The sequence below is a fragment of the Oncorhynchus mykiss genome, chromosome 15 (assembly GCF_013265735.2).
Source record: "Oncorhynchus mykiss isolate Arlee chromosome 15, USDA_OmykA_1.1, whole genome shotgun sequence".
NCBI classification, from domain to species: domain Eukaryota; kingdom Metazoa; phylum Chordata; class Actinopteri; order Salmoniformes; family Salmonidae; genus Oncorhynchus; species Oncorhynchus mykiss.
The window spans coordinates 61,590,493-61,651,440 of NC_048579.1; the positions used below are offsets into that span (position 1 = coordinate 61,590,493).

Genomic DNA, 60,948 nt, shown 5'->3' on the forward strand with positions numbered 1-60,948 from the left:
ATTTGCGTATCAGACTGCTGCATGATCATTCTCCATTTGCCAAGAGACTGCATATCTAAATGTCATTGAGAACATTAATCAGCTGCTGAAATATGAGGGACCCTGTTTTCTCTCGGCTTGAGGGTATAATAGGCAGATGTCGCCGCAGGTCAGACATTATCATCCCTATTAATTAATGTTGATGGTTGAGAGACAGCTCCCCTATTGTGTCCCCAAAAAACTGCAGATGACTTTGACCTCCGTCTGACAAGGTAAGCAGGTTGGACAAGCCTATAGCACAATGATGAGCGCTCTAACTGCAACGATTCTCGTCCTCGTCTGATGAGAAATATGACGGCTCGGACCAAAATGCAGCCTGGTACGTGTCCATGTTAACTTTATTCATCTGAACACAAAATAACAAAGGTGAAACAACGAAAAAACAAAACAGTCCTATCAGGTGACAAAACACAAAACAGGAAACAACTACCCACAAACACAGGTGGGAACAGACTACCTAAATATGGTTCTCAATCAGAGACAACGATAGACAGCTGCCTCTGATTGGGTAGCATACCAGGCCAAACACAGAAATACAAAACATAGAACAAGAAAATAGAATGCCCACCCCAACTCACGCCCTGAACAAACCAAAAATAGAGAGGAACTAAAAGGAACTAAGGTCAGGATGTGACAGTACCCCCCCAAAGGTGCGGACTCCGGCTGCAAAACCTGAACCTGTAGGGGAGGGTCTGGGTGGGCATTTCACCACGGTGGCTGCTCTGGTGCGGGATGTAGACCCCACTCCACCTTAATCTTGGCCCACTTATGTAGCGCCTCTGGAGTGGCGACCCTCTCCGCCCACCTCGGACTGGGGACCCTCACCGCGGGCCCCGAACAGGTGGGAGACTCTGGCAGCGCTGGACAGGCGGGAGACTCTGGCGGCGCCGGACAGGCGGGAGACTTTGGCGGCTCTGGAGTGACGGGCGGCTCTGGCGGCTCCGGACTGACGGGCGGCTCTGGCGGCTCTGAACTGATGGGCGGCTCTGGCGGCTCCGGACAGACGGGCGGCTCTGGGGGCTCTGGACAGACGGACGGCTCTGGCGGCTCTGGACAGACTGGCGGCTCTGGCGGCTCTGGACAGACGGGCGGCTCTGGCGGCTCCGGACAGGCGGGAGGCTCTGGCAGCTCCGGACAGGCGGGTGGCTCTGGCGGCGCCGGACACATCTTGGGTTCTTTATCCTCAAAAGTATGTCTGAGGGTCTTTGCTGAGCAGTTGATATTCCCTCGTTTAAACTCTCCAGAGGCCAGAGGTTTTGAACCTGAGCCTCATTTACATTCTCTGTTTGTACCATTTTGTTTAATTTCACCTTGTTGTCACTAGCAATACAATGTATAAACGTGTCAGACGTACAGGTATGACACTCCATCGTTGTTGCAGTTGGCTTCTTAACTAATCATCTGCTAATAATTGGTATTTGGAAAATCCATTAGCACAAAGCAAGAGTGCATGAAAGTCGTGTATGGAATAATTTTATTTCACACCAGGGTAAGCAAAAACAAATTGTTGAGGTGTTTTGTTTTTCCAACTGATATTCAACACAATAACAGTGAATTAATGTATTGCTTTGGAATTAATATAGCATGCAGCATTACATGCAGGCATTACAAGAAAGACTGAGAAATAACCAGCAGGCTGTTTGACCCCCCTGAAAAACTGAACATATTTGGTTAGTAGAATCCCAACTAAGTATTTTCCACCCCAGTTTATTTGACACCAGTAGTAACGTTTTTTCTTTACCAGTGTGTGGTCTTGCACTGACTAAAATATTAAATTATATTCATATGCTTTTGGGACACATTTTTGCCACATGTTTGGCGCTAGACTGACAATGACAACATAGCAGTCTAAAAGGGTAGCTATCCATGATGCTGATATGTGTATCACTACTCAAATATCAACATAAAGCTTCCTGTGACCTAGCTTTTTGTTCAAACTCACCTGTTTTGTATTCTAGGGACTCTAGTGAGTAGACTGTACCCTGGTTGTACAGACACACAATGAATAATGTTTCCTGTACAGTGCTATATTTGTACAATATATGTTGTCCAGGCAACCCACTTTAAGCTGTTTGACCAAAATAAAAGGCCAGCGACATATATTATTCAGAGCCTCATGAAATACACTATACAGGCCCTACTGAGTAATCCCCACAATACTTTTACTGAGGCACCCAGAATAGTTTTTGCTTTATAAGCCAATATGTATTCCATATATAGTGATTCACATTGTGGACATTTATTTGAACTTGGAATATGTTTTAAAACCCACATTTAATCCAAATGTCACTTAATTATGATTTTTTTAAAAATCATTGTTCATGTTTAGACAATTATTTTCCATATATCATTAATAATCAAAGGTTATTGCGCATTTCTACAATTATGTAACGTGAGGGACTTTTCTTTGGACGATTTTTGAAATCCATGACCTGGAAGTACTTTTTTAGTGTTGCTGATGAGACGCTGGATCTAGCAACCTCTTTAAAAAAAACTGTTTTATTTAACTTAGCTGATTCGGGTATTGTTAGCTTGGATACATATATCAACCTTTTAAGTTAGGTTGCAAGCGCTTTAATATATTATGTGTATTCTAGGCTTGGTCGCACTATCTAACGTTAACATCGAAATCTGTAGCTAGCTTGTTTCAGGTGTCTTTTTGCTTTGCAAACTAGCTATGGATAACATTATTGATCCAGCATCAGAACAAGGTTAGTTTGCTGTTTTGTCATGCATTGCTTATCACATAGCAGTAGCTAAATGTAGAAAAATTATATGGCATGACTCATTTTGTTTTTACATGGATCATTCAAATATGTCCTATAGTTTACCTACACATAGCTTGTAATATTACTAACTAGCTGAGTTATGGGATATATATTACTAGCTGAGTTATGGGATATATATTACTAGCTGAGTTATGGGATATATATTACTAGCTGAGTTATGGTATATACATTACTAGCTGAGTTATGGGATATATATTACTAGCTGAGTTATGGGATATATATTACTAGCTGAGTTATGGGATATATATTACTAGCTGAGTTATGGGATATATATTACTAGCTGAGTTATGGGATATATATTACTAGCTGAGTTATGGGATATATATTACTAGCTGAGTTATGGTATATACATTACTAGCTGAGTTATGGGATATATATTACTAGCTGAGTTATGGTATATACATTACTAGCTGAGTTATGGGATATATATTACTAGCTGAGTTATGGGATATATATTACTAGCTGAGTTATGGGATATATATTACTAGCTGAGTTATGGGATATATATTACTAGCTGAGTTATGGGATATATATTACTAGCTGAGTTATGGGATATATATTACTAGCTGAGTTATGGGATATATATTACTAGCTGAGTTATGGGATATATATTACTAGCTGAGTTATGGGATATATATTACTAGCTGAATTATGGGATATATATTACTAGCTGAGTTATGGGATATATATTACTAGCTGAGTTATGGGATATATATTACTAGCTGAGTTATGGGATATATATTACTAGCTGAGTTATGGGATATATATTACTAGCTGAATTATGGGATATATATTACTAGCTGAATTATGGGATATATATTACTAGCTGAGTTATGGGATATATATTACTAGCTGAATTATGGGATATATATTACTAGCTGAATTATGGGATATATATTACTAGCTGAGTTATGGGATATATATTACTAGCTGAATTATGGGATATATATTACTAGCTGAATTATGGGATATATATTACTAGCTGAATTATGGGATATATATTACTAGCTGAGTTATGGGATATATATTACTAGCTGAGTTATGGGATATATATTACTAGCTGAGTTATGGGATATATATTACTAGCTGAGTTATGGGATATATATTACTAGCTGAGTTATGGGATATATATTACTAGCTGAGTTATGGGATATATATTACTAGCTGAATTATGGGATATATATTACTAGCTGAATTATGGGATATATATTACTAGCTGAGTTATGGGATATATATTACTAGCTGAATTATGGGATATATATTACTAGCTGAATTATGGGATATATATTACTAGCTGAGTTATGGGATATATATTACTAGCTGAATTATGGGATATATATTACTAGCTGAATTATGGGATATATATTACTAGCTGAATTATGGGATATATATTACTAGCTGAGTTATGGGATATATATTACTAGCTGAGTTATGGGATATATATTACTAGCTGAATTATGGGATATATATTACTAGCTGAATTATGGGATATATATTACTAGCTGAGTTATGGGATATATATTACTAGCTGAATTATGGGATATATATTACTAGCTGAATTATGGGATATATATTACTAGCTGAGTTATGGGATATATATTACTAGCTGAATTATGGGATATATATTACTAGCTGAATTATGGGATATATATTACTAGCTGAATTATGGGATATATATTACTAGCTGAGTTATGGGATATATATTACTAGCTGAGTTATGGGATATATATTACTAGCTGAGTTATGGGATATATATTACTAGCTGAGTTATGGGATATATATTACTAGCTGAGTTATGGGATATATATTACTAGCTGAGTTATGGGATATATATTACTAGCTGAGTTATGGGATATATATTACTAGCTGAGTTATGGGATATATATTACTAGCTGAGTTATGGGATATATATTACTAGCTGAGTTATGGGATATATATTACTAGCTGAGTTATGGGATATATATTACTAGCTGAATTATGGGATATATATTACTAGCTGAATTATGGGATATATATTACTAGCTGAATTATGGGATATATATTACTAGCTGAGTTATGGGATATATATTACTAGCTGAGTTATGGGATATATATTACTAGCTGAATTATGGGATATATATTACTAGCTGAGTTATGGGATATATATTACTAGCTGAGTTATGGGATATATATTACTAGCTGAGTTATGGGATATATATTACTAGCTGAGTTATGGGATATATATTACTAGCTGAGTTATGGGATATATATTACTAGCTGAGTTATGGGATATATATTACTAGCTGAGTTATGGGATATATATTACTAGCTGAGTTATGGGATATATATTACTAGCTGAGTTATGGGATATATATTACTAGCTGAGTTATGGGATATATATTACTAGCTGAGTTATGGGATTAGTCGATTTTGCATTTATTATTTGTTTATCTGTTTAATTGTTAATTGCTCTCTTCAGTTTGGTGACAGGTCTCCCTCCCTCTGTTCTCCTTGCATCTCCTGGTTCCACCTCTACGCCTGATGTGGCTTTCATGTGGCAAGTGACACAACGGCGTAATGTGATGCAGTATGGGAAGCTGGAGGAGTTTGTGACTTTGGTGACAGAGATGGTTCCAGAGCTGCTGAGCTCCAGGCAGAGGACACAAATCATTCTGGGACTGAGAGCAAGGGAGAGAGAGGTGGAAATGTTGAGGGTTGGTATGGGAAGAGTCTTATGATGGAACAAACTATGGGCAGCTACTAGCTGCAATTACTGTACGTCTGTCCCTAGTCCTGATTTTCACATATCCACCTCTGTTCCAGATGGTTTTAGAGTTGTGTTGCAGTGCGGGCACAGCTGACCTCCAGACTATCCAGGCCCACTTGAACATAATCCACACTTTGACAGAAAAATCCTTACACAAAGAGGTAGGTTAAATAGACAACACTTTATGAATGAGACACTGGAGAACATTATTTCTGAGGGATACACTCCTGTACCTTTGTCAGATGTTTTGTTTGCTTGCACCTAATGACAGAGTCATGGTGATGAATTGGAGGCTTCAGATTCTAACTTTGTGGAGCTTTTTTTTCTCCACCTTTATTTAACCAGGTAGGCTAGTTGAGAACAAGTTCTCATTTAGTCCAAATCCTGCTGGAAGCCCCATCTGAGAGGGAGCATTTCTTCCATGTCAGGAACTTTCTCTCTAGACTTCTTTATGATAATTTTGCTTGAATATATTTCTTAAATAGGCTACTAGTTGAAAATCATCTACGTAGATTTAAAGGTTATAAGTATCCTTCGTCTGCATTCAGAATACCCTAAAGATCTTGTTAAAGTGGCACTCCAGTCTCCTTTTCACATAATTTATCACCAAATTTACTTAACAAAAGGCACATCTCAACAGGTGGTCCAGGTATAACATAGTACAAGTGGGTCAGGGCCTTTTTATTTGATGTTTTTGCTCCTCCATTGTTCCCACAAGCCAGGGAGGAGGTTGACGACATAACATCAGACCATCTCAACTGCTCGAATGGCCTCCATAAAGTTTGTAGTTGTCTAAAAAGCACTATTTTGCTCAAAAGGTGTTTTTTTTACCCTTAAATGTGTATACATTACTGTACTTATACTTGGGATATTGTTTCTCAACAGGAAAAGTTCCAAAAAAGCGGGAGTTCATTTTTAATGGAAACATTTGGCACTAGATCCATTTCATACTAAATTGTCTATTTCACAGTAGGTGTTCCCAGTCCACTATGGCCCTCGGTATGACACAGCGCTGCAGACACTGGTGTGGGAGTTCCTCTCCAGACTGGAGGAGCTGCTGCCTGTACCAGACCTCACGCAGGTACTGAGGAAAACATCTCCGTTCTAAAAGATTGACGGAACATGGCATAATGTGGCTCTACAGATGAATTTAATGGTGTATCTGGTCATTTCAAAATGTGTCTAAAACCTCAAGTGGCTGGTACAATGTATTTGAACTTTTTATTATGCTGTATTCCCCTTGTCCTGCTCCTCTTAGACAACAGCATGGCTCAGTGCTGCCCCCTCTGTCCTGGAGGAATGTGGACAGACTGTCTTTGACCCTGAACAACTGAAGACAGTGCTGCAGCACCATCAGCGTCATGGAAACCTGAACAAGAGTAAGTCTCCTTCCAGATAATGGCTATGAAGTAAATAGTCCAATTGGACACCTCTTGTATTTTTTACTTGGCAATATAGGTGAGTATAACTGATCTCTCCTACCCAGGTCATGTCTCTAAATACACTGCAGATACCATCCTGTCCACACTGTCCCTCCCTCCAAAAATGAGAGTTGTTATTAACTATGAGCCAGACAACTCTGACAATGGGAGGCAATACTCAGATGAATGCATAGATAATGGGGTCTGTGAAAATGAAGACCACAATGAAATCCTGGATGAAAGCACTGATAGATGTTGGGAGGATCTAGGACTGTCAACATCAGAGCAACAGGAGGGTCTGCCACCTGCAGAGACCTCAGTGTTGGTTACTCTATTGGGTACCCTATGATGGTAAGGAAAATAAAAAAGGTCAAACACTCATCCATTGTTTGACTAATATAGCATCTAAATTCGAATTTATATACTGAACAAAAATATTAACGCAACATGCAATAATTTCAACGATTTTACTGAGTTACAGTTCATAAAGGAAATCAGTCAATTGAAATAAATAAATTAGGCCCTAATCTATGGACTTCACATGACTGGGAATGGGCGCAACCATGCCTGGGAAGCGGTCCCATGGGAGCCAGGCCCAGCCATTCAGAATGAGTTTTTCCCCACAAACAGGATTCATTACAGACAGAAATACTCTTCAGTTTCATCAGCTGTCTGGGTGGCTGGTCTCAGACGACCCCGCAGGTGAAGAAGCCGGATGTGGAAGTTCTGGGCTGGCGTGGTTAGTTGGACATACTGGCAAATTCTCTAAAATGATGTTCGAGAGGCGGCTTATGGTAGAGAAATTAACATTAAATTATCTGGCAATAGCTCTGGTGGACATTCCTGCAGTCAACATGCCAATTTCACGCTCCCTCAACATGAGACATCTTTGGCATTATGTTGTGTGACAAAACTGCACATTTTAGAGTGGCATTTTATTTTCCTCGGCATAAGGTGCACCTGTGTAATGATCATGCTGTTTAATCAGCTTCTTGATATGCCACACCTTTCAGGTGGATGGATGATCTTGGCAAAGGAGAAATGCTCACTAACAGGGATGTAAATAAATGTGTGCACGAAATTTGAGAGGAATAAGCTTTTTGTGTATATGGAACATTTCTGGGATCTTTTATTTCAGCTCATGAAACATGGGACCAACACTTTACATGTTGTGTTTATATTTTTGTTAAGCATATATATACAGTGGGGAGAACAAGTATTTGATACACTGCCGATTTTGCAGGTTTTCCTACTTACAAAGCATGTAGAGGTCTGTAATTTTTTTATCATAGGTACACTTCAACTGCGAGAGACGGAATCTAAAACAAAAATCCAGAAAATCACATTGTATGATTTTTAAGTAATTAATTTGCATTTTATTGCCAACCAGTAAGAATTCCGGCTCTCACAGACCTGTTAGTTTTTCTTTAAGAAGCCCTCCTGTTCTCCACTCATTACCTGTATTAACTGCACCTGCTTGAACTCGTTACCTGTATAAAAGATACCTGTCCACACACTCAATCAAACTCCAACCTCTCCACAATGGCCAAGAACAGAGAGCTGTGTAAGGACATCAGGGTTAAATTGTAGACCTGCACAAGGCTGGGATGGGCTACAGGACAATAGGCAAGCAACTTGGTGAGAAGGCAACAACTGTTGGCGCAATTATTAGAAAATGTAAGAAGTTCAAGATGACGGTCAATCACCCTCGGTCTGGGGCTCCATGGAAGATCTCACCTCGTGGGGCATCAATGATCATGAGGAAGGTGAGGGATCAGCCCAGAACTACACGGCAGGACCTGGTCAATGACCTGAAGAGAGCTGGGACCACAGTCTAAAAGAAAACTATTCGTAACACACTACGCCGCCATGGATTAAAATCCTGCAGCTTGCGCAAGGTCCCCCTGCTCAAGCCCGCGCATGTCCAGGCCCGTCTGAAGTTTGCCAATGACCATCTGGATGATCCAGAGGAGGACTGGGAGAAGGTCATGTGGTCTGATGAGACAAAAATAGAGCTTTTTGGTCTAAACTCCACTCGCCGTGTTTGGAGGAAGAAGAAGGATGAGTACAACCCCAAGAACACCATCCCAACCGTGAAGCATGGAGGTGGAAACATAATTCTTTGGGGATGCTTTTCTGCAAAGGGGACAGGACGACTGCACCGTATTGAGGGGAGGATGGATGGGGCCATGTATCGCGAGATCTTGGCCATCAACCTCCTTCCCTCAGTAAGAGCATTGAAGATGGGTTGTGGCTGGGTCTTCCAGCATGGCAATGACCCGAAACACACAGCCAGGGCAACTAAGAAGTGGCTCCGTAAGAAGCATCTCAAGGTCCTGGAGTGGCCTAGCCAGTCTCCAGACCTGAACCCAATATAAAATCTTTGGATGGAGCTGAAAGTCCGTATTTCCCAGCGACAGCCCCGAAATCTGAAGGATCTGGAGAAGGTCTGTATGGAGGAGTGGGCCAAAATCCCTGCTGCAGTGTGTGCAAACCTGGTCAAGAACTACAGGAAACGTATGATCTCTATAATTGCAAAAAAAGGTTTCTGTACCAAATATTAAGTTCTGCTTTTCGGATGTATCAAATACCTATGTCATGCAATAAAATGCAAATTAATTACTTAAATGTGATTTTCTGGATTTTTGTTTTAGATTCCATCTCTCACAGTTGAAGTGTACCTATGATAAAAATTACAGACCTCTACATGCTTTGTAAGTTGGAAAACCTGCAAAATCGGCAGTGTATCAAATACTTGTTCTCCCCACTGTATGCACAGTCGTGAAGAGGGCATGGCAGCGCCTCTTCTCCTTCAGGAAGCTGGAAAGATGTGGCATAGGCCCTTGGATCCTCAAAAAGTTATACAGCTGCACCATCAAAGCATCTTGACTTGCTGCATCACTGCTTGGAATTGCAAAGGGCGGTGCGCCCTTGACTGCAAAGTAATATAGAGGGTGGTCCGGACAACCCAGTACATCACTGGGGCCGAGCTCCCTGCCATCCAGGACCTCTATATCAGGCGAGGCCAGAGGAAGGCTGGAAAATTGCCAAAGACTCCAGGCCACCCAAGCCACAGACTGTTCACTCTGCTCCCGTCCGACAAATAGTACCGGAGCATCGGCTTTCGGACCAACAGGCTCCGAAACAGCTTCTACCCCCTTGCGATAAGACTGTTAATTAGCCAGACTGCTAAATAGTCCATTAAGTGTACCCAAACTATCTGCACTAACTCTGTCTTGCACTGACTCTATGTACACTCACTAGACTATACAGTGCCTTCGGGAAGTATTCAGACCCCTTGACTTTTTCCACATTTTGTTACGTTACAGCCTTATTCTGAAATATATTTTTTTATTTTAATTCTCAGCAATCTACACACAATAGCCCATAACGACAAAGTGAAAACAGATTTAGACATTTTTGCAAATGTATGAAAAATAGAAAACAGATACCTTATTTACATAAGTATTCAGACCCTTTGCTACGAGACTTTAAATTGAACTCGGGTGCATCCTATTGTAAGGGATTTCCTCCTCTTCTTCCGAAGAGGAGAGGCAAGAAGGATCGGAGGACCAATATGCGGCGTGGTTCTTTAAATAAGAAATACTACACATGAACACGACTGAAATACAAAAACAATAAACGTGGAACGAACGAAACCCAAAACAGTACCGTGTGGTGAAAAAACACAGACACGGAAACAAACACCCACAAACACACAGTGAAACCCAGGCTACCTAAGTATGATTCTCAATCAGAGACAACTAATGACACCTGCCTCGGATTGAGAACAATACTAGGCCGAAACATAGAAATCCCCAAATCATAGAAAAACAAACATAGCACCCCAACTCACGCCCTGACCATACTAAATAATGACAAAAACAAAGGAAATAAAGGTCAGAACGTGACACCTATTTCTATTAATCATTCTTGAGATATTTCTACAACTTGATTGGAGTCCACCTGTGGTAAATTCAATTGATTGGACATGATTTGGAAAGGCACACACCTGTCTATATCAGGTCCCACAGTTAGCGGTGCATGTCATAGCAAAAAACAAGCCATGAGCTTGAAGAAATTGTCCCTAGAGCTCCGAGAGGGGATTGTGTCAAGGCACATATCTGGTGAAGGGTACCAAATATGTCTGCAGCATTGAAGGTCCCCAAGAACACAGTGGCCCCCAACATTCTTAAATGGAAACTGAAATGGTCCACTCACACAGACAGTGTGGTGAAGAAGGCGCAACAGCGCCTCTTCAACCTCAGGAGGCTGAAGAAATTTGGCTTGTCACCCAAAACCCTACCAAACTTTTACAGATGCACAATCGAGAGCATCCTGTCGGGCTGTATCACAGCCTGGTATGGCAACTGCACCGCCCTCAACCGCAAGGCTCTCCAGAGGGTGGTGCGGTCTGCATAACGCATCACCGGGAGCAAACTACCAGCCCTCCATGACACCTACAGCACCCAATGTCACAGGAAGCCAAAAAGATCATCAAGAACATCAACCACCCGAGCCACTGCCTGTTCACACCGCTACCATCCAGAAGGCGAGGTCAGTATAGATGCATCAAAGCTGGGACCGAGAGACTGAAAAACAGCTTCTATCTCATGGCCATCAGACTGCTAAACAGCAATCATTAACTCAGAGAGGCTGCTGCCTACATTGAGACCCAATCACTGGCCACTTTAATAAATGGATCACTAGTCACTTTACATTGCAATGCATTCTAAATAATGCCACATTAATAATGTTTACATATCTTACATTTCTCATATCACATGTATATTCCATATTTTATACCATCTATTGCACCTTGCCTTTGTGGCTTTTCTTATTTTTCTCACATGTACATATTCTCATTCACCCCTTTAGATTTGTGGGTATTAGGTAGTTGTTGGAGAATTGTTAGATATTACTGCACTGTCGGAAATGGAAGCACAAGCATTTCGCTACACTCGCATTAATATCTGCTAACCGCGTGTAAGTGACAAATAAAATTAGATTTGATTTGAAGAAGTTTGAAACCCCCAAGACTCTTCCCGGAGCTAGCCGCCCGGCCGGACTGCGCAATCCGGGGAGAATGGCCTTAGTTAGGGAGCTAAGAACCCAATGGTCACTCTGGCAGAGCTATAGAGTTCCTCTGTGGATATGGGAGAACCTTCCAGAAGGACAACCATCTCTGCAGCACTCCACCAATCAGGCCTTTATGGTAGAGTGGCCAGACGGAAGCCACTCCTCAGTAAAAGGCACATGACAGCCCACTTGGAGTTTGCCAAAGGGCACCTAAAGACTCTCAGACCATGAGAAGCAAAATTCTCTGGTCTGATGAAACTAAGATTGAACTCTTTGGCCTGAATGGCAAGCATGACGTTTGGAGGAAAACTGGCACCATCCCGACGGTGAAGCATCATGCTGTGGGGATGGTTTTTCAGCGGCAGGGACTGGGAGACTTGTCAGGATCGAAGGAAAGATGAACGAGCAAAGTACAGAGAGATCCTTGATGAAAACCTGCCCCAGAGCTCTCAGGACCTCAGACTGGGGAGAAGGTTCACCTTCCAACAGGACAACGACTTTAAGCACACAGCCAACAAAATGCAGGAGTGACTTCTGGACAAGTCTCTGAATGTCCTTGAGTGGCTAGCCAGAGCCCGGACTTGAATCTGATTGAACATCTTTAGAGAAACCTGAAAATAGCTGTGCAGCAACGCGCCCATCCAACGTGACAGAGCTTGAGAGGATCTGCAGAGAAGAATGGTAGAAACTCCCCAAATACAGATGTGCCAAGCTTGTAGCGTCATACCCAAGAAGACTCAAAGCTGTAATCGCTACCGAAGTTGCTTCAACAAAGTACTGAGTTAAGGGTCTGAATACTTACGTAAATGTGATATTTCCTTTATTTATTTTTTTATAAATTAGCAAAAATTTCTACAAATCTCTTTTTGCTTTGTCATTATGGGATAATGTGTGTAGATTGATGAGGGAAAAAAACTATTCAATCAATTTTTAGAATAAAGCTGTAACTTAACAAAATGTTGAAAAAGTCAAAGGGTCTGAATACTTTCTGAAGGCACTGTATATACAAACCATATACACACTCACTCACACCACTGCATTGACACTCCCACATACATTCACATACATTAAAAATGCACACACACACACACACACACAGACCAACACAACGCAAACACACATACATACACATTTCACACACATGCACATTCAAACACACTTTTACACTCACAATTTGCTGCTGCTCTGTTATTTATTTTGCTCGTGTTATTATCTATCCTGATACCTAGTCCTTGTTTTCTTATCTTGTATTGGGTTATTGAGATACACGATGACTCAACAAATCTGCCAATGCTCAAGTGGCATAGTACAGTAGGATTGTTCAAGATACAAAATGATGTGTGGACAGACAAGATTGTAGCTTAATCTGATCCTGTCAGTTCCTAATTTCTTTGCATTAGGTAATATCATTAATTGAATGAGTCAGCTATGTCTTAATATTATTGCTGCAGGTCAACAAAATGACTTCTTGCAGTCCAAAAGTTCAAATATTGTCTTTTCAAATATTGTCTTTTCATATTTTATTTTTTTCTACAACAGAGACAAACACAAGAAAGGACAAACTTTCAACACTGGACTAAATGTATTAGTTAAGCATTTCATATAATAACATCAGCTTATTACAATGATGCCATAGACATGGAAAAGCAATTTCTCTCAGATGTTTGTGGGGAAAATTAAGTAGATCATGTCATTCTCATTCACGACAGCTCCGTCCGACATAGAGAGCAACAGTAATGGTGCCTTTTTGTAGGCACTAACTCCGCCATGGTTCGTTGGACAAAGCCTATGGGGAAATTAGTGGAGTTTTTGGAGGGTTTTTGGATAAATGCCAAAAATGAGTTATGTGGTTAACACAGGCTTAGGAGATCTTATATGTTTTGTTCTATGAGATCATCTTCATCAGCTAACTTTACTTTTTGTGAATTTGGAAGTAATTATGTAATCAGAAAAAGCACTAAGCACAAAAAGGCTTCATAACTCATAAAGGTCATGTTAAATGACTGATATTATCTCAAAGAACAAAACGTTCAAGATCTCCTAAGCCTGTGTTAACCTCTGACCTTATTTCTGGCATTTATTCCAAAACCCTATTTTTTTCCTATCCATTTTCCCCATGGGAATGGCTGAGCGTATGAGAGGTACAGTTGAAGTCGGAAGTTTACACACACAGTAGCCAAATACATTTAAACTCGGTTTTTCACAATTCCTGACATTTAATCCATGTAAAAATTCCCTGTTTTGGGTCATTGAGGATCACCACTTTATTTTAGAAATGTGAAATGTCAGAATAGTAGTAGAGATAATTATTTATTTCAGCTTTTATTTCTTTCATCACATTCCCAGTGGGTCAAAAGTTTATATACCCTCAATTAGTATTTGGTAGCATTGCCTTTAAATTGTTTAACTTGGGTCAAACGTTTCGGGTAGCCTTCTACTAGCTTCCCACAATAAGTTGGGTGAATTTTGTCCCATTCCTCCTGACAGAGCTGGTGTAACTGAGTCGGGTTTGTAGGTCTCCTTGATGGCACACACTTCTTCAGTTCTGCCCACAAATTTTTGGAGATCAAGGCTTTGTGATGGCCACTCCAATACCTTGACTTTGTTGTCCTTAAGCCATTTTGCCACAACTTTGGAAGTATGCTTGGGATCATTGTCCATTTGGAAGACCCATTTGCGACCAAGCTTTAACTTCCTGACTGATGTCTTGAGATGTTGCTTCAATATATCCACATAGTTTTCCTCCCTCATGATGCCATCTATTTTGTGAAGTGCACCACTCCCTCCTGCAGTAAAGCACCCCCACAACATTATGCTGCCACCCCCGTGCCTCATGGTTGGGATGGTATTCTTCGGCTTGCAAGTCTCCCCCCTTTTTCATCCTAACATAATGATGGTTATTATAGCCAAACATATCTATTTTTGTTTCATCAGACCAGAGGAAATTTCTTTGCAAACCGTAGTCTGGCTTTTTTGTGGCGGTTTTGGAGCAGTGGCGTCTTCCTGGCTGAGAGGGCTTTTAGGTTATGTCGTTATAGGACTCGTTTTACTGTGGATATAGATACTTTTGTACCTGTTTCCTCCAGCATCTTCCCAGGTTCCTTTGCTGTTGTTCTGGGATTGATTTGCACTTTTCACACCAAAGTACATTCATCTCTAGGACACAGAACGCGTCTCCTTCCTGAGCAGTATGACAGCTACGTGGTCCCATGGTGTTTATACTTGCGTACTATTGTTTGTACAGATGAACATGGTACCTTCAGGTGTTTGTAAATTGCTCTCAAGGATGAACCAGACTTGTGGAGGTCTACATTTTTTTTTCTGAGGTCATGGCTGATTTCTTTTGATTTTCCCATGATGTCAAGCAAAGAGGCACTGAGTTGGAAGGTAGGCCTTGATATACATCCACAGGTACACCTTCAATTGACTCAAATGATGTCAATTAGCCTATCATAAGCTTCTAAAGCCATGACATAATTTTCTGGAATTTTACAAGCTATTTAAAGGCACAGTCAACTTAGTGTATGTAAACTTCTGACCCACTGGAATTGCGATACCGTGAATTATAAGTGAAATAATCTGCAAACAATTGTTGGAAAAAACGACTTGTGTCATGTACAAAGTAGATGTCCTAACCGACTTGCCAAAACTATTGTTTGTTAACAAGAAATTTGTGGAGTGGTTGAAAAACGAGTTTTAATGACTCCAACCTAAGTGTATGTAAACTTTCAACTTGAACTGTAACGAATTTCCGTCTTTTAGGACTACAAGCTGGCGAGCTCTATTATCATCCATATTAATTAATGTTGATGGATAAGAGGCAGTTCCCCAGAAAACTGCAGATGACTTTGACATCTGTCTGACAAGGTAAGCAAGCTGGACAAGCCTTTTCCACAATGATGAGCTGTCTAATTTTCTTGGTAAGACGGCAGGAGGACAGTAACAGCAATTTGGTTGACATTTGAAACAAAAATATATACCATTAATAATATTTCGTTATAATACTTTTTATAATAATTTTAATTACGGAAGTGGAGCTGTCTCAGTCAGGGTTTGGACTAGGTGGTATACAGGAACAGTTTTGTAGCAGGTTGGGAGAACTTACAGGTTAGGAGACTTAGGCTATTTTAGTGGGCAATATTATAAACCCTCAATTAAACTAAATTATATATTGCAATGACTAAATACAAAGAGAATAATATTTGTGGTATGCATCTTTCTTTTTTAAACGAGGACCTTTATTCTGAAGGATTGTTTTTAAACATCACCCGGAAGTACAGTACTTCGTTGTCAATGATTTGTTTGTTGTCAGTAAAATCACCGATAGATGAGTAGAATATCTTTGGTAAAAGTAATTGCATGTGCAAATGTTGGCTATCTATAGAAAACGGGTTTAGTTTGCTAGCTAACTAGTATAGTATTAGCTAGCTTGCATGCAGATATCAACCTTTTTAGCCACGTTGTAAGCGCTTAGTGTATATTCTAGGCTTGGTCACTATCTAACCTTAGCATCAAACTCTTTAGCTAGCTAACAGTAGCTTGTTCCAGTGGCTATTTTTCTTTGCAAACTAGCTATGGATAACATTATTGATCCAGCATCAGAACAAGGTTAGTTTGTGTTAAATGTAGCCAAGTAGCTCAATGTAGAAAAATGATGTCATGACTCATTACATTTTTGTTTTGTTTTTACATGGACCATTCATACATGTCCTATAGCCTACACATCGCTTGTAATATTAACTAGCTGAATTATGGAATTGATTTGTTTATCTGTTAATTGCTCTTCTCTTCGGTGACAGATCTCCCTTCTTTCTCCTTACGTCTCCTGGTTCCACCTCTACGCCTGATGTCTGCTTTCATGTGGCAAGTGGCTCAACAACGTAATGTGATGCAATATGGGAAGCTGGAGGAGTTTGTGACTTTTGTGACAGAGATGGTTCCAGAGCTGCTGAGCTCCAGGCAGAGGACCCAACTCATTCTAGGACTGAGAGCAAGGGTGAGAGAGGTGGAAATGTTGAGGGTTGGGATGGGAAGAGTCTTATGATGGAACAAAAATTACTGTACGTCTGCCCTGCTCTGATTAATCAGGCTGTAATACACAATTCATTGGTACATACACCCTGCAACAAATGCCTGCAAAATCATGCAAATGTTCATTACAAGCCAGAATGTTGAATAAAATTCTCTGGGGGATTGTCCTTCTGCTATTGCACCAAACATTTCCACAGGAAATCATTGTTTACCCAACCTTTTAGAGATATGGTTCAGCACCTTGGTAAAATTAGTTTTACATTGGATATTTGTCATTCTCTCGTCAATAGCTATAGAACCAACCGTTCCATGACAATGGGAAAATGTATATTCTGAATCAGGTTAACCCCTGATAACCCCTGATTCAGAATATACATTTTCCCATTGTCATGGAACGGTTGGTTCTATAGCTATTGACGAGATAATGACAAATATCCAATGTAAAACTAACTTTACCTTAGTAGGCCCTAGACAATACTTCCCTGTGGATATTTTATCTAAAATTTCAAGCATCTGAAGGACAAACCACACAGACAACTGGTAGAGTAAGTTTACATTTAACTTTATTTAACATTCTGGCTTGTAAGGAACACTTACAAAATTTTGCAGGCATGCATTTCAGGCTGTATGTACCAATAAATTGTGTATTACAGCCTGATTAATCAGACTACCCTGGCCCTAGTCCTGCTTTTCACATATCCACCTCTGTTCCAGATGGTTTTAGAGTTGTGTTGCAGTGCGGGCACAGCTGACCTCCTGACTATCCAGGCCCACTTGAACATAATCCACACTTTGACAGAAAAATCCTTACACAAAGAGGTAGGTTAAATAGACAACACTTTATGAATGAGACACTGGAGAACATTATTTCTGAGGGATACACTCCTGTACATTTGTCAGATGTTTTGTTTGCTTGCACCTAATGACAGAGTCATGGTGATGAATTGGAGGCTTCAGATTCTAACTTTGTGGAGCTAGTCCAAACCCTGCTGGGAGACCCTTCTGAGAGGGAGCATTTCTTCCAGGTGAGGAACTTTCTCTCTAGACTTCTTTATGATCCTTTTGCTTGAATATATTTCTGAAGTAGGCTACCAGTTGAACATCTACTTAGATCAACTGCTCCTCCATTGTTCCCACAATTAAGGGAGGAGGCTGATGACATCAGACCAACTCCTTGAATGGCCTACGCTTGAAGTTTGCACTATTGTGCTTAATGTTTTGAATGTACACACCCTTACATGTGTGTACATTACTCTACTTATACTTGGGATATTGTTTCTCAACAGGTATGCAAGTTCCCAAGTAGCTGGAGTGCATCTTTAATGGACCCATTTCATGCTAAATTGTCTATTTTACAGGAGGTGTTTCCAGTCCACTATGGCCCTCGGTATGACACAGCGCTGCAGACACTGGTGTGGGAGTTCCTCTCCAGACTGGAGGAGCTGCTGCCTGTACCAGACCTCACGCAGGTACTGAGGAAAACATCTCCGTTCTAAAAGATTGACAGAACATGGCGTAATGTGGCTCTACAGATGAATTTAATGGTGTATCTGGTCATTTCAAAATGTGTCTAAAACCTCAAGTGGCTGGTACAATGTATTTGAACTTTTTATTATGCTGTATTCCCCTTGTCCTGCTCCTCTTAGACAACAGCATGGCTCAGTGCTGCCCCCTCTGTCCTGGAGGAATGTGGACAGACTGTCTTTGACCCTGAACAACTGAAGACAGTGCTGCAGCACCATCAGCGTCATGGAAACATGAACAAGAGTAAGTCTCCTTCCAGATAATGGCTATGAAGTAAATAGTCCAATTGGACACCTCTTGTATTTTTTGCTTGGCAATATAGGTGAGTATAACTGATCTCTCCTACCCAGGTCATGTCTCTAAATACACTGCAGATACCATCCTGTCCACACTGTCCCTCCCTCCAAAAATGAGAGTTGTTATTAACTATGAGCCAGACAACTCTGACAATGGGAGGCAATACTCAGATGAATGCATAGATAATGGGGTCTGTGAAAATGAAGCCCACAATGAAATCCTGGATGAAAGCACTGATAGATGTTTGGAGGATCTAGGACTGTCAACATCAGAGCAACAGGAGGGTCTGCCACCTGCAGAGACCTCAGTGTTGGTTATTCCAGTACCCTGTGATGGTAAGGAAAATAAAAAAAGGTCACTCATCCATTGTTTGACTTATAAAGTATATGAATTACAATGTAACTGTAATATAAACACTTCAGTAAATGAGGGATACGAAGTATATTGAAAGCAGGTGCTTCCACACAGGTGTGGTTCTTGATTTAATTAAACAATTAAAGTCACATCATGCTTAGGGTCATGTATAAAAATGCTGGGCAGGCCATTATGGCTATTATGGCCTTCCATGGCTATGCTCCCATCCACAATGCACGAATGGTAACTGAATGGTTTGAGCATGAAAACGATGTTAACTGTGCCATGGCCGTCGGTCACAGATCTCAACCCAATTGAACACTTATGGAAGATTATGGAGAGGTGCCATAGACAGCATTTTCCACCACCATCAACAAAGGACAAAACTATGAAATCTCTTGTGGAAGAATGGTGTCGCATCCCTCCAATAGAGTTCCAGATACTTGTAGAATCTATGCCAAGGTGCCCAACTCGTGGTGGCCCAAAGCCCTTTTAAAACATTTTATATTGGTGTTTCCTTTAGTTTGTCAGTTACCTGTGTAAATATATATATATATATATATAGTGGTTATGTAATCTTATCTCCTGTATTTTCTCCTTACAGAATTGAACTTGGATCATTCTCTCAACGTAATGGTGAATGCTGACGAGCCATGCCAGGTTCTTAACTGCACTCTACCTCCATTCTCTCACAGTGAAATGGCCAACCTCTGCAAGGACAATACCGACCAAGTAGAAAAGGACAGCAAGCAGGTTGACAAGAAAGAAGAAGTGGTCAGAAAGGGGGACAAAAATAATGAGATCAAACAGGTTGACAAGAAAACAAAGGTGGTCAGAAAGGGGGACAAAAAGAATGAGATCAAACAGGTTGACAAGAAAACAAAGGTGGTCAGAAAGGGGGACAAAAAGAATGAGATCAAACAGGTTGACAAGAAAACAAAGGTGGTCAGAAAGGGGGACAAAAAGAATGAGATCAAACAGGTTGACAAGAAAACAAAGGTGGTCAGAAAGGGGGACAAAAAGGTTGACAAGAAACAAGAGGGATCCCCTGTACCCCAAAACAGGACTCATACATGTGAGTGTGGGAAGGTTTTCAAAAAACCATCACTGCTGACGCTACATATGGGAGTTCACACGATGCCATATCATTGTGACCAGTGTCCCAAACGATATGCTACTCCTGGGGCTCTGAAAAAACACCAGTTACTTCACACAGAAGAAAGACCATTTGCATGTGAACACTGTGACCGGAGGTACAGGAGTGCATATGATCTCAAAGTGCACGTACGCATTCACTCTGGGGAGCGCCGTCACATGTGTACCATCTGTGGTAAGAGGTTTACCCAGCAGTGTGCACTAGTGAGACACATGCGAATGCATGCTGGGGAGAAGAATTATTTATGTAGCATATGTGGTAAGGCATTCCTTACCTTAGGAGAACTGCGTCTGCATACACGAACGCACACAGGAGAAAACCCCCACACCTGTAAACATTGTGGAAAGGGTTTCAAAGCATCTTGCCATCTTATGGTTCATCTGCGATCTCATACAGGCGAGCGTCCTTACACCTGCACCCAATGCCCCAAGTCTTTCACTACTTCAGACGCTCTTAGAAAGCACGTATATACTCACACTGGGGAGAAACCTCACGGGTGCTCAGAGTGTGGGAAAACATTTTCTCAAAGGGGTAATATGGTAAATCATATGAGAAGAGTTCATAAACCGGTTAAGATTCTCCAAAAGCAGTCCAACAGAAAGACAGACAAAGTCTCATAAAAAGATTGAAGAGATCGAAAGGAACCATGTAGGAGTTCATTCCAATGTAAATACTAGTACTATACACATGATTTTACAGGTCCTCTTTTGTATATCAGATTATCATACCAAAACATGTTTTTCAATACATTTCTTCAGATTTGTCATGTCTACACATGATATTCGAGACTACAAATAACGAGAATGATTTTAGAAGCGGGATTATGATTGACCCAATTTAAATGGTTTAAAAACTTCTTAGGGCTGAGATCCTGTTAATGGGATCGATATGACAACAGCCAGTGAAAGTGCAGGGCGCCAAATTCAAACAGAAATCTCATAATTTAAATTCCTCAAACATACAAGTATCTTATACCATTTTAAAGGTAATCTTCTTGTTAATCCCACCACAGTGTCCGATTTCAAATAGGCTTTACAGCGAAAGCACCACAAACGATTGTTAGGTCAGAATCAAGTCACAGAAAAACAGCCATTTTTCCAGCCAAAGAGTGGAGTCACAAAAATCAGAAAGAGAGAATTAATCACTAACCTTTGATGATCTTCATCAGATGACACTCATAGGACTTCATGTTACACAATACATGTATGTTTTGTTTGATAAAGTTCATATTTGTCTAAAAAAAATCTCAGTATACATTGGCGTGTTATGTTCAGTAGTTCCAAAAACATCCAATGATTTTGCAGAGAGCCACATCAATTTACAGAAATACTCATTATAAATGTTGATGAAAATACAAGTGTTATACATGGAACTTTAGATAAACTTCTCCTTAATGCAACCGCTGTGTCAGATTTCAAAAAAGCTTTACGGAAAAAGCAAACCATGTAATAATCTGAGTACGGCACTCAGAGACCCAACATGCCAAAAAGACATCCGCCATATTGTGCAGTCAACAGAAGTCAGAAATAACATTATAAATATTCAATTACCTTTGATGATCTTCATCAGAATGCACTCCCAGGAATCCCAGTTCCACAATAAATGTTTGTTTTGTTCGATAATGTCCATCTATGTTAAAATAGCTACTTTTGTTAGCGTGTTTTGTAAACAAATCCAAAGTCACGAAGCGCATTCACTAGGGGCAGACGAAATGTCAAAAAGTTCCGCTACAGTCCGTAGAAATGTCAAACGATGTATAAAATCAATCTTTAGGATGTTTTTAACATAAATCTTCAATAATGTTCCAACCGGAGAATCCTTTGTCTGTAGAAAAGCAATGGAACGGGTGCTACCTCTCACATGAACAAGCGTCACGAGTTTGTTGCACTCTGCCAGACCACTGGCTCAAAGAGCCCTTATGAACCCCTCCTTTACAGTAGAAGCCTCAAACAAGTTTCTAAAGACGGTTGACATCTAGTGGACGCCTTAGGAAGTGCAACAGGACCAATATCCCACTGTATCTTCAATTGGGAATGAGTTGAAAATCAACCAACCTCACATTTCCCACTTACTGGTTGGATTTTTCTCTGTTTTATGCCTGCCATATGAGTTCTGTTATACTCACAGACATCATATATGTTCTGTTATACTCACAGACAGCATATATTAGCATATATTAGCAACTGGGACTGAGTAGCAGGCACTTTACTCTGGACATCTTATTCATCCAAGCTACTCAATACTGCCCCCAGCCATAAGAAGTTAAACCTCTAGATTCCTTTACACTTGTAAAATATGGAGAAACAATGCATCCCCAACTACCTCCAGAGGTTTTCAGGAAGATTTGATCGCATTCGGTTCATGATGTCTTTTTAATTGCCTACACTTCTAAAAATGTGGCCACAATCAGAATGTTGAAGATCAGAACGTATGTTAGAGCAAGGTATAAACGGGCTTGATTCAATCTGTATTGCAGAATGATCAGAGAAGATTCGCATTATAGCTCAATTAAAATTTAAAGGCAAAGTTCCTGTGTTTGCGGAGACTGTGTTCATGGTAAACACTGCATATGTCGACTCAATCGGAAATAACCTTTAAATTTGAGCACAGATCTTCTGTGATACAGATTGAATCCAGCCAGTCTATACATTTCTCTCCCAGATTTGCAAAACCAGTGGTGCAAAGTTTGAGGTCCAGGGTTCAAATCCATCTTTTCTTGTTTGTTGGGTTATTGAGATATACAATATGACTCAACAAATCTACCAATCCAAGTGGTGCATTAGGATTGTTCCAAGACACAAAATCATGTTTGGACAGACAAAATTGTAGCTTCTAATCCTCTGTTCCTTATTTCTTTACATTAGGTAATATCATTCATTGAATGAGTCAGCTGTGCCATAATATTTGTGCTGCAGGACAACAAAACAATTTATTGCAGTCAAAGTTCAAATATTGTCTTTTCATTTGAGTTGAAATCCGCTACACCAGAAAACAACACAAGGACAAACTTTCAACACTGGTTTAAATGTATTAAGCATTTCATATTACAATGAAGTCATTTCTCTCAGATGTTTGTGGGGAAAAGTAGAACATGACATTCTCATACATGACAGCTCTGTCTGACATGTTGGCAAAGTTTCCTCCCAATCATTTACACTTTGGGCTGGTTTTCCGGACTCATCGTCAGCCTAGTCCTAGACTAAAAACTGTGTTCACGGGAGATTCTCCATTGAACGTTCTTCTCAATCCAAAACTAGGTTTAAGGCTGGATTTAATCCGTATCGCTGAAGAGCTGCGCCACAGTTTCTAAACCCAGAGACGTCCGGGAAAGCTTGTGAAACAGACCATGCAAACCAGGCTGGGGTTTGAGAAGTCAATGAGAGAAGTGAAATTATGAATTAGTTGTTCTCCATTTAAAGGCACAACATAGCTTCGAGACAATATCTTAAGTAGTTGAACATGTTATTACTCCAACATCGTGAAAGTGACAAACTAACACGTTTACATTTTTGTGCCTTTGATTTGAGGCCTGCACATGCGCAGTACGGTGCGAGACGACCGTTAGACCTGATGACGTGTTTCTGCACAGAGCATAGCTAGCCAATGTCGCCATGACATCGCCAACAAGTATGGTCAGGGATTTCTTTTGGAGAAGCAGTTTGCACCTACGTTACTGTCTTTGGCTGCACAATAGAGATGTAAAGGCAATGTTCCCGCGTTTGTTCAGACCGCATTCATGGTAAACGCTGCATATGTCGGCCCAATCAGAAATGAGAAACATTTAAACCGCACTAGAGCGCTACAGATTGAATCCAGCCCTTAATCTGTGTCTGAAAAACCGTTGATTTCAGACATGTTTACAAAGATGGGCCCTTAAAAGACTTCTAAGAAAACCATACGCTGTTGGTGCAACATTTAAGACCTGTCCTAATAGATGCGTAGATTAGATTTATTTTTACCCCAAGAGATTTCAGTGCAGAGTCATTCTAGCGAGCAATGACACCCACCATCGCAGATTGTTCAGAAATTGTTTTTTTTAGAAACAGTTAAGATTGGCATTCCTGAAACATTATTTTGTTGAAATGTAATTTTATCTCTGAAAATTTAAGCTAATTGATTACACCCAAATTGGCCATTTTAAATGTATAGGATTCCGATAAAATTCAATAAACAAAGTACCCAACATCCAATTTGGACCAAAAATATTAATTGGTAGGAAGAAGTTTGGTCCAGACGTTAGGTACTTTGTTTATTGAATATTATCTGAATCTTATGAATTAAAATGGACAATTGGAGTAATTATCTTAATTTCTCAGATTAAATAATGTTTCAGGAATGCTAATCGTATCAGTTACTCACTACTGAAACGATTTCAAAAAAATCTGGAGATTGGTGTCAATCCTCTTGCGCTTTTTGATGTGGAACAACCCTGCATCATTGGGCATTTAGTGGTAAGTTTTGTCTAATAACCACCAAAAGATGGGGCACTTTTTAGGGTTTAAAAACCCTATTTGTTTACGGTTTGCATTTCGATGTCCTCTGACCTATTCTGACATATGTGTGAATGCACTGGTCTGGGACCAAGACATGCCACTGTAGAAGACAGAGCCATGCAGTCAGTAACATACACTGTGATAAACATTATACTTCCATACTTATAACTCCACTATCATCGTAAGCCTCTGGTCATTTCAACAATACAAAAACATTAATGAAACCAAGCCATCAGTGCATGCACCAAGCTGTCCACAGAGTAGCAGGATAAAACCAAAGTTAATTCATTTTACGTACAACTATTGTCTTTGTCAGCATTATGCATTCTTTTAAATATTGTAAAAATATTCCAATACTATGTAGTGATTATTTACAATTCAGTAAGGCATGCTAGTCTCCGCTGTGTAAGTTGTTAAGAGCCATTGTTCTTGTGTTAGTGGTTTACATTTCGGTGACACAGCTCAACCCTTCTTCATGATCCAAACTAGGACATCAATAATACTGAATGGAACGAGCTTTAGGTCCGTCTAATGACCTTGACGTGCGTCCACCGGCTTTGCTGTTGGTGGGGTTCCCTGGTATCAACTAGTCCACAACCAAATAACAACCTTTTATCTCACACGGTCCTCTCCACCGGCTTTGCTGTTGGTGGGTTTCCCTGGTATCAACTAGTCCACAACCAAATAACAACCTTTTATCTCCTCTCTTCCCGAGGCTGAAGAGCCACAGAGTGGAGTTCGATCTATTGACAGATACAGTCCAATAACAATTCTCACCATTACAAATGCATCACTTTTAAAGTGGAGGCAGATACAGTGGCCCCTGTAAAGGTATTTACAGAGCACGTTCTGTTTTAACAAATTAAGTACATTCAGGTTGACCACTACCAATCACATTGTCTAACTTGCTTTGGTTCATGTGAGACATCTTTTTAACTTCAGAAAAATGATTAGCCATGTAAGACAATAGACAAACCCACAATTCTTCCAAGAGGTTACAAATGATAAAAGAAAACCACTCAACACAAACAAGACATTATCTCTAAAAACTAAGTGGTAAGTACAAATTCTACAGGCCCTTCCAAAGTAAAAGTGCAACGGTAAACGTACAGCATACTAAAAGATTCCAACGATGAAAGTGAGTAACCACATAAATTGCATAATGTAACATTTTTTTGCATGTATAATCAATATGAAATGACCAACATTAAGATCCTAGCTAAATGTTTTATGAGATGTATTCTGCCACCTAGTGGCAGACCAGATTCTACAGCTATTGACATCAGTCACACAAAAAACATAATCACAAAACTGATCAACAATTAGTCACTAGACTGCTGTGTTGACAATACATGGTGCATCAGATCTCTGGAGCATAGCTGCCATGTCTATAAGTATCTGTTATAACAGCCTTTACTGTTCTTAAAGTCTTTCAAACAGAAAACTAGTTCTAATAAGGCAGTCAGATATGGCTCTGCTACACACCACAGGTCTCACACAAGGTGGCCTATCTGTGTAAAATATGGTTTTCTGACCCATCTGTTTCAGTAACTAATGGCCATTAGACTTGTGAGACCTCTGTCTTTGTAAATCATGGTTGTCTGAATATATTTTAATTTCCTCTATATCGCCTGATCTCCAAGGGACTTTCTTCAGTCTCAAACCCTACAAACATCTGGATTTCCTCATGGTTGTCCAGGGGCAGCAGTTGACTCTTTAGTTAAGTCATCACATGACTGTGATCGTGCACTTTGACACATGACTGTGATTGTGCACCATTAGCTTGCTATATGATGGTAACAGGGTGCTAGGTGGTATTAATACCATATTTCTCACATCTACTCAGTCGTGGTACTCAATCTTCGAGAGGAGATGGAGAAGTGCACAGACGTGAGGCTAAAACGTTCTGTTTGAAATTGGGCCTTCTGTACCTCAAAAGATGCTATGCTTTTCAAACAGTCATGCAAGGACATGGTCGAGCTCTCCACCAGTGGCAGAACAGCCAAAACGAGGCAAACATTCTAAATCCTGTAGTCTTGACAAAACTGTTGGGGGTCTCTGTTCTTGTGGAAGCTGGAGAAAACTCAGCAGAGAGAAGGAAGGATGGCATTGTGGGAGGACAGGGTGGAGATCAGAGGAGGCTAGTGGGATGAGCTGCCGGCGCAAGTGCTCATTGTAATGGTTGGTACCATTCCATTCCAGCCATTACATTGAGCCCGTCCTCCTATAGCTCCTCCCACCAGCCTCCTCTGGTGGAGCTCCAATGGAGATGATAAGAGATGGATCCTCCAGGGGAGAAGCTGACTCAACTCCAGCAGAGGGTCACTGATAGTAGCCAGCAGAAGGTAAAGGTCAGGGGTCAGACGTAGATGCCTTCAGGGTTGAGGCCTGAAGACACTGGACTCTGTAAAGTCCGGAGGTCACTGGGGAGGAGGCGGGAGGAGCCCAGCCGTTTCAGCGAGCCTGATTGGAGGTCTGGAGAGAGGGGAGGAGGAAGTCATCAAAGTCTACTTTAAGTAGTATTTTTTATTTTAAATTATACTTCTTTACTTTCAGGTTGAGCAGTTAGTGTGTAGATTGGACTGTGGAGTGACAAAATGTAACATTACTAGCCAAATAAAGAGCTTTACAAAAACCTGACATGGTGTACTAACTTCCACTAGGGGGTAGTGTTGGATAATACAATAATGTTTGAAATGTCTGAGCCAAGATTGGGCAAAAACATTCTGACTAGGATGCTTTGTAATGCTTGTGTGTACCGGTCTTATTCTTCTGGTCATTGGGCTGGGCTGGTAGAACGGTGACCTTGGTGCCCGTCTGATGGATGAACTGCTGAAGGTTCACCTGTCTCAGCTCCCTGGTCAACTGCTCCAACTCATGCTCCTTCTCCTGCAACAAACAACCACTCAACTAGTCATTTACTTGCCCTGCAGTTTCTACTGTCAGTTCCACTTCCCTGTATACTTGGTTTGGCCACTGATGGGGGCCCGCCTGGCCACTCACGCCTAACAAGCAACTTTATAGATTCATACGATGTTTAAAATATTATACTTTTCTCTTGTGGAATGTTATTCCTTTACATTTAAGGCTATTTGCAGGTGGAATTGTTGCATTGAGAAGAACATTTAAAATCAGACAGTTTACCGTTACATACGTGTTGCAGGTTGTTAAACCCACTAATAAAGGAGCAGTTTTCTAGGGCCCAGAAAGGAAGAGTTGGTTCAAGGGAAAGAGTCATGTAAGTCTGGTGGAGTAGATCTGCAGTTCTTTTCAGGCCTCAACATCACCAGTTGTATATAAAACTCACCACCCGATTCTTCAAAAAAACATTTTTTACCTCACGCCCACACTATGGTTGCATTTAGACAGGCAGTCCAATTCTGAGATTTTTTCAGGGTGGAGTACACCATATAGGCTGCGTTTAGACAGGCAGCCAATACTGATCTTATTTTCACTAATTGGTCTTTTGACCAATCAGATCAGCCATGATAAAGAGCTGATGTGAAAAGATCAGTTTTAATTGGTCAAAAGACCAATAAGTGAAAATAAGATCAGTATTGGCTGCCTGTTAAAACACAGCCTATATGGTGTACTCCACCCTGTAAGTAAACATTACATCATGAGGACTAATAAGAGGCCTCCAAAATGTTCCTACTACAAACACAGGGCCCTTTTCAATCAAACACAGTAACTTCAAAAACATTTGTCCCAAGCAGTGAGAAACGGTGCTTGAATTAATAAAACAGTTCTGTTTCATTGTAAACATGGTTTTGTCAAGTCGGAAGTTTACATACACTTGGGTTGGAGTCATTATATCTCGTTTTTCAACCACTCCACAAATTTCTTGTTAAGAAACTATAGTTTTGGCAAATTGGTTAGGACATCTACTTTGTGCATGACACAAGTAATTTTTCCAACAGTTGATTACAGACAGATTATTTCACTGTATCACAATTCCAGTGGGTCAGAAGTTTACATACACTAAGTTGACTGTGCCTTTAAACAGCTTGGAAAATTCCAGAAAATGTCATGGCTTTAGAAGCTTGTTAGGCTAATTGACATCATTTGAGTCAATTGGAGGTGTACCTGTGGATGTATTTCAAGGACTACCTTCAAACTCAGTGCCTCTTTGCTTGACATCATGGGAAAATCAAAAGAAATAAGCCAAGACCTCAGACGGAGACCTCCACAAGTCTGGTTCATCCTTGGGAGCAATTTCCAAACGCCTGAAGGTACCATGTTCATCTGTACAAACAATAGTACGCAAGTATAAACACCATGGGACCACACAGCCATCATACCACTCAGGAAGGAGACGCGTTCTGTCTCCTAGAGACAAATGTACTTTGGTACACTGCAAATCAATCCCAGAACAACAGCAAAGGACCTTGTGAAGATGCTGGAGGAAACAGGTACAAAAGTATCTATATCCACAGTAAAATTAGTCCTATAAATCGACATAACCTGAAAGGCCGCTCAGCGTGGAAGAAGCCGCTGCTCTAAAACCACTATAAAAAAGCCAGACTAAGGTTTGCAGCTGTACATGGGGACAAAGATCGTACTTTTGGAGAAATGTTCTCTGGTCTGATGAAACAAAAATAGAACTGTTTGGCCATAATGATCATCATTATTTTTGGAGGAAAAAGGGGGAGGCTTGCATTCCGAAGAACACCATCCCAACCGTGAAGCACGGGGGTGGCAGCATCATGTTGTGGGGGTGCTTTGCTACAGGAGGGAGTGGTGCACTTCACAAAATAGATGGCATCATGAGGGAGGAAAATTATGTGGATATATTGAAGCAACATCTCAAGACATAAGTCAGGAAGTTAAAGCTTGGTCGCAATTGGGTCTTCCAAATGGACAATGACCCCAAGCATACTTCCAAAGTTGTGGCAAAATGGCTTAAGGACAACAAAGTCAAGGTATTGGAGTGGCCAACACAAGGCCCTGACCTCAATCCCATAGAAAATGTGTGGGCAGAACTGAAAAAGAGTGTGCGAGCAAGGAGGCCAACAAACCTGACTCAGTTACACCAGCTCTGTCAGGAGGAATGGTCCAAAATTCACCCTACCTGAAACGTTTGACCAAAGTTAAACAATTAAAAAGGCAATGCTACCAAATACTAATTGAGTGTATGTAAACTTCTGACCCACTGGGAAAGTGATGAAATAAATAAAATCTGAAATAAATCATTCTCTACTATTATTCTGACATTTCACATTCTTAAAATAAAGTGGCGATCCTAACTGGCCAGGAATTGTTAAACTGAGTATAAATGTATTTGGCTAAGGTGTATAAAAACGTGTGACTTCAACTGTGTGTATATACACTGCTCCAAAAAATAAAGGGAACACTTAAACAACACAATGTAACTCCAAGTCAATCACACTTCTGTGAAATCAAACTGTCCACTTAGGAAGCAACACTGACTGACAATAAATTGCACATGCTGTTGTGCAAATGGAATAGACAACAGGTGGAAATTATAGGCAATTAGCAAGACACCCCCAATAAAGGAGTGGTTCTGCAGGTGGGGACCACAGACCACTTCTCAGTTCCTATGCTTCCTGGCTGATGTTTTGGTCACTTTTTAATGCTGGCGGTGCTTTCACTCTAGTGGTAGCATGAGACGGAGTCTACAACCCACACAAGTGGCTCAGGTAGTGCAGCTCATCCAGGATGACACATTAATGCGAGCTGTGGCAAGAAGGTTTGCTGTGTCTGTCAGCGTAGTGTCCAGAGCATGGAGGCGCTACCAGGAGACAGGCCAGTACATCAGGAGACGTGGAGGAGGCCGGAAGAGGGCAACAACCCAGCAGCAGGACCGCTACCTCCGCCTTTTTCATTTGCCAGAGAACACCAAGATTGGCAAATTCGCCACTGGCGCCCTGTGCTCTTCACAGATGAAAGCAGGTTCACACTGAGCACATGTGACAGATGTGACAGTCTGGAGACGCCGTGGAGAACGTTCTGCTGCCTGCAACATCCTCCAGCATGACCGGTTTGGCGGTGGGTCAGTCATGGTGTGGGGTGGCATTTCTTTGGGGGGCTGCACAGCCCTCCATGTGCTTGCCAGAGGTAGCCTGACTGCCATTAGGTACCGAGATGAGATCCTCAGACCCCTTGTGAGACCATATGCTGGTGCGGTTGGCCCTGGGTTCCTCCTAATGCAAGACCATGCTAGACTTCATGTGGCTGGAGTGTGTCAGCAGTTCCTGCAAGAGGAAGGCATTGATGCTATGGACTGGCCCGCCCATTCCCCAGACCTGAATCCAATTGAGCACATCTGGGACATCATGTCTCGCTCCATCCACCAACGCCACGTTTTACCACAGACTGACCAGGAGTTGGCGGATGCTTTAGTCCAGGTCTGGGAGGAGATCCCTCAGGAGACCATCCGCCACCTCATCAGGAGCATGTCCAGGCGTTGTAGGGAGGTCATACAGGCACGTGGAGGCCACACACACTACTGAGCCTCATTTTGACTTGTTTTAAGGACATTACATCAAAGTTGGATCAGCCTGTAGTGTGGTTTTCCACTTTAATTTTGAGTGTGACTCCAAATCCAGACCTCCTTGGGTTGATGAATTTGATTTCCATTGATCATTTTTGGGTGATTTTGTTGTCAGCACATTCAACTATGTAAAGAAAAAAGTATTTAATAAGAATATTTCATTCATTCAGATCTAGGATGTGTTATTTTAGTGTTCCCTTTATTTTTTGAGCAGTGTATATATAGTACCAGTCAAAAGTTTGGAACACCAACTCATTCCTGGGTATTTCTTTATTTTTACTATTTTCTACATTGTAGAATAATAGTGAAGACATCAAAACTATGACATAACACATATGGAATCATGTAGTAACCAAAAAAAGTGTTTAATACATTTATATTTGAGATTCTTCAAAGTAGCCACCCTTCGCTTTGATAACAGCTTTGCACACTCTGGTACTGTATATGTTCCAGATGGTCTTACTTCATTATAATTTTTTTCTGAAAAAGGTATCATCACAGTGTAATCCCCATCATCCATTTTACATAAGGTGTTTGTGTGTCTTCCAATCAATGATAAATGTTGTTTTCAACCCCATTTTGATAAATGTTGTTTTCAACCCTATTTTGCAGAATTTGTGGTGTATGTACAATCAGTTTTCCTATACATTTTTCCTTCTACCAAAGCTCACCTGTAGTTTCTTGCTGGACTGTCCCAGGGAGCGGTCCACAGCCCTGCAGCTGCTCTCTAGCTGCACACTGTGTTGAACCTGCTGCTCCAGCTCCGCCCTGACCTTCCCCAGCTGGGCCCGGGCCTCCTCCTCGTCCACCTGCCTGCTCTGCTCAGTCTCCTGTTCCAGGCCAGCCTCCATGCCCTGGATACGGGTCAGGTACTCCCCCAGCCGGACTTCACACTCCCGCACCCGTCCAATCAGCTCCTGGAGCTGCTCCCTCAGCTGCCGCTCGCTCTCCTGCTCGATCTGCAGCTCGTTCTGCCAGAACTCCTCCTCGGACATCTCCACCTCGTTCCTCCGCAGCTGCTGCTCCAGACGCGCCAGCTCCTCCTCCAGCACGCCGACGCCCTCCTGACCCTCGACGCACATACCACCATCACCGCTTTCCCAGCCGTGTAGCTCCGCCTCACAGCCCTGCAACCGGCTCTCCAGTAGTTGGAGCTTGTCTTTCTGCAGCTGGACCAGGCGCACCAGCTCCCGGGCTGGACTGAGGGGCACAGACACCACCCCCCTGCCCTGGTTCAGTGCTCTCTGCTGCTGCTTGGCCTCGGCATCTCTGCCCTTCCCAAAAATATCCCTCAAGCCCTTGGCCCCAGCCGTGAAGGTGAGGGACTTACGTTTGGGATCCCGACGCTTGAGTGAGCGGTCATTGGCCGACGGGCGCAGCTTGGCCAGAGGAGGCAGGCTCTGGCGGTAGAGGCCGCGCTCGGGCACACGGGATGTGCCGTCGGAGTTGGGACGTTCGCTGAGGGAGGGGCCAGTGCGCTGGAGGACCAGCTGCACGTCGCTGGCATACTGGCCCCACATGTTGAGGGACACCACAGGGTTCTCATGAGGAGCCAAGTGACGTTCCGTCTCCCGCCATCTCTCGATCAACGTGTACCTGCCAGTGCGCCCTGCAAAAGAGTGAAATAATGATTTGATCAGATTAATTAATTGGAGCTTTACTAAGTAACTGGGTTTAGATGACCAATGTACAGTAGTCACACGACAACGTTGTTTGCTATTTCTTGCCACATACCAGCCGGTGACCAGTTACATACAGACCAGTAGCTAGACTACACTCTGCAGTAGCAGCAGATTAGAGATCATCTACCATTGACTGTGTCATTGTTATCCCCTCCTGCATTCAGAAACACAGCCACAACCCTAATCTGAACTGTTTACCTCCACTAAGAACAGGGAAACTCTATGGAAGAACCATTCACAATTACCCCACTTGCTTTCAGACACAGTTTAGTGGGTGCACTGTGCAGAGTTTTCAGAGTAATGGGTTGTTTTTTCTAGGAAGAACAGGGATTTCTCTATTCAAATATAGGAGCAGTTGTTCAGTTCCCATTCATGCTAGGGTTGGAGTAAGGTTCAATAAAAATTCCTCCAGACCCAAATCTGTGTGTGTGTGTGTGTGTGTGTGTGTGTGTGTGTGTGTGTGTGTGTGTTCTGCGGCAGATAAGAGCACAAGCCACAGTCTTTCCCCTCTCAACAGCAGAACCCCAATGAAAGGAACACAGTTGTCACTCCAGCTGAATCTGGCTGAAGGCCTTTCACATCAAAGTACCCTGGGCCAGACAAAAGACTGAACACATACAAAAGAGGCCCTGGACCATAACTCCTGTACTGTTGATGAAGACACAGCATTTAGCTGTTAGTCCTACAATTATGTATCTGTGCATGGATCACAATGGAATAGCATTTACAAATCTAATGGATTCATTTAACATGCTACCTCTAGGACCTCCAAGTATTTTCTCTAAGAGCAAATGACCTATGTAAACCATTACATCTCCACATCATTTTGGTTCTAAGCAGCACAAAGTGCAAGTGCAAAACTGTGCCAGTATGAACTGAAAACAGTATGAAATGACAACAGTATTTTTTTTTTAAATTAATCTTTATTTAACCAGGTAGGCCAGTTGAGAACAAGTTCTCATTTACAACTGCGACCTGGCCAATACAAAGCAAAGCAGTGTGACACAAACAACAGAGTTACACATGGGATAAACAAACGTACAGTCAATAACACAATATAAAAAAATCTATATACAGTGTGTGCAAATGTAGTAAGATTAGGGAGGTAAGGCAATAATTAGGCCATAGTGGCGAAATAATTACAATTAGGCAATTAAGCACTGGAGTGATGAATGTGCAAGTAGAGATACTGTAGTCCAAAGGAGAAAAAAAATGACAATATGGGGATGAGGTAGTTGGTTGGGATATTTACAGACGGGCTGTGTACAGATGCAATGATTGGTAAGCTGCTCTGACAGCTGATGCTTAAAGTTAGTGAGGGAGATAAGACTCCAGCTTCAGTGATTTTTGCAATTCGTTCCAGTCATTGGCAGCAGAGAACTGGAAGGAAAGGTGGCCAACATAGGAGTTGGCCTTGGGGATGACCAGTGAAATATACCTGCTGAGCCGCATGCTATGGGTGGGTGCTGCTATGGTGACCAGTGAGCTGAGAGAAGGTGGGGCTTTACCTAGCAAGGACTTATAGATGACCTGGAGCCAGCGGGTTTGACAACGAATATGAAGCGAGAGCCAGCCAACGAGAGCATACAGGTCGCAGTGGTGGGTAGTATATGGGGCTTTGGTGACAAAACGAATGGCACTGTGATAGACTACATCCAATTTGCTGAGGAGGGTGTTGGAGGCTATTTTGTAAAATGACATCACCGAAGTCAAGGATCGGTAGGATAGTCAGTTTTACGAGGGTATGTTTGACAGCATGAGTGAAGGATGCTTTGTTGTGAAATAGGAAGCCGATTCTAGATTTAATTTTGGATTGGAGATGCGAGTCTGGAAGGAGAGTTTACAGTCTAACCAGATACCTAGGTATCTGTAGTTGTCCACTTATTCTAAGTCAGAACCATCCAGAGAACCATCGGTTGAAGATTATGCATTTAGTTTTATTTGCATTTAAGAGCAGTTGGAGGCCACGGAAGGAGTGTTGTATGGCATTGGATCTCGTCTGGAGGTTTAACACAGTGTCCAAAGAAGGGCCAGAAGTATACAGAATGGTGTCGTCTGCATAGAGGTGGATCAGAGAATCACCAGCAGCAAGAGCGACATCATTGATGTATACAGAGAAAAGAGTCGGCCCGAGAATTGAACCCTGTGGCACGCCCATAGAGACTGCCAGAGGTCCGGACAACAGGCCCTCCAATTTGACACACTGAACTCTATCTGATAAGTAGTTGGTGAACCAGGCGAGGCAGTCATTTGAGAAATCAAGGCTGTTGAGTCTGCTGAATGCGGTGATTGACAGAGTCGAAAGCCTTTGCCAGGTCGATGAAGACGGCTGCACAGTATTGTCTTTTATCGATGGCGGTTATGATATCGTTTAGGACCTTGAGCGTGGCTGAGGTGCACCCATGACCAGCTCGGAAACCAAATTGCATAGCAGAGAAGATACGGTGGGATTCGAAATGGTCGGTGATCTGTTTGTTAACTTGGCTTTCGAAGACCTTAGAAAGGCAGGGTAGGATAGATATAGGTCTGTAGCAGTTTGCGTCTAGAGTGTCTCCCCCTTTGAAGAGGGGGATGGCCGCGGCAGCTTTCCAATCTTCCGGGATCTCAGACGATGCGAAAGAGAGGTTGAACAGGCTAGTAATAGGGGTTGCAATAATTGCGGCGGATAATTTTAGAAAGAGAGGGTCCAGATTGTCTAGCCCAGCTGATTTGTAGGGGTCCAGATTTTGCAGCTCTTGAAATGAAATGACAGCAGTATGAAATGAAAACAGTATGAACTGAAAGCAGGGTATTGTCGGGCTGAACCATACTCACACAGACAGCTCAATACATCTCCATAATGCAAAAGAGGTGAAGCTTTAAAAGTGGCTCCATATAGCTGGTTCTACAGCTATTTCTCCCTAGAAGCGGTGGGAACAGACAGCTTCTTTCAATCTTATTTTGTTGCCTCTACATGTGGGCTGGGGTAATAGCTTCTCATACATAAATGCGGTATCATTATGGGAATACAATACAGTCATCATGTAGTTCTCTCTTCTCCTCAGCGAGCATCTCAATCACATCTACGAATCATCCCAACACAGTTCATCTTGATTCTCACAATCTCTGTTCACTCCCAGTCAACTCTAATCTTGATTCTCACATTCTCGTGATCAACTCCCAGTCATCTCGCATCTTGATTCTCACAATCTCCGTTCACTCCCAGTCAACTCTCATCTTGATTCTCACAATCGCCGTTCACTCCCAGTCAACTCTAATCTTGGTGCTCTCCACCATCTTTAGCATCTCTCAGAGACGGACTGTCAAATATGCTGCATGCTCTGTGGATGTGTGTCCTGCAAAAGGATCCATTCTCACACGAAGTGTGGTAAGGCTTAATTAAAAGGGGTACAGTAGTTCACTATAGTTTAATCTTATTTTCAATTTATCCCTTGAATTTATCCCTTGAGTTTTGGACAATATTGCAGGATGGATTGACTCACCAATGGCCTGGGCCAGGGCGATGACCACCTCCTGGCACGTGGTGAGCTCTGTGACGCCACATACGATCCGCTGCACTCCATCCACCCACACTTTCAGCTCCATGGCTCTCATCGAAGGGGCGTCGTCATTCCTCATCCACACAAGGGGGCGCTACACAGGATCTCTCCAGCATTCTATAGAACAGAGAGACTGTCAAATGCTGGGTTTGCTACAGTGGGGCAAAAAAGTATTTAGTCAGCCACCAATTGTGCAAGTTCTCCCACTTAAAAAGATGAGAGGCCTGTAATTGTCATCATAGGTACACTTCAACTATGACAGACAAAATGAGAAAAAAAAATCCAGAAAATCACAAGGTAGGATTTTTTATGAATTTATTTGCAAATTATGGTGGAAAATAAGTATTTGGTCACCTACAAACAAGCAAGATTTCTGGCTCTCACAGACCTGTAACTTATTCTTTAAGAGGCTCCTCTGTCCTCTACTCATTACCTGTATTAAATGGCACCTGTTTGAACTTGTTAATAGTATGAAATACACCTGTCCACAACCTCAAACAGTCACACTCCAAACTCCACTATGGGCAAGACCAAAGAGCTGTCAAAGGACACCAGAAACAAAATTGTAGACCTGCACCCGGCTGGGAAGACTGAATCTGCAATAGGTAAGCAGCTTGGTTTGAAGAAATCAACTGTGGGAGCAATTATTAGGAAATGGAAGACATACACGACCACTGATAATCTCCCTCGATCTGGGGCTCCACGCAAGATCTCACCCCGTGGGGTCAAAATTATCACAAGAACGGTGAGCAAAAATCCCAGAACCACACAGGGGGGACCTAGTGAATGACCTGCAGAGAGTTGGGACCAAAGTAACAAAGCCTACCATCAGTAACACACTACGCCGCCAGGGACTCAAATCCTGCAGTGCCAGACGTGTCCCCCTGCTTAAGCCAGTACATGTCCAGGCCCGTCTGAAGTTTGCTAGAGAGCATTTGGATGATCCAGAAGAAGATTGGGAGAATGTCATATGGTCAGATGAAACCAAAATATAACTTTTTGGTAAAAACTCGACTCGTCGTGTTTGGAGGACAAAGAATGCTGAGTTGCATCCAAAGAACACCATACCTACTGTGAAGCATGGGGGTGGAAACATCATGCTTTGGGGCTGTTTTTCTGCAAAGGGACCAGGACGACTGATCCGTGTAAAGGAAAGAATGAATGGGGCCATGTATCGTAAGATTTTGAGTGAAAACCTCCTTCCATCAGCAAGGGCATTGAAGATGAAACATGGCTGGGTCTTTCAGCATGACAATGATCCCAAACACACCGCCCGGGCAACGAAGGAGTGGCTTCGTAAGAAGCATTTCAAGGTCCTGGAGTGGCCTAGCCAGTCTGCAGATCTCAACCCCATAGAAAATCTTTGGAGGGAGTTGAAAGTCTGTGTTGCCCAGCAACAGCCCCAAAACATCACTGCTCTAGAGGAGATCTGCATGGAGGAATGGGCCAAAATACCAACAACCGTGTGTGAAAACCTTGTGAAGACTTACAGAAAACGTTTGACCTCTGTCATTGCCAACAAAGGGTATATAACAAAGTATTGAGATAAACTTTTGTTATTGACCAAATACTTATTTTCTACCATAATTTGCAAATAAATTCATTAAAATCCTACAATGTGATTTTCTGGATTTTTTTTCTCATTTTGTCTGTCATAGTTGAAGTGTACCTATGATGAAAATTACAGGCCTCTCTCATCTTTTTAAGTGCGAGAACTTGCACAATTGGTGGCTGACTAAATACTTTTTTGCCCCACTGTATATAGCTATGTGAGTTCACTGTATTCCAAAATGCACACACACAAACACTGAAATACAGACACTCACAAACAATGCTAAATTATCCATCTTGCTCAGTAAGCTTAAAAATGTACAAATCAGAGGTTCTGGGAAATTGCAACTTTCTTGATGACTACAACTGAGATGAGACAGCAAAGAAGATGATTGATGTTCATTGATGTGAATTAAACCACTCAACATCGCTTCGTATCTTTGACCACATTGCAGCTGTGCCAATAATCACAATAACACACCCAAACTTGGTCCTGGGGCCCCCTCCACCTGGGTGCACATTTTAATTTTTACACTTGCACTTCACAGCTGATTCCAATAATCAAAGCTTGATGATGAGTTGTTATTGAATCAGCTGGGCAGTGCTGAGGAAAAAAACTAAACGTGCACCCAGGGTTGGGCCCCAGGACCAAGTTTGAGAAACCCTGCTCTAGTGTCTTATTTATTTGTCATATTCCTCTCCCATTACTGCTACAGTCAATATTGGCAGCCAGCCAATCCCATAGAATCAGAGCATTGAATTTCCAAACTGATGGGGGTTACATGGATAGAAAAAAGCTTAGAAATCAAAACCGCACTCTCAACAATTAGGAATCTGTTGCTGCACTATATGCACTTTAAAGCTAGTTCAGGAGTCCCTCTGTAGCTACTACCAAGGACGAAGAAGAAACTTCAGCAGAAGTTCAGTTGCAGTTTCTGGTTTCGAGGTACACATTTAATCATTGGAATAATGGGTTTAATGCAGTGTCTGTCGGTCTGTCTCGAAGGCCCTATCTGAAGATGGCGGTTATATTTGGTAATGCCTACGGGAAAGCTTTCTCTGGTCGCTTGCATGAGGAACCCTTTAAACTGCTGACACAATCACCTTAGCTGAAAGCACTCATTACAGACCTGGCAAGGCATCAGGCAGATGCAACAGTGCAGCTCTGAACCACCAGCCTCCCGGGCTAGGGAAAACCCAGATGCCCGGAGTTTAAGCGTCATTTTTTATCCCTCTCTCGGAACGGCCATACGTTTTCCCGTTTCGTCCCATTATCTACTTTCTGATCCTTAACTCCCTAATGACACGTGAGGCGGCAACAGCTCCCTTGCCTCTTTAAGCATCTTCATCACACCTGCTGCCAGCCTCACAACAATTCCCTGTCACGTTCCCTCTGGTTCGACACCATCCTGCCGCGGGTATCCCTCCGAGACACCTCTGGTTATTGAGGCCTTCCCTGATTGAGCTAGCCATTCAGGGGCACCACGCTACGTATACAGGCCTTTGGACTCCCTGTAGACAGTTACTGCAGAATCCCCAGGCCAGAGCCGCCTGGTAACTGGCTGTTAATAGGGCCATTCCCATGCTGCACACAGCCCAAGGGTAGGAGAGTGAGGTGCAGACTACCAGATATTAAACTTTCACATGGAAATTATATTTTGGGTGGCAGAGGTGTAAATATATGGGATTATATGATACAATGTAAAGGTTTGGTGGTTTTACAATCTAATAAATTCCATTCCTCAAGCATTTGATAAGATCATAAAAAAAAGACCCTTTGTGGAATACTGAGAGATATGGATTGGGGTATAGAATCTTGACCACAGGACCTCTGAAGGCAGGGGCTGGGTGTCAGACTGAGGAGCTCCCTGTGAGATTCTCTCTCCATCCTCTATTCAACATCTGTCACGTGTTAAGTTGAACTGAAACCACCCTTCTTCAACTGAGAGCCTTGATGGAAAAATAAGTTTGACTACTAAGGATGAAGGATGTCATCACTTCACAAGGGAGCGAAATTGTGGTGTACATATTGGTGGGGAGGGGGTGGGGGGGGGACATGTTGGGGGACATTTTTAAAACCCAAAACAAAGAGCAAATATATCGAGTCACAAGTTTCACAAATCACAAGTCACAAGTTTGATGCAGTCATTGTGTGCTATGAATATGGGAACAAATACTTAACTTTCTACTACTTTAATACACATAAGTGAATTTGTCACAATACTTTTGCTCCCCTAAAATGGGACTATGTACAAAAAGTGCTGTCATTTCTAAACTGTTCACCCGATATGGATTCAAATGCTCTCAAATTAAAGCTGACAGTCTGCACATATGGAATTCCATATGTGTTATTTCACAGTTTTGATGTCTTCACTATTATTCTACAAAGTAGAAAATAGTACAAATAAAGAAAAACCCTTGAATGAGTAGGTGTGTCCAAACTTTTGACTGGTGCTGTATATATATTTTTTGTATATGCTCTGATTCTATGGAATTGGCTGACTGCCAATATTGACTGTAGCAGTAATAGGAGAGGATTTTTCAAACTCGGTCCTGGGGCCCCCTCTGGGTGCACATTTTGGTCCCCTTTGGTAATTTTGCCTGTTACTTCATCCTGTAAGGCTCACACTCACATCAGCACCCATACACAGTGTGAGGGCCCTGCATTTTTCTGAACCGTCTCAGTGCTTCTCCTTCCAATAGGGCGCTTCCCCTTCAATCCCCAATTAAATAGTGCTTCTCCTTCCAATAGGGCGTTTTCCCTGTAATTCCCAATTAAATAGCCAGCATCAGCTGCGCAAAAGTGGGGTTGTGATGGAGACGTGAATGAGGATGTGTTCAACCCTCAGTTCCGAAGCTTCTCTATTCCGTTTGTTTTGTAGCCTAATAGAGTTTTACCCAGGATCGGATCCACTCTTTGCGTCCGTGGACTACACCTCTGTTCTTCGTGGCCTTTCTCCGCTGGAGATCTGTTAGCGGATTGGATTGTCTGACTGACTACAATCTTTTTGTATACGGTATTTCATTTGTTTTGATGTGATGTATACTGTGATGGTCAAAGGTCACTTGAGTTCCCTGAACTCCTTTACCGGGCTGGACTCTTTAGGCCCGAGGTACAGGACATTTCTGGAGGAACCAGAACTCATTGTGTTATATTATATGTGTGTGTAATCATTTATGTTGGTAATACAACCCACGCAAAATAATATAGTTGTTTTTGAAGTTCTTTCCAATGTTTTAAGGGTTTATGAAAAGTTTTTATTTCCATCCTGATTTTTACATAAGTCCTTTGTATTGGTGTAGACTTGACGGACCAGTTGGGACTCATTCCCACCCAAACTAAAAGGAGAAACCAATGTTTTCTCTGGTAGGCACAACCTACCTGGCACCCCTATAAATAATAACCTCAAGTCAAAACCGTTACATCAGGGACTACAAAATGTATGAATTAGCACTTTGATCAAAGTTATTTCTTCAATGCCAAAGTATTTGCTTGGGATGAATATCAACAGTCATGGTTATTTGGTGGATCATGTATAAATATCATCTGACTCAGAACTCTTCAAATTGGCTTTGTAGAAAACATCTGTCTTTCATCAAAATATTGATGTAAATTTGGATGCCTAATGCCTTAATAGATGTTATGAAACAATGAAATACATAATCATCAATGTGGAAAATATGCTGTAATGGATGACACAACATCGCTAATCAAACACAGTACTACTGTTACTGTCTTAATGCCAACTGACACTCAATCATAGTTCTGACCCGAGTTGAACTAAGACCACATACACACAACATTGTGTGTTTCTATTTACCAACAGGACATGGTATGGACACATCTATGAGAATATTTGTGCTGAAGTCATTCGCCCCTCCATCGTAAGATTATCACTTAGTGCTGGGCATTAGGCAACCAGATGCAAGCACAGCCTCAGAATAGGCAGTGGAGAAACTTGAGCCCTTGAGCGTCATTTAGCCTACTTGCAGTGTTTGAATGCTTCACAGACAAATTAGTATAGCTGCATGCATAAAACATTTGATGGTGTGTTTACCTTAATACCTCAATTCTGGTAGTACCAAATTCACTTTCAGTCAGGAGTGGGAAATCTGGACTTTTCTTCTGTACAGACCTACCTTGACTATAACTAAATCATGGGGCCAGTTTAGGCAAGAGATTGTGAAGCACGATGACCAAAAGATGGCAGGTCTCCTTGGTCTTTGGTGGATCCCTGCTCAGGGTCTGAGCACATGGCTGAAGCCTGCTTTCCCTGACAGCTGAGGGGCTACAGTATCTACAGTTTACCCAAGAAGGGTGGCCGTCTGGCCTGGCCTCCACTGAAAATCTGGAGCTAAACTTAGGGTTCCCTTTAGCCTGGCCCTCTATTCAACCTGCATTCTCTCCATGCCCCAAAGGCAGGGGGAGGGGAAGGACTCTACTGCACAGTAAGCTCACAGAAGAGTAAAAGGTTGGCTGTTTTGCAAAGCTTCACAGGAGAGAAAATGTGAGAATAGAAGTTGGTGTGGTTGAGCCACATAATAAATTGCTCTTTATCATGATGTTGCCTGTTAAGTTGAGTTATTTCTTTAGTAAATAGGAAATCCAAATACTAATCCATTGAAAGAACAGTTGATAAAATACAGATATTATTCCAGATTTTCCACTGGTAAAACCAAAGGCGAACCTGAGTGATAGACCAATGCACTACGGAGAGAACTTTAAAGGGTCCAAGGATGTGTTCACAGACGAGGGGGGTTGTTCTAACAAGTGGTACACAAACAAAGAAGCATCCTGACGAGGGGACCGCCCACATGGGCAGTGCTGGCATGACTGGATGAAAACAATATCTCGCCATGGCAACTGGCCCCTAGATTTGTAAGGCCCCAACAACGCAGACCGGATTGGTTGGCTCAGCCCTGGGAAAGAACAAACATTCACTGGCAATTAGGAAATAATCCATGTTTTTCTGTCACTTCACATTTTTTCTACAATATGGTCAGAGTAGAGTGGACTAGACTGTGGATAAACATAAACTCTATCAAAGCTCGAGGTAAGAGAGTTCCTCAGTGCAGGTTTTGTCTGGGTAATATTATTTTTTTAAACAATACAGGAGAGGAAAAGTGGTGCAGTGGATGACATTGAACACAATGTCATCAATCAGCATTTTTACCCCACGTCAGCAATTGATGACCGTCACAGTTACATACTCATCACACACACTGACTCTGGCCTACATCACAGACACATTTGCAGAATCACAACCAAAAACACAGCCACAGCAACAGATAATAAAAACAGAAGCCATGTTAATGATGCCTGGGCTGGCTTGGTGGGGTCTTGGAGCGAGTATTTTTTTTAAGGGGGCCAAACAGCCCTCTTAAAGCTGGAATTTGCAGTTGAAACAAAGTGCCACACCGCCTCGGTTTTGGTAAAAAGCTGAGGGATGGGCCTGGACAAATGTAACCACTCTCAAATTCATAGAGTTAAGGATGCAAGGACTGACCACCTGTCCTTAACGATTACAAGCAACCCATAACATGATGCAGTCACCACTATGCTTGAAAATATGGAGAGTGGTACTCAGTAATGATTTGTATTGGATTTGCCCCAAACATAACTTTGTATTCAGGACATATAGTTAATTGCAGTATAAATGTACTGCCTTTTTTTTCCCAAACAGAATGCATGTTTTGGAATATTTCCTGTTTTTCAATGTCAATTAAGTTAGTATTGTGGACAGTGGCATGTATTCATGGATGCGAAGGGAAGTCAGGATTCCCCCCAAAATGTACCTAGAAAAGAACATCAAATAATGTATATTTTGTCTCTCTATATTTTATACCTTTCCTATAATTCGCAAGAGGCTGAATGTATCTCACCAGAGAAAAGATCCGAGCAAGCGAAACAGCACCCCTCTACATGTGTATGTGTAGGCAATCTGTCTGGTCAAAAATAGTATGACATTGTTGCTGCCCATAGCGTTGAATGCAAGGGAAGCCTGTGAGCATTTGGCCTCCCTTGATAGAAAAAAATAATAAAATAATAGCCAATCAGGGTTGAGCTCAAATATGAAATGGTCCTGGCGCACCAAAAAAAAGTGTGAAGGGCAGCCAGTTTGGATGACTTCATGCCTACACTCTTAGGGGAAAAAAGGTGCTATCTAGAAACAAAAAAGGGTTCTTCGGCTGTCCCCTTTGAAGAACCCCTTTTGGGTCCAGGTATATGTAGGAGAAAACATATACACTGGGGAGAACAAGCATTTGATACACTGCAGGTTTTCCCACTTACAAAGCATGTAGAGGTCCATTTTTTTAATCATAGGTACTGTGATTAACTGTGAGAGACTGAATCTAAAACAAAAATCCAGAAAATCACATTGTATGATTTTTAAGTAATTAATTTGCATTTTATTGCATGACAAGTATTTGATCACCTACCAACCAGTAAGAATTCCGGCTCTCACAGACCTGTTAGTTTTTCTTTAAGAAGCCCTCCTGTTCTCCACTCATTACCTGTATTAACTGCACCTGCTTGAACTCGTTACCTGTCCACACACTCAATCAAACAGACTCCAACCTCTCCACAATGGCCAAGACCAGAGAGCTGTGTAAGGACATCAGGGTTAAAATTGTAGACATGCACAAGGCTGGGAGGGGCTACAGGACAATAGTCAAGCAACTTGGTGACAAAGCAACAACTGTTTGCGCAATTATTAGAAAATGGAAGAAGGTCAAGATGACAGTCAATCACCCTCGGTCTGGGGCTCCATGCAAGATCCCACCTTGTGGGGCATCAATGATCATGAGGAAGGTGAGGGATCAGCCCAGAACTACACGGCAGGACCTGGTCAATGACCTGAAGAGAGCTGGGACCACAGTCTCAAAGAAAACCATTAGTAACACACTACGCTGTCATGGATTAAAATCCTGCAGCGCATGTAAGGTCCCCCTGCTCAAGCCAGGGCATGTCCAGGCCCGTCTGAAGTTTGCCAATGACCATCTGGATGATCCAAAGGAGGAATGGGAGAAGGTCATGTGGTCTGATGAGACAAAAATATAACTTTTTGGTCTAAACTCCACTCGCCGTGTTTGGAGGAAGAAGAAGGATGAGTACAACACCAAGAACACCATCCCACCCGTGAAGCATGGAGGTGGAAACATCATTCTTTGGGGATGCTTTTCTGCAAAGGGGACAGGATGACTGCACCGTGTTGAGGGGAGGATGGATGGGGCCATGTATCGTGAGATCTTGGCCAACAACCTCCTTCCCTCAGAAAGAGCATTGAAGATGGGTCGTGGCTGGGTCTTCCAGCATGACACCGACCCGAAACACACAGCCAGGGCAACTAAGGAGTGGCTAAGTAAGAAGCATATCAAGGTCCTGGAGTGGCCTAGCCAGTCTCCAGACCTGAACCCAATAGAAAATCTTTGGAGGGAGCTGAAAGTCCGTAGTGCCCAGCTACAGCCCCGAAACCTGAAGGATCTGGAGAAGGTCTGTATGGAGGAGTGGGCCAAAATCCCTGCTGCAGTGTGTGCAAACCTGGTCAAGAACTACAGGAGAACTATGATCTCTGTAATTGCAAACAAAGGTTTCTGTACCAAATATTAAGTTCTGCTTTTCTGATGTATCAAATACTTATGTCATGCAATAAAATGCAAATTAATTACTTAAAAATCATACAATGTGATTTTCTGGATTTTAGATTCTGTCTCTCACAGTTGAAGTGTACCTATGATAATCATTACAGACCTCTACATGCTTTGTAAGTAGGAAAACCTGCAAAATCAGCAGTGTATCAAATACTTGTTCTCCCCACTGTGTGTGTGTGTGTGTGTGTGTATGTATGAGAACCCTTAAGAACTCCTTTTGGGTCCAGGTATAACCATGTTTGTTCCAGGTAGAACCCTTTTGGGTTCCACATAGAACCTTTTCCACAGAGGGTGGAAAAGGGTTCTATGTGAAAGAGTATCACATCGAGAGAAATTCGTCATTGACAGAAACAACTTTAATTGTTGCATCTTGCGTTATTTTCCTAAATTAGCCATGGATGGAGGTAGGAATTTGGACTTGTGGTTTTACTTAATTCTCCACATTGGCCAATGATTATAATGCCGATTCTGAGCCAACCATAAATGTATACATTGTGCCCCTGGACTGAGAGGATGGAAGTTCAATATGAAACTATATGTAGAAGGCTAATGTTAACAAGCTAACATTGCCCATGAAAGGAAGTTAGTCTAGCGAGCAAGCATTTTAGCAAGGTAGTCTAGGACAACAAAAAATAAAAGCATGTACTGTATGACAGAGAGGACGATGGAATTGGTGTTTCTCTACAAGTAGGGTGAGTCAACATGTTTTTTCTACTTGCATGCTTGCACACACAAAAAAAATCTGAACCATGGACAACCACATCATATTTATCTTATGTTGATTGGATTAAATAGTTTTTGGTATCTTTTAGTTGTCACTGTATTAGACTAAGCAGAGGTGATTTGATGATGTTGAAATGGTGCTGCTTTCTGTTTTCTTTGTGACTTGCGGTAACTCTCCGTAGTTCTAAATCAATAGTTGTTAAGTAGTCTGACATTTTCGGAAACAACTTGCTTGACCATGCAACTGTTTTTTACATGCAATATGCTTTGTGGACTTCACCAGACAGAGGTTGCTCCCCGGTTTTCTGATGAAACGAAGGTGAGGTTTAATTTATTCTACCCGTGTCTTCTTATCGTCTGGGCCTTAGTTCATTTGCCTTGCGACCGTGATATAGGCCAAACAGATTTAAAAGCAAACAACACAATTATTGGCTTCCCCAGTGATTTGGGGTGGCAGGTAGCCTAGTGGTTAGAGCATTGGACTAGTAACTGAAAGGTTGCAAGATCGTATCCCCGATCTGACAAAGTAAAAATCTGTTGTTCTTCCCCTGAACAAGGCCGATAACCCACTGTTCCTAGGCCATCATTGAAAATAAGAATGTGTTCTTAACTGACTTGCCTAGTTAAATAAAAGGTTTTAAAAAATTACCCACACACCACTACTGACTGCGGAGTAACTACAATGTTTTGATCCATCCTCAGTTTTTTCTGATCACACTCATTAAACTCTGTAGCTGTATTAAAGAAACCATTGCCCTCATGGTGAAATCCCTGAGCGGTTTCCTTCCTCTCCAGCAACTGAGTTAGAAAGGACACCTGTATCTTTGTCATGACTGGGTGTATTTATGCACCATCCAAAGTGTAATTAATAACTTCACCATTATATGTAGGCCAGTGACACAAAATCTAAATTGAATAAATGTTAAATTCAGGCTGTAACAAAACAAAATGTGGAAAAAGTCAAAGGGTGTGAATACTTTCTGAAGGCACTGTATATCTTTCATTTAGAAGTCCAAAAATGGCTGTAGCAACTAAGGATTCTAGATTTACAAGCTCTCCATTGCAGAGAGTTTATCAGCCTAATTGTGCTGACATTTTTTGCCTATATTTTATACTAATTGTTGGTATGGTGACGATGCCTTCATGCTTCAGAAACCAAGCCAGGGGAACTCTGTCCTTTGAAACAGCTAATAGAAATGTCAAAGTGGGCGGCTAGTCTTTCAAGTGTGAAAAACTGGAAATGTCAAGATTTTACCTCAACATATCCCTTGGATAAAGTGATATTTCATTTTGAAGCAAAGATGGTTTGGAATTGAAACGTGTAAAATGCCTGACTCATTCCACCATAGCGAGAAGAAGGCCTAAACAGACAATTGATGTTAGGGTGCTGTACTGAAAATAAAATGGATAGTAATTGCTGATTGGCAGTCGGCATCATCAGTTATTTGTCCAATATCTCCATCCCCAACCATTGCATTCTTCACAAGACATGCCATATTCAACAGGTGAGATTTGCACAGACTTGTCCCACTCTCTGCAGAGGAGTTCCTAGGATGGTCTTGCCTGGAATTATATCACAAAGATTTCCCAAAATGTCTCAAACTGGGTGTTTTCAACACTTGTTACAACACGTGACTGACATTTCTTACTCACAATACCTGAAACTTGAGCCTAGACTTACCTTTCCAGCAGTTAATTTTGTTTTTACTTCTAGAAACAGGGAGCTTCAGCTTAGTCAGTCACCAAACAGACAGTTTTGGTCTCTCTGGTGCCCTTTAAGACCGATGGAGGAAGGGAGAAAGGAATTCAGCTCCTTTGGACCGAATCAGCCAGTCTGATCAGTATTTCCAAATGCCTCACTGTCATCAGAGTTTAAAGAGGTTCAGTTTATAATGAAGGCAGGCAAGAATTCATAGTGAGAGGAGAAAAAAAAGGAAACAATATGCACTTTGCCATACAGAGAGATGTCAGTTTTGTTAGAATCAGGGGATATTATTATTACTAGTAGATTGGTAGTCTTACACTCAGTTCAGAGAAGTTCATTTAAATTCACAGAGTGAGGTTAATGAGGCAATAATTTACTGCGCCGTTGTGGTGACTCACTGGGCACAGCGAGAATCTATTTCTTGATCTCATTCAGTGCTGGAAATGACTGAGCAAATGCTGCTCCTAGAAAAATTCTAGCACTTGGCTGTTAATCTATAGTTGGACAAGATTAACTTTCAAATCAATTCCATTATATAGGCTTTAAGAGTTCCAAAAATAAATGACCTTTCCTAGTAAGCCTTTTCTTGAAAGATCACAGGATGCGTGAATGAGCTCACTCAAGTGTTGCGTAGTTGGACTGACAGGGTGGTACTGGCTAGTCTTGCTTGGCCAGATTTACTAGATGACTTTACCTGAATAATGGAAGATTTGCCTCAAATTATAACCAAAGCACATGCTTAGAACCTTGTTTTGGAAGGGTTCAGTACATGCTTAGAACCTTTTGTTTTGGAAGGGTTCAGTACATGCTTAGAATCTTGTGTTTTGGAAGGGTTCAGTACATGCTTAGAACCTTTGTTTTGGAAGGGTTCAGTACATGCTTAGAACCTTGTGTTTTGGAAGGGTTCAGTACATGCTTAGAACCTTTGTTTTGGAAGGGTTCAGTACAAAAGAAGAGACACATGGTAGAGTCCCACATGACTAAGTGTGGCTGTCAAGATCTAACTTAGTCTGCTCTGAAGGGGGGGGGTTGCAGGATTAGTGCCTCATGGAGTAATTGAAGGGAAAGACTGCAGCTTCGAATGAATCTCACATTTCAGGAGGCCAGGGGTAGTTCAACAGGACACGATATGAAGAATCTTCAAATTAAAACACAAAATGTGCCTTCAACTGATGCTGCTACTTCTACAACAGTCTGGTGGTCTACTGTAGTCGGCAGACATGATCAAACCCATATCTTCCACTACTGATGACAATACCGGCGTAAAAACAAAATAGATGTTTGAATCTGCATGTTTGGTTCATACGTTTTTTTTATAAATGCACAGCTGCCTTTTCCAGTTCTAAGGCCAACCTTAACGAATAGTGAACTAAGACACATGGCTAAATCTGCTCACTCTGTTGGTCACATGCTTAAACTCCCATCACTCAGGATGGCGCACCTAATCATCTTCCACGGCATCGCTCCTAGTGAGAAAATGTGGAGACTCAAAAGGTTGAACGTAAGCAGCTTGGGGAGAGCAATAAGCTGATAACATAAGCTCCTCTTACAGGGTTAACAACAGGGACGGAGAAAGCCAAGTAGTAGTAAACAAGCCACAGCGTGCAATCTGTCATGTGTTTTCACAAGTTCATCTGGGTTCTCAATAGTCCTTTCAGTAACTGGTATAACAAGGCGCTCAATAGTTAATGGAATGTACGAAACATTAGGAACACCTGCTCTTTCCATTACATAGACTGACCAGGTGAATACAGGTGAAAGCTATGATCCCTTATTGATATCACTTGTTAAATCTACTTCAATCTCAGATGAAGGAGGAGAAAGGTTAAAGAAGGATTTTTAAGCCTTGAGACAATTGAGACATGGATTGTGTATGTGTGCCATTCAGAGGGTGACTGGGCAAGGCACACTGGTTTGAGTGTGTCAAGAACTGCAACGCTGCTGGGTTTTTCACACGCAACAGTTTCCTGTGTGTATCAAGAATGGTCCACCACCCAAAGGACTTCCAGCCAACTTGACACAACTGTGGGAAGCATTGGAGTCAACATGGGCCACCATCTCTGTGGAACGCATTCAACACTTTTGCAGGCTATCGGAAAACCTCCCTGGTCTTTGTGATTGAATCTGTGTTTGAAATTCACTGCATGACTGAGGGATCTTACAGATACTTGTGAATCTAGGCTAACAATTTGAATCAGCTGTGTAGTGCTAGGTCAAAAAACAAAACATTCCCCCAGAGGGCTCCAGGACCGAGTTTGGGAAACACTGTCCTAGGCCACTATTTTGAGCTTATTATATGAGGAGGATTTCAAGTAGGCTAGCAATTTGTGCTAATGTATAACAGCATCTAGATCAGAGATTCCATGCATGGGTGAGAGGCAGGGGTACACAACTCCTGTCCGGCTAGAGGACCACAGTATATGCCAGGTTTTCCACCTTGGCCTTTCACAGACTAATTAAGACCTGGTGTGTAGACCCTCAAGACACACTAGTTGAAATAATAACTAGCTTAGCTAATAATTCATTGCTATATGGAGTGTGTACACTTTACCTTTAAAAAAAAAAAAATCATCCAAAAACAATGAGCCCTAAACAATGTGCAACCTTCCAAACCCCCCCCCCCCCAGCTATGCTCAACAGAGTAGTTTTAGCCCATGTGCAATTTTCACTTTAAAATGTATGTCAAACAAAAACCAATGATTGCAAAGTTAAACAAAACATACAATTCTATGCACAAGGACTACTTTTAACTATTTCCACAGAACATTTTACAAAAACACATTTACTTGAAGAACAGTGCAGATGCCATGTTTGGTAACAGAATGACGGCACAGACAGACAGCACAGACAGACAGACAGCACAAACAGTCATTCTGTTACCAAACTTTGCATCTGCACTGTACTTCAAGTAAATGTGTTTTTGTCACATTTTCCATGTATGTGGTTAAAAAGTAGTCCTCATTTCTTTGGTTTATTTCAAGGATGAACTTTAATTCCAACTGTGGGTCCTGGTAGGCCACCTGTAATTACAGCCCATTGTATATACTCTAGCAATGAAATAAGATCCACGACTCTGGAGAAACATGCTCAGTCTCCCCACAGGGGTAAGAGGAGGCCTACAGTGCAGGGGAGTAAATACTGGTCTCTCTTGATGTCTGAAGCTGCCTGAAAACAACAGTTTCTGCCCCACCCACTGTACAACCCTAGTAATCCCTCAAAGATGCTTGACCCTCTGATAATTAAAATTTGTTTTAGCTAAAAGACAGTATAAAAAGTACTTCATCCCCAAAGCTGGTCTGCTCTTTTAGGTTTAGCAAAGGACGTTTTCTAGTGTTTCATTCCAGCGGTACTGCATGCCTCTGCTCACCTCTTCCCAGTATTTTAATGGCAAACTGGAATATTTAATCACTGCTGATAACATTCAGCAAATCCACCTGTATAACACGAACAATGCCTCATTTCCTGTGATGCCACTCATCAGGTATCACCATTAACAGGGATTCCATAAAACCTGTGTTTGTGTTGTTCACCGGCTGTGCTACAAGCAGTTTCACAGTCCTTTACCTCACAGATTAGCATCAATCCTAAAAGAGCTTTGGAACATTACACAATGTAAATTCACGACTAACACAGCCCCATACACAGACAGTGTATTGATGTGAGGAGAAAAGTGCATGGAAGTTTGTCAGTGACAGTACAAACACGTGTTGGTACTTACAGTAGTCTGCTTGAGTTCAGTGGATTGTCTGTGTTTGATTGCACATTGTCATACCATGTAAATCATCCAGTAGCTGGTTGTTCACTTGAAGGGCAAAATAACCAAACCAAAATATATTGGAGTATTTTATGACATTTTTTGATTGATTTATTTGATTAACTTTTACTCATGTTTCTCCTCAATTTTGTGATATCCAATTGATAGTTACAGTCTTGTCTCATCACTGCAACTCCCATATGGACTCGGGAGAGGCAAAGGTCGAGAGCCGTGCGTCCTCTGGAACACAACCCAACCAAGCCTCACTGCTTCTTGCCACAATGCCCACATAACCCGGAAGCCAGCCGCACCAATGTGTCGGAGGAAACACAGTGCATCTGGCGACCGTGTCAGCGTGCACTGCGCCTGGCCCGGCACAGGAGTCGCTAGTGCGCGATGGGACAAGGACATCCCTGCCGGGCAAACCCTCCTCTAATCTGAACGACCCTGGGCCAATTGTGCGCATGGGTCGCAGCCGGCTGCGGCAGAGCCTGGACTCGAACCCAGAATCTCTTGTGGCACAGCTAGCAGTGTGATGCAGTGCCTTAGATCACTGCGCCACTCAGGAGGCCCTCTGGGCTGTTTTAAATCGTAAGAGCAAACAGCAACAATTTGAAAAGATGTGAGTGTTGGCTTTTTCTGAAACTTCTGCTGTCCCTTTTACAACTTGTAGTTCTATTTTCAGTGGCTCTTTATTTTACGATAGGCCTACAATTTCCACTGCTTTAATATGGAAATTACCGGTATGTATATATGTAGTAACAATGTGTACTTTTTGGTAAATAACTGGTAACAACATGGCATGGTATCTAATGGTGCCTAGTGTTACCTGTTCAAATGAATTCCAAAGAAACAAATAATTAATTGGTTATTGCATTGGGTGATTACCATGGTACCCTGTAACTTTTCAGTAAATACCTGGTAACTTATGTATCATGTAATAAAGTGCTACTCTAAATGTCCTTGGCAAGAAGCTCAATAGGGACAGACTCCAACTTGTTAGACAAACAGTCAGCAGAAAACATAACTGCCACATCAAACAAAGAAATGAGACGGAAGGTTCAATTCAAACAAGCACTTATGCTTGTGTTTTTTCACCACTGTCACATAAAATAGGTGCCTTCAGAAGTATTCATACCAATTGACTTATTCCACACTTTGATGTGATACAGCCTGAATTCAAAATGGATTAAATAGATTTTTCCCCCTCACCTTCTTCTACACTATTATGTTTGCAAATTCATTGAAAATTAAATACAGGAATACCTCATTTACATAAGTATTCACACCCCTGAGTCAATTGGCCCAGCGTCATCTGGGGTAGGCCGTCATGGTAAATAAGAATTGAAAGAATCAATAGATCTATAAAATAGGTTCAGAATATTAAGGGTCAAAGACAGAAAGGCATCTACAGTGCCTCCAGAAAGTATTCACACCCCTTGACTTATTCCACATTTTGTTGTGTTACAAACTGAGTTCAGAATTGATTAAATTGTTGTTTTTTCACCCATCTACACACAATACCCCATAATGACAAAGTGAAAACATGTTTTTAGACATTTTTGCAAATGTATTGAAAATGAAATAAAACATTTATGTAAGTATTCACAGTAGAGTCAATACTTTGTAGAATCACCTTTTGGCAGCGATTACAATTTAGTCTTTCTCTAAGAGCTTTGCAAACCTCAATTGTACAATATTCTTCAAGTTCTGTCAAGTTGGTTGTTGATCATTGCTAGACAGCAATTTTCAAGTCTTCCCATAGACTTTCAAGACGATTTATGTCAAATCTGTAACTAGGCCACGCAGGAACATTCAATGTCATCTTAGTAAACAACCAGTGTATATTTGGCGTTGTGTTTTAGGTTATTGTCCTGCTGATACGTGAATTTGTCCCACAGTGTCTGGTGGAAAGCAGACTTAGGCAAAATCCTAGAGGAAAACCTGGTTGAGCTTAGCTCTATTCCGTTATTTATTTTTATATCCTAAAAAACTCCCTATTCCTTGCCGATGACAAGCATACCCATAACATGATGCAGCCAACACCATGCTTGAAAATATGAAGAGTGGTACTTCCTGATGTGTTGGATTTGCCCAAAACATAACACTTTCTATTCAGGACATAAAGTTAAGTTATTTTCCACATTTTTTGCCATTTTACTTTAGTACTTTATTGCAAACAGGATGCATGTTTTTGAATATTTGTATTCTGTAGAGGCTTCCTTTTTTCCACTCTGTCATTTAGGTTAATAATGTGGAGTAATGTTGGAACCATCCTCAGTTTTCTATCACAGGCCTCATGGTTTCCTTCCTCTCCAGCAGCTGAGTTAGGAAGGACACCTGCATCTTTGTAGTGACTGGGTGTATTGATACACCATCCAAAAAGTTTAAATAAAAACTTCACCATGATCAAAGGGATATTTAATGTTTGCTTTTTTATTATTACCCCTCTACCATTACATGCTCTTTGTGAGGCATTGGGAAAACCTCCCTGTTCTTTGTGGTTGAATCTGTGTTTGAAATTCACTGCTCAAACTGAGGGTCCTTACAGATAATTGTATGTGTGGGGTACAGAGAGGTGAGGTAATCATTCAAAAATCATGATCACCACTATTATCACACACAGAGTGAGTCCATGCAACACATTTTTACTGCTGACTCAAGACATTTCAGCTTTGCATTTTTGTATTTCTAAAAACATAATTCCCCTGACATTATGGGGTATTGCGCATAGGCCAGTAACACACAATCTCAAATTAATCAATTTTAAATTCAGGCTCTCACAACAAAATGTGGACAAGTCAAGGGGGTGTGAATACTTTGAAGGCACTGTAGATTATTTTCAACACAGATGCTTCCAGTTATGGCACAGTACAGTCATTGAAAAAGCCTATTGCATGAACATGACAGGTTTGACTGAATCCAGCCCCTTGTGTCACACACAACTTTCACATGGGATGGAGCATTACACAATATTTCTAGTTGTTGGATACATTTATTAAGAAATTGCTCACCAATGTTTTTTATATATTTGTAGTCATTTTCAGTTCCTGTTGACAAGCGAGTTACAGTAGTGACAACACACACTCACTTTTTCTTATTAATCCAAATTCTATTGACATTCAAAGTGGCAAGGTATTCTCTCTGCAACCAGTCCAGATAGTCCAGTGATTTGTTTAGGTCACATAGCCTACTCAAGGGGGCCCTACATCCATAGGCTATTAAATTAGGGGAAATGTCCCTAATCCCATCTGGCAGTATTTTTTTTATATGATCACTCTTTTTTTGGAACCCAAACTTAATATTTGAGGCCAAACAAAATGTATCTGGGTGTATTTCTCTTGGTAGAAATAACATAGATTAATTAATTTAGTGAGAATGAAAATGCATTGGCTGTACCACAGGTCATTTTACATTTCCAGCTATAAGCACCATCATACTTGAGTTATGGTGGGCTCTTTTTTTGCTCTTAACGCTGTACTGCAAAGTAGCCTTCGCAGGAGCTGGAATCAGGAGCGGTCTTCGCAATACAGTGTTAAGCATTGGCTGCGCCTATAGCAAAATCCATTTACCTCTTTCCAGCCGCAGTCCTCCGGCTAAAAGTGTATGAGAAGCTCCCCTCTTTCTCTGGTCCCACTCTGAATTCCCTCAGACATTCAATCCGGTGACATATAATTGTTCTCGGCAGCTTATTTTATTGCATAATCCAAAGGTTTATATATTGTGCAAATAGGCTACCTAATTAAAGTTTGCGCTCTGCATATCCACGCGTGTTTACTGTGCAATCCGTTGTAGGACATCTGATTCCAGCTCCTTTTTGTGTAATGTTGGCAACTGTAAGGGGACCGCGGAGTATGTATCCCTTCCGGGTAAATTCCTTCAGCCTTCACAATAAAGGACCCTCGTATAATTAAAAAAAATACATTATAAAAAGGGAGAGGGGGATACCTTGTCAGTTGTTCAACTGAAATGTGTCTTCTGCATTTAGCCCAACCCCTCTGAATCAGAGAGGTGGGTGGGGCTGCATTAATTGACATCCACGTCTTAGGCCCCTGGGAACAGTGGGTGACCGACCACCTTGCTCAGGGGCAGAACGACAGATTTTCAGCTCAGGGATTCGATCCAGCAACCTTTCGTTACTGGCCCAACACTCTAATACAATATTAAGCTATATTTAGTCAACTATAAGTGAGGTTTGTAAGTTTTGTTTTGTTTTAATCAAGCACATTATGCCTACAACATGTGTTATGCACATGTTGAACTTTTATTTTATTTTTTATTTAACCAGGTAGATTAGTTGAGAACAAGTTCTCATTTACAACTGCAACCTGGCCAAGATAAAGCAAAGCAGTGCGACACAAACAACAACACAGAGTTACACATGGAATGAACAAACATACAGTCAATAACACAATAGAAAAAGTCTACATACAGTGTTTGCAAATGAGGTAAGATAAGGGAGGTAAGGAAATAAATAGGCCATAGCGGCGAAATAATTACAATTTAGAAGTTAAACACTGGAGTGATAGATGTGCAGAAGATGAATGTGCAAATAGAGATATTGGGGTGCAAAGGAGAGAAAAAAAAGGAAAAAAAATAACAGTATGGGGATGAGGTAGTTGGATAGGCTATTTACAGCTGGGCTATGTACAGGTGCAGTAATCTGTGAGCTGCTCTAACAGCTGGTGCTTAAAGCTAGTGAGGGAGGTAAGAGTCTCCAGCTTCAGTGATTTTTGCAATTCGTTCCAGTCATTAGCAGAAGAGAACTGGAAGGAAAGGCAGCCAAAGTAGGAATTGGCTTTGGGGGTGACCAGTGATATATACCTACTGGTGCTGCTATGGTGACCAATGAGCTGAGATAAGGCGGTGCTTTACCTAGCAAAGCCCTATAGATGACCTGGAGCCAGTGGGTTTGGCAACGAATATGAAGCGAGAGCCAGCCAACGAGAGCATACAGGTCGCAGTGGTGGGTAGTATATGGGGCTTTGGTGACAAAACGGATGGCATTGTGATAGACTGCATCCAATTTGTTGAGTAGAGTGTTGGAGGCTATTTTGTCAATGGCATCGTCAAAGTCAAGGATCGGCAGGATAGTCAGTTTTACGAGGGTATGTTTGGCAGCATGAGTGAAGGATGCTTTGTTGCGAAATAGGAAGCTGATTCTAGATTTAATTTTGGATTGGAGATGCTTAATGTGAGTCTGGAAGGAGAGTTTACAGTCTAACCAGACACCTAGATATTTGTAATTGTCCACATATTCTAAGTCCGAACCGTCAGGGTGCGACAGCGATCGGTTGAAGAGCATGCGTTTAGTTTTACTTGCAATTAAGAGCAGTTGGAGGCCACGGAAAGAGAATTGTATGGCATTGAAGCTTGTCTGGAGGTTAGATAACACAGTGTCCAAAGAAGGGCCAGAACTATACCGAATGGTGTCGTCTGCGTAGAGGTGGATCAGTGAATCACCAGCAGCAAGAGCGACATCATTGATGTAGAAAGAAGAAATTAGTCGGCCTGAGAATGGAACCCCGTGGCACCCCCATAGAGACTGCCAGAGGTCAGGACAACAGGCCCTCCGATTTGACACTCTGAACTCCTTAGGAAGGCAGGGTAGGATAGATATAGGTCTATACGGGTTTGGGTCTGGAGTGTCTCCCCCTTTGAAGAAGGGGATGACTGCGGCAGCTTTCCAATCTTTGGGGATCTCAGACGATACGAAAAAGTGGTTGAACAGGCTAGTAATAGGGGTTGCAACAATTTCAGCGGATAATTTTAAAAAGAGAGGGTCCAGATTGTCTAGCCCGGCTGATTTGTAGGGGTCCAAATTTTGCAGCTCTTTCAGAACATCAGCTATCTGGATTTTGTTGAAGGAGAAATGGGGGAGGCTTGGGCAAGGTGCTGTGGGGCGTGCAGGGCTGTTGACCAGGGTAGGGGTGGCCAGGTGGAAAGCATGGCCAGTCATAGAAAAATGCTTCTTGAAATTCTCATTTATCGTGGATTTATCGGTGGTGACAGTTTCCTAGCCACAGTGCAGTGGGCAGCTGGGAGGTGGTGCTCTTATTCTCCATAGACTTTACAGTGTCCCAAAACTTTCTGGAGTTTGTGCTACAGGGTGCAAATTTCTGTTTGAAAAAGCTAGCCTTCGCTTTCCTAACTGCCTGTGTATGTATATTGGTTCCTAGCTTCCCTGAAAAGTTGCATATCGCGGGGCCTATTCGATGCTAATACAATACGCCATAGGATGTTTTTGTGCTGGTCAAGGGCAGTCAGGTCTGGCGTGAACCAAGGGCTAAATCTCTTCCTGGTTCTACATTTTTTGAATGGGGCATGCTTATTTCAGATGGTGAGGAAAGCACTTTTAAAGAATAATCAGGAGGCAGTCCAGTCCAGCTGATGACCGCTAGCAGTGGTTAGCTGACTACAAGCTAGTGGCTAGTTAGCTGGCTAGCTTCTTTGGGGGTTCCGGTTCTAAAGTAAAGAAAATAGCAGATCCATACCACATTGGGTGAGGCGGGTTGCAGGAGAGTATGTTGAAGTTGAGGTTAGTTGAGGTTAATAATATATGCGAAGAAAAACGTTCTAAAAAGATATATACATGGGACACGACAAGACGAAGACAAAGAGGCCTGACTGCTACACCAGCGGAATAGAAAACACATATTGATTGTGTTTCTGGGTAAATCCCTACTTTCATGGAAGCACAATTAATTTGTTGTACAGTCCAATATGTTTTTGCAATACAACAAAATAAAAATTACATTTTAATAATATAACGTAGCATTTAAACTGAGATTGAACTGCGGGCTGGACTCAAACTCAGGTCCCAGTCTAGTTCTAAGGGTAGGTAGCCTACAGTGGTGGCTAGCGGCACTTAAAACGGGGAGGACGGCTAATAGTAATGGCTAAAACAGCATAAATGGAATGGTCTCAAACACATCAAACACCTGGTTTCTATGTGTTCTGTGTGTCCGTTCACTAGATTCATTATTATAAGCCGTCCTCCCATCACCAGCCTTCTCTGGTAGCCTACCCTTAGAACTAGAGGGACCTGAGTTTGAGTCCAGGGCGCAGGCTAGGTTCGTTACAATACAATACCCCACTCCTTTGGGATGTGCACAGTATGTATCAACGTGAGCCTTTATTAAAAACACGGATTTCCTATCGTTTACTAAGCAATTTCACTGGGGACTTTTATTTTGATGGCAGCAATCGGAATAAGAAGTTATATTATTGCCAGTTGTTGGTTATTGTTGCCAGGATTACAGATCTCTCACTGCTCACTGCTCACGCTTGTAAATTGCATTGTAATGTAGATGGGACACTGCAAGGCATTGTGGACAGGTTTAAAGCCGCACATACCAATTGGAACCGCAGATCCACTTTTCCCAGGTTTTGAGCACTTAACAGTCAGGCATGTGCTGTTAATCAGTAAACTCATTAACTGTCCCATCTGCATCATCCTAAAATTGTTTTCTAACCCAACATAAACGATGGATGTGTGGTGAACTTTTGGTTGACGATGTAAAAATGATCTACAACACTACCAATGTTATGCTTTTGAGGACACCCGCCTTTAAGTAAAAGGCCTTTGTGATTCTCTGCATATTCAACAATTTTTGTTAAAATGAAAAGCTAGCAGGAGGTGTTTATGGTGGGGGGGTGGGGTGGGGGGTTGTTGAAAGCCTAAAACTAAACAAATTATATACATAAAACAATTTGGAGGTACCTAGAAGGCACAGCCATATCTGCCTTTTTTTATAAGAACAACATTTGTCTCTTTCTTTCTGTAAACAGACCAGCCTCCAATCTCCAATCTACCATCACTGCTCAGGATGGAAGCACTATAGTTGCTCCAGTAATCAACAACTCACTGTAGGAGATTCTTTTAACATTAACTCTCTCTCTCTGTCTCTCGCTCTCTCACCGTCTCTCGCTCTCTCACCGTCTCTCCCTCTCTCACCGTCTCTCGCTCTCTCACCGTCTCTCTTTGTCTCTCTATGCAGTGAGTTGGGTGAATTGGTCCATTTTACTTACCCCCAGTGTGCATAGAGACCCAGAACCCATATTGTGCTGCATCCAGTACCACTGCAACACGAAGATAAATATAAAGACAAACCAAACTAAGACAAATAACATATTTCATTATAAGTGCATATGCATAAGGCATTATTATGCATGGGTGCGCTAATAGCTTATATTGTATTGTGCATTATATTGCATTTTGCATATGCATGCATTATTATAAAGAGAGCACTGATAGATAGGAGGTGCTACCATACATACAGTATAAGTAAATGTGGCTAAATGGTTTTGATTTTGTTGCAGAGGATGACACTACTGATATATAAAGTCCATTAAACCACATAGCACTACATTGTACCTTATAGTGGCTGTGTTGTTTCATCCATACGGGTGACGAAAGGACGATTCTGATAAGTTTGTATCTTGTGTTGTATTCTCCCTCCTTACAGACATCATACAGAGAGTTAAAGATCAACATAAAGCCCAACTGAAGGAGAAGTCTGAATTTGTGTTTGAAGGCATGTCAGTGGATTTAATGTCCCTCAACTGCATTTACACAGAGCTATACATCACACCGGGAGAGAGTGAAGGGGTTAAGAAAGAGCATGAGATTCTGCAAATTGAGGATACATAGAGAAGAAAAACATCATCAGACACTTCACTCAACTGCAAAGACATCTTCAAACTCAAACCTGGCCAAAGACAAGAGAATAAGAAACCCAACAGAACTGTAATGACGAAGGGCATTGCTGGTATCAGAAAAACAGTATATATTCAGAAGTTCATCCTTGACTGGGTAAAAGATCAAGCCAGTCAGGAAGTTGATTTCATCTTTGTGCTAGCAGGAAGTTGATTTCATCTTTGTGCTAGCAGGAAGTT

At 41.7% G+C, this 60,948-nt stretch overlaps 2 protein-coding genes across 6 annotated transcripts; one reads left to right on the forward strand and one right to left on the reverse strand.

The window, feature by feature from the left end:
* Positions 1–16,286: 16,286 nt before the first annotated feature.
* On the forward strand, positions 16,287–21,406 carry LOC110490523 (zinc finger protein 93). Of its 3 annotated transcripts, XM_021563953.2 has the most exons (8): positions 16,319–16,682; positions 16,874–17,070; positions 17,820–17,924; positions 18,035–18,130; positions 18,464–18,574; positions 18,752–18,872; positions 18,980–19,261; positions 19,885–21,406. In XM_021563953.2, the coding sequence occupies exons 1-8, from the start codon at positions 16,649–16,651 to the stop codon at positions 21,054–21,056; spliced, it is 2,118 nt and encodes a 705-aa protein (XP_021419628.1). In that variant the 5' UTR covers positions 16,319–16,648; the 3' UTR covers positions 21,057–21,406. The 3 variants fall into 3 exon arrangements, with proteins under 3 accessions (XP_036800798.1, XP_021419628.1, XP_036800797.1); XM_036944903.1 differs by lacking the exon at positions 18,980–19,261 and having other exon boundaries at positions 16,287–16,682; positions 19,976–20,168; XM_036944902.1 differs by lacking the exon at positions 18,980–19,261.
* A 2,038-nt stretch (positions 21,407–23,444) lies between these two features.
* Positions 23,445–55,864, reverse strand: LOC110490529 (ras association domain-containing protein 8). 3 transcript variants are annotated; one of them, XR_002468713.2, is made up of 6 exons: positions 55,623–55,864; positions 36,608–36,781; positions 32,115–33,052; positions 27,689–27,818; positions 25,622–27,404; positions 23,445–25,538 (listed from the first exon to the last, which is right to left on the reverse strand). XR_002468713.2 is itself a non-coding variant. In XM_021563965.2 (5 exons), exons 2-5 carry the CDS (start codon positions 36,741–36,743, stop codon positions 27,289–27,291), a joined length of 1,320 nt encoding a protein of 439 aa, XP_021419640.2. In that variant the 5' UTR covers positions 36,744–36,781; positions 55,623–55,864; the 3' UTR covers positions 23,445–27,288. The 3 variants fall into 3 exon arrangements, 2 of the variants coding, with proteins under 2 accessions (XP_021419640.2, XP_021419641.2); XM_021563965.2 differs by having other exon boundaries at positions 23,445–27,404; XM_021563966.2 differs by lacking the exon at positions 55,623–55,864 and adding an exon at positions 42,274–42,544 and having other exon boundaries at positions 23,445–27,404.
* Positions 55,865–60,948: the final 5,084 nt, after the last annotated feature.

Coding starts and splice junctions, on each gene's coding strand:
- LOC110490523 (XM_021563953.2), top strand. CDS start 16,649: ATGGATAACATTATTGATCCAGCATCAGAACAAG. Junction 18,131..18,463: donor AGAGGGAGCATTTCTTCCAG/GTGAGGAACTTT, acceptor TCTATTTTACAG/GAGGTGTTTCCAGTCCACTA. Junction 18,873..18,979: donor TCATGGAAACATGAACAAGA/GTAAGTCTCCTT, acceptor TCTCCTACCCAG/GTCATGTCTCTAAATACACT.
- LOC110490529 (XM_021563965.2), bottom strand. CDS start 36,743: ATGAGGAATGACGACGCCCCTTCGATGAGAGCCATGGAGCTGAAAGTG. Junction 33,053..36,607: donor CGCCCTGGCCCAGGCCATTG/GTGAGTCAATCC, acceptor ACTCTTTTGCAG/GGCGCACTGGCAGGTACACG. Junction 27,819..32,114: donor AGTCCAGCAAGAAACTACAG/GTGAGCTTTGGT, acceptor TGTTTGTTGCAG/GAGAAGGAGCATGAGTTGGA.